Here is a 69,167-nt window from a genome sequence, read left to right as displayed (position 1 = left end):
AGAAGAGATCTGTAAGGGGATATAGTCTCACTACTGAAGTCTATTAATTCTTGGATCCTACTAGTATTCCCAGAAGAAAAAGTGGTCCATAAAATAGGAAAAAACAGTGTCTGCCACCATTAAGAAACCATATTTATCCTACAAGCAAAAACCAAGTCAGTCTTTACTGGACACTGCAAAATACAAGACACTATAGTTTGAACCAAACTTTAGAACCTCTCAAATATGTGTATCAAGGAAAACCTAATTCTCCTTAAAGACTCCATAGTCTATTTAATACAAAGGTTTTATGGATTTTACTAATTTCCTGTCAACAGCAAAAAATTCCTAGGGTTGTAGAGATGATCCTGGCACCAGTGGTGTTCAAATCTCTTGGCAAAGTCTAGAGGACCCACCGGGTACACAAACTGTGTATCCATGTTTGGCACAAGGAAGAAGTCAGGGAAGCAAAACTGCTGAGACTGTTTCAATCACAGCAGTTGTTTCATGATACCTTTTCTGTTTCTGTAATGAGGTTCTATATAAAATTTTACTTGGGAAAGTAAAGAGGTCTAAGAGGTCTACTGCTAAAAAGACAAATCAAAATGGAATAGAAAACTACTTTATCTATACATGAGGAAACTGAGGCCCAAAGAGGCATAGAACAGTTGGCACAGCATACTTTTCCAAGAAAAGCCCGGTGTCCCAACTAGAATCTGGGTCTCCAACTCCCAACCCAGAACTTTTCCAGTACTGACATAACCATCCCGGGAGAATGAGGAGATAACAACAACATAATGCAAAAAAAGGACTCCATTTAGTCACACTACGCTTACCAGGTTTCAAGATCCCTCTGGGCTAAGGAAAGGCTGCTCTTAGAATAAAGTGACATCAAAGACAGTGGAATTTTCTACACTAGTCCCTCCTTTATCTGTGGTTTCACTTTCTGCAGTTTCAGTTACCTGTGGTTAACTGCAATTCAAAAATATTAAATAGAGCCTGACCAGGCGGTGGCGCAGTGGATAGAGTGTTGGACTGGGATGCAGAGGACCCAGGTTCAAGACCCCAAGGTCACCAGCTTGAGCGAGGGCTCATCTGGTTTGAGCAAAAGCCCACCAGCTTGAACCCAAGGTAGCTGGTTCCAGCAAGGGGTTACTCGGTCTGCTGAAGGCCCGCGGTCAAGGCACATTTGAGAAAGCAATCAATGAACAACTAAGGTGTTGCAACACGCAATGAAAAACTAATGATTGATGCTTCTCATCTCTCTCCGTTCCTGTCTGTCTGTCCCTGTCTATCCCTCTCTCTGACTCACTGTCTCTGTAAAAAATAAATAAAGTTAAAAATATATATTAAATAGAAAATTCCAGAAATAAACAATTCATAAGTCTTAAATTGCAGGTCATTCTGAGCAGTGTGATGAAATCTCACTGTCCCATTCTGTCCCATCCTGAATGGATATCATCCCTTTGCCCAGCGTATCCACAATGCATATGCTGGTTTGTCACTTAGTAGTAGTCTCAGTAGATCAACTTATGTTCAGGTCATCCTTGTTTTAATTAATAATGGTCCCAAATCACAAGCATAGTGTTTCTGGCAATTCAGTTATGCCAAAGAGAAGCTGCAAAGTGCTTCCTTTAAGTGAAAAAGTGAAAAGGAAAAAAATCATTATATTGAAGTTTCTCAGATCTACAGTAAAAAATTTATGAAATTGTGAAGTAAAAAGAAATTCATGCTAGCTTTTGGCTATCGCACCACAAACTGCAAAAGTTACAGGAACAGTGTGTGATATATGCTTAGTTAAAATGAAAAAAGGCATTAAATTTGTGGGTAAAAGACATGAAGAGAAAACACGTTCTGACTGACAGTAACATGTTACACCAGAAAGCACTAAATCTGCACAATGACTTCAGCAAGAGATTCCCTGACACCAAGCCGTTATTGCTTTGGACCTAATAATATAAAAATTACTGGAGGGGCTGCATCTGCTAATGAAGAAACTGCTGCCACACTTCTGGCAGAGTAGAAAGAAGCTGATTAGGGTTCAGACTATCTGTGGTTTCAGGCATCCCCAGTGGTCTCAAAACATACTCCCCACAGGTAAGGGGGCACTACTACAAGAGCAGATGAGTGCAAACACAGCATCCTGGGGTGAAGTCATTTTCAAGAAACAAAGGTGCCTGCTCACCCTTCGCAGATGCCAGGGGATGCAGCAAACTCCCTAAAATCAATGCAACTGTGAAGTCCTCAAGTTATGGATAAAAGGGGGCATTTCTTTGGTGAGTAAAAGATTCAAAATCAAACCAAAATCCCTCTTCCATCAGGCCAGTGCAGATATTATTGTAAAGCAGTGATTTTCCATCTTTTTACACTTGGGGACCAGTTAAAACAGGAGAATTATTTGGGGGGGTCACAAAGGGAGAAATTTCCTTGAGCATAAGCAAAATTGCCTAAGATCATTGGGTCGATAATCTTCATACATTAGGGTTGTCAACTCTTTCACAGACTGGCAAGAAATTTCTGGTGGACTGGTCTATGGACCAGCAGTTGAAAACCACTGTTATAAAGCTTTACAAAGGAGGTCCAGGAAGGTAGTACAGAGGTTCCACTGTGTACCTGGAGCTCCAGAAAAATGCCCACCCCTGTCACAGAGTTGTTAGAGATGGAACACAAAGAGGTATGATATACTCTCAAGCTCCCTGAAAGTCTTATCCTGTTCCTGCTAATAGGGCTGAGGGCCCCTCAGTCATATAGCAGCCTACAACCTAGAAGCCAACAAGGCTCTCTGACCCTGGTTTGAAGTAAGCCAACAGTCATAGTGACAATAGTTTCAATCCACCCCATTTACTATTGGGTACCTACTCAGCACTGTGCCAAGCTCTGTGCGAAGTCCTTTACATGAAATATTTTACTTAACCCTCACAACTCTCAGATAAAATAAATACAGCTATTTCCATTTCACAGAGAAGTCAAGGCTCAGAGGTTTAAGTTACTTGACAAAAGTCAAAGTTAAGTGACAGGGCCCAAACTCAAATCCAAAGCCTAAGCACACTTTCCATCACAATACCAGTTGTTTAACCTCAATCTTACCATATGACAAATGATAACATTTCTCCCTGCCTCCCGTACAGGTATGAAATGAAATCACTAAAACAAACATGATTTGAAGTTGATGAGTTCACTATCTAAATTCAAAACAGTCCGAGGACTCCTGAGCTTTGGGGAGAAGCTATAGCTACAGAATCCCAATCACTTCCCTTTATTTGGGTCCAGCTAAAAAGATTTTTTTCCCTAATAAGAGTTCCTTTCTCCTGATCAGGCCCATATAAGATATGTGGAAAACAATGGTGCTATTCTCAAGGCCTTTATGTGGGATGGTAAAGAAAAAAGAGGATGCCAAATCTCAGAACTGGCATTCCCATCATCCCCTGGCCTTGGGTACTAAGGTCCAGCTTTCTCATCAACAAACCCTGCTCTGCCAACTTACAGGGCTGCTGGAATGAAGTAAGGAGCAGTTGAGCAGAGACTCTAGGGGCAGAATACCCACATTCGAAGGTACCTCATATACAAAGACCATGGGTATCTTTCTTTCATGCTACAATTAAGTCACCTTCCCCAAAAAACTCCTGCCCAACTACTCTGCCACTGTAGATGAAGCCTTTTATACTGCTGTTTACTCTGGCATTACATGATGGTTGAATTACAAGTTTAAGCTTTGTAATTAGTCACATGTATTTTATTTTCACAAGATAAGTATGATTTAACACATAGGCTTCAACATCAGACAGTTCTGACTTCCAACTCTGGCTGGAGATACTAACCAAGCATAGAGTCTTGGAGTCCTTATTTTTAAAATGAATCTTCTTGTAGTATCAATGTCATACTGCTATTGTGAGAACTAAATGTAATAACACTGTGGGTTTAACAGTGCAAAGCACAGTAATTGCTTAATAAACACAGCTATTCTTTTACCAAAGAGTATGTTTCATTTCTTTTATAATCCTAGGTAATTAGAACAGAGTCCTCCCTCAATATGATTAATGTTCCCTCTTTAATTCACTTGTTTATGGGGGTCCTTGAGAGCTAGCTTTCTATACTTATCCCCTAAGTAGGGCTCCTGACTACTACCCAAACATGCCAGGTGTCCCCCATCTTTGTTCACATTCCTCCCTCCCAGCAATTCAAACTCACACACCTGGCCCCACCCCAACCCTATGTATCTCTGCATTTCCAAATCAGGCCCATCTTCGAAGGTACAACTAAAATGTCACATTTTTCAAGAAGCCTTTCCTGGTTTCTTTTAACCCTTTAACCCCACCCCCATCCCAAAAATATGAACACACAATTGTGTTTTCTTTTCTTCCTGGTATATTCAGGTACCCTCCCTTACTTTCATTCTCACTAGAACCATCCTCATTCACCATGCAAACAGAGAGCCTCTCAGTACTAATAAGTATTTGCTGACTTTACAAAAAAAAAAAAAAAAAAAGCTTTAGGGAGATCTGTAGTTCTTAATATAATAACGTCTTCTGAACATTCTTATGCACTGATGTTCATAAACTAGCTTGGACCAACAAGATCCTCATGCTAGCCTCAGAGATTTGGCCTACCAGTCCTGGTAACTCTGGAACACCGTGGAAATGGCAAACTACTGACCTGACCTACCAGAGGGAAGGTTTTCCTGCCTCCCAGAGATCCTAAAAACAAAGCAGTTTAGAGGTAAAGTTTCTGAAGCTCTTTAGATACAACTTACTGTGTACATGAGAAGCTAGAAGGAAACTCCATCTTTAGGTTCTTCTTAAAGAGCACTCTAGTCTGGCCGGTGGTGGCGCAGTGGATAAAGCGTGGACCTGGAATGCTGAGATCGCAACCTGAAACCCCAGGCTCCCAGGCTTGCCCAGTCAAGGCACATATGACAAGCAATCAATGAACAACTACAGTGAAGCAACTATGAGTTGATACTTCTCGCTCCCCCCTTCCTTTCTCTGTAAAAATCAAGAAAATATTTTTTAAAAAGAAAGTTCTATACTACCTTGAGCTCTAGAATTCTAGTTCTATAAATACTAAATCTGTGCTCTTATATTTACTAAAATATAAAATCTCCAATATATACCCGGTAAAGCATGTGATGTCAGTAAATAATTCCTTACACACAACCTAAATTTTTCCCACTGCAATGCAAATCTGATAGCTATTAGCATTTCAAAGCACTTTTGTGTTTACAGAACATTCACATATATGATCTCATTTAATTCTCACATTCAACCCTAAGATGTAGATCAGGGGTCCCCAAACTTTTTACACAGGGGGCCAGTTCACTGTCCCTCAGACCATTGGAGGGCCAGACTATAAAAAAAAACTATGAACAAATCCCTATGCACACTGCACATATTTTAAAGTAAAAAAACAAAACAGGAACAAATACAATGTTTAAAGTAAAGAACAAGTAAATTTAAATCAATAAACTGACCAGTATTTCAATGGGAACTACGGGCCTGCTTTTGGCTAATGAGATGGTCAATGTCCGGTTCCATATTTGTCACTGCCAGATGTAACAAGTGATGTGATGTGCTTCCGGAGCCGTGAGGCATGCATCCCACGTCACTGGAAGTAGTACTGTATGTGAGCGATGCCATGCTTTGCGTCTCTCACTGACCACCAATGAAAGAGGTACCCCTTCCGGAAGTGCGGCGGGGGCCGGATAAATGGCCTCAGGGGGCCGCATGTGGCCCACAGGCCGTAGTTTGGGGACCCCTGATGTAGATATTATTCCTAATTAACAGATGAAGCAAATGAAGCTTAGGGACATTCACTGTTAATCCAAGGTCATGCAGCTAGTAAGGCCAGAAAAGAAACGCAAGGCAGTTATTTCCCTATAGCCGAGACCATCTTGGATTGTAAATTTTGATTGACTATGAATCCTCAGACTGACTCTTCACCTCTCTTAAATAACCCATAAGTCTCCCCAATTTACCAGCATATTTACTCAGTCTCAATTTCTTTCTTCATCATCATCTTTTCCCCTCTCTTCTGCCATCTATCAAAACCCCATAGTAAGTGGTGTCCAGAAATTAGGTACCCGCAAGTCAACCACCAGAATTTTAACAAATTCACCACTAGGTGGAGCTACTCTCAACAATCCAAGAAGCCAACAGGTAAACTCTTTGGGAAAGAGAACACATGGGCCAGAGTTACAAGTAGCTCAATCCATTGTTTAAAAGAAACACGAAATAGATAGCATGGTACTGGCACCAGCTTTCCCACCTTTGTCCCAAAAGCCCATGATCAGGGAGTTAAGAAAAAACTTGTTTCTCCAGGCTTATGGCTCAAAAACAAGTATTTGCAAACCCACACAGGTAACCCCCTCGAGTTCCTGCCTCTGAGAAGCCTGGCTACTTGAATTTTCATCAAATTACAGCTAAATCCCAAAACAAGACACAGACTTAAAATATATATATAGCGATCCACCTGGAACTCTATATTCACTGACAAGAGAGGAAAATAAAGCCACACAACACTGGCCCACACCCTGCCCAGAGACCTGACAAGTAACAGAGAGTATGGAGACATTTGCAGCGGAGGAATAAAATGTGAAACTTCACATCCTAAAAGTCCAATTTAGTCTGTTGGAGTAACTTCAATTTCATGCTCATTTCTAGCAGTTACTTACACTATTTGGAATTTGGTCCTGGTACTCTCTGCAGATGAAAGGTATCCATCTCCATCCAGTAAAACTTGTAGAGCACACTTGTCTCGGAAGTTATCAGGGAAATACAGCCTCTTCGGCACTCCAGCTCAGAAAACCTTAGCTGATATCTACAAATCAAACACCTGCCCTCTTTCAAATTGCTGCCTGAGTGATTTAATTACTTCAGAGTCTGCCCAAACTATCTCAGTGCTGGTCTACCAATAAGATTATTATAACTATAAACTTTGTAAACCTTCCTTCTGATTAAGGAACCAAGAACTGAGTGCTTGTTTGGGACCACAAGTTTGGAAAGCCTCTTTCCTCAGAGAACAAATAAAGACCGGTGGCCCAAACTTACTCTAAAACTCACATCAGGTATAAATGAAACCTTAAGTCTAGTGCCACAGTTCTCAAACCTGGTTGGCATATTAAAATAATCTGGTGAGCTTTAAAGTGATTCCTTTCAAAAAATAATTTGAAAAAGCAGGCTCTGTCTCTGGGGATTGACCAGAGATTTCTTTTTAAAACAAGCTCCCAAGGTGATATTCACACAAAGAAGCACTGAAGTGTGCACTAATGATCAACATATTTCATCTAAGTTCTACCTGGGGAGCTTTTAAGAACTAGACTGATGCCTGACCAGGCGGTGGTGCAGTGGATAGAGCGTCTGACTGGGATGCGGAAGGACCCAGGTTTGAGACCCCGGGGTTGCCAGCTTGAGCGCGGGCTCATCTGGCTTGAGCAAAAAAAAAGCTCACTAGCATGGACCCAAGGTCATTGGCTCGAGCGGGGGGTTACTCAAGTCTGCTGTACCCCCATGATCAAGGCACATATGAGAAAGCAATCAATGAACAACTACGATGTTGCAACGAAAAACTGATTGATGCTTCTCATCTCTCTCCATTCCTGTCTGTCTGTCTGTCTATATCTATCCCTCTAACTCTCTCTCTGTCCCTGTAAAAAAAAAAAAAAAAAAAATTTAAATTTAAATTTAAAAAAGAACTAGATTGATACCTGACCAGACAGTGGCACAGTGGATAAAGCAACGACCTGGGACACTGAGGACCCAAGTTCGAAACATCAATGTTGCTAGCTTGAGCATGGGATCACGGATATGACTCCATGGTCGCTGGCATGAGCCTAAGGTCACTGGCATGAGCAAGGGGTCACTGGCTTGGCTGGAGCCACCTGCCGCCCCGGTCAAGGCACATATGGGAAAGCAATCAATGAACAGCTAAGGTGCTTTAACTGTGAGTTGATGCTTCTCATCTTCTCCCTTCCTGTCTGTCCATGTCTGTCCGATTCCCCGCTCTTCTTTCGCTCTTGCTCAAAACAAAAACAAAAAAACAAACTAGATTGATTCATAGGTCCCAGCCTAAGAGGAATTTTTTTGCTTCCCATTAATTGTTGACCAACTAGGTACCTGATGACTTGCATCTGAGACTTCAACAATGACAAAGCACATTATTTTACAGATAGAGGCCAGGAGAGTGAAAGTTACTCCTTCCCCAGGTCTCCAGTGCCCAGTATGGAACAAGTGCTCTGACAAGTAAATGTGTGGCATGCACATGCAAACAGGTAAGATTCTTACTTTTTTTCCCACCCAAGTTTAACTCTCTTAAGAACCACTCTATATAAGTAGAATGAGACCACATGGCTATTCAAGAGGCAGCTATCAAAACTGTAAAGGAAAGAAAATTCCAACTGAAGTCAGGAGCCCACATCTATTTTATTGTTATCTTCTTAGAGTTTTACTGCTTTATAAAAAACTATTTTTATGAGACTCAGAGACATGGACAAGAATGTGATGGTAAGGGGGGGGGGGGGAGTGTGGGGAGGGATGGGGCAAGGAAGGAGAGAGGGGGGTGGGGGGAGGGGAGGGGCACAAAGAAAACCAGATAGGTGGTGACAGAAGGCAATTTGACTTTGGGTGAGGGGTATGCAGTATAATCAAATGTCAAAATAATCTGGAGAAGTTTTCTCTCAACGTATGTACCCTGATTTATCAATGTCACTGCATTAAATTTAATAATAAAAAACACTATTTTTAAATTTACTAAATATAAATTTTTTAATGAACGAGTGACATAGACTTTGGGCTTGACTATATGGAATCCTTGGGGCAAAGGAACATGAAAATTTTTAAATGTGCTTGATTTCGCATCCCCTTTTGCTCACTGGGCTCACCATGAAAAAGTCAACTCTCAGGGTGCCTGTTTTCTGGAGCTCCAGAATTAAAAAATACATGAACCTGAGCCCAATCTGAAGTCTGGAAGCAAAGCCCAACTGACCCAGAATAAGAAACATAAATGCTGCCTGCCCAGTTGGTGGCACAGGGGCAGAGCGTCAGCCTAGGACACTGAAGATCCAGGTTTGAACCCCGCAGTCACTGGCTTGAGCAGGGGTTCATCCGGCTTAAGCATGGTCTCACCAGCTTGAGCATGGGATCAAAGACATGACCCCATGGTTGCTGGCTTGAGCCCAAAGGGCACTGGCTTGAAGCCCAAGGTTGCTGGCTCAGCTGGATCACCCCCCCCCCCATAAAAGCACATACGAGAAAGCAATAAATGAACAACTAAGGTGCCACAACTACGAGTTGATGCTTCTCATCTCTCCCCTTCCTGTCTGGCCCTGTCTATACCGCTCTTGCTTAAAAAAAAAAAAAAAGCTTCAGCCCTGGCCGGTTGGCTCAGCGGTAGAGCGTCGGCCTAGCGTGCGGAGGACCCGGGTTCGATTCCCGGCCAGGGCACATAGGAGAAGCGCCCATTTGCTTCTCCACCCCTCCGCCGCGCCTTCCTCTCTGTCTCTCTCTTCCCCTCCCGCAGCCGAGGCTCCATTGGAGCAAAGATGGCCCGGGCGCTGGGGATGGCTCTGTGGCCTCTGCCTCAGGCGCTAGAGTGGCTCTGGTCGCAATATGGCGACGCCCAGGATGGGCAGAGCATCGCCCCCTGGTGGGCAGAGCGTCGCCCCATGGTGGGCGTGCCGGGTGGATCCCGGTCGGGCGCATGCGGGAGTCTGTCTGACTGTCTCTCCCTGTTTCCAGCTTCAGAAAAATGAAAAAAAAAAAAAAAAAAAAATGGGTAAAAAAAAAAAAAAAAAAGCTTCAATCTCCTTGTCACCCTTGTTCTTCTGATGTGTGCATAATTCAACAATCATGTCACCTGCCTTATTTCATTTATTCATTCTTGAAATCATGTAACTATCTCATGTGTCAAACATTGCTCAAGATGAGGAATACAGCATTAATCAGGATGGACCTATATGCCACTGTACTAAGAAATAGGGATACACAGTCCCTGCTCCACAGGGTCTCACAGAACAATCCAGGTACCTCTCCCTAGTTTGGTCAACAAAAGTAAGTAAAAAACACTGGTAAAACAGTAAAGCTTAAGCCCTGGCCGGTTGGCTCAGTGGTAGAGCGTCAGCCTGGCGTGCAGAAGTCCCGGGTTCAATTCCCGGCCAGGGCACACAGGAGAAGCGCCCATCTGCTTCTCCACCCCTCCCCCTCTCCTTCCTCTCTGTCTCTCTCTTCTCCTCCCGCAGCCAAGGCTCCATTGGAGCAAAGATGGCCCAGGCGCTGGGGATGGCTCCTTGACCTCTGCCCCAGGCGCTAGAGTGGCTCTGGTCGCGACATAGCGACGCCATGGAGGGGCAGAGCATCGCCCCCTGGTGGGCAGAGCCTCGCCCCCTGGTGGGCGTGCAGGGTGGATCCCGGTCGGGCGTATGCAGGAGTCTGTCTGACTGTCTATCCCCGTTTCCAGCTTCAGAAAAAACAACAACACAAAAACAAAAAACAGTAAAGCTTAAATGTGCCTCTTCCTTACCCCTTCCCAACCAACCCAGCTAATTTCTAGCTCAGTATGGAATCAAACCAAACATGACTCCCTGTTAAAAATAAAAACAAAAAACTATCAAAATGAGGATACACTATATCAACCTCAATAACTAGGTTAATAGTTCTTGGTTTCTAGGATTCTCAGAAAGATCATTATATGCCCTTAAGGTAAATGAATCATTCTTGCAACCTGAAAAATATGTGTCCTATAATCCGACTCACAGCACAGAATCTAGAATCTGATAAAAGCAGTTTGGGCTAAACACTCATAAGCAGCAATTGTCAAATTTGGCTGCATTCTGGAAATACCTGGAAAACTTTTAAATACCCAAATGCTCAATCTGTACCCCAGTGAGTAGGCGAGTTTGAAAACCATAGATGAAAAAACTGGGGTGGAAAGGCTGCTTCCCACTTAACTGATGAAGTAGACATGTGCTTCCTTCCAGCAAGGTGAGCAGTGAGCTTCCTGAACACTTCACACTTCTTCATTTAAGAACTGTTAAGAACCCACTTGGTATTAAAAAGAAGGAATTTGTAGGCTACCTACCAGAGTTAGGGGAGAAGACCTGAGTATATGGGAAAAAACCTTATCTCAAACTGAATGCCAGAAAAGAAATAAAAACACATAAAAATAATAAAGCTTTAAAAATCTTATCCCAAAATTTGTTAGAAATTGATGTTAATAAGAGTCAAGTTCCCACTGCTAAATATTTTAAAAAGAGGCGGAGGGAAAATAACAACCCCCAGGCTGGCTTGTGAAGGGTTTTTTTTGTTTGTTTGTTTAATACATCTGAAAAGAATGCATATACAAAGAATTGAGACATGAGAAAGCATTGGTTCAACACTAATGGATCTACAAGAATTAGGATTCGGGAAAGGTGGAAAAGATTACCTAAACATTTTAAAAAATTGGGAACTGCAACCAAAATAAGCTGGTAAAATCCCTATTAACACTTATGAAGAGTCTTCCTAAGACTCTCTCCATGGTTTTTATTAAACTAGAGAGCCTCAACTGGCTGCTCTAGGGTTCCTCATGCAAAAGAGAAATAAGGGGATTCCCCTGACTGGTCCCCATGTTGTTAAATGTTCTCCCCACCCCTATCCCACCCCTAGCTTCTTAATGAAGCAGGTCTCCATCCTCGTAACTTGAAAGAGGATGTGAATCATTCCACAGATGTGTCTTCTAGCACCACCCCTCATACAGACCAGGTCTTTCACTGTGTTTCAGGAACACCATATCATACACCATTAAGCTGCATATCTATGCTAAGTGTGTAAGACAATGACTGACAAGGAAAAAAATGTTTTTTTTAATTATGTACTCAATTCATTTGGTTATTTCAAAAGGTGCAATACTTTTCTCCATTTATCAGTGAAAGAAGTTAAAATTAACTTCAAAAAATCAGCAAAGGCTAACAAATTTCCTTGAAAGTCAGCCACATATATAGTGCATCCTAGAAAAGAGGAGGGGCAAGACAGGTTCCACCCACTGACAGGAGTTTCATCACGTACTGAACCTACTCAAGGGTGGAGAGAAAAGGCAACTTTCAAAAAGGAGTATGTTATTAAATGAGGCATTTACTATACTCCTTCCTAAGAGCACCAGGTGGGGAACATGTTTCCTAAACTAGATCTAGGAAGTGGAATGTGGAATCACTCCATCCTCCCCCCACAAAGGGCTGTCCAATGGTTAATGAATTTTTTTAAGTGACTAAATAAAAAACAAACCCCACACACACTCTCCCACCCAAAAACAGAAGAAAAATAAAAGCAAGCAGATGTCCCAGATCCCTCTCCAGAGTGGATCCCGGGCGCAGCTTCAACAACCCGAATTAGTCTGTTACAGAGTCATCACAAGCATGCCTTGCTTTTAAACAAAAACAAACAAAAAAAAAATATTTTTTTAAACAACAAAAAAAAACTAGTTACTGATCACTTTTCTGACAATACATAGTTACTCAAAATTATCTAGTATTGAGAGGGGAAAGGGACCATACCTATGGGCCTTGTTTCACACGAGTGCATATGGGTAGGTGCAGGGCATTTGTCATTATTGCAAAAACAAATTTTAATTTTTAATCTTTAGTTTGCTTTGAACATTGCTTTTAGTATGACGCGGATCCCAGCTGTGCAGAAAGGGCTCTGAAGAGATGTTCATAGCAGCACACACCTGCGGCTCTTCTTCGGTTCTGGAGGCTCCAGGGCAGCCAAAATTGCTTCGTCAAATACATTCTTTAGGCCTTTCTGAAAAGGGGTAGAAAAAAAAAATGGGCAGTCTGATTTTCAGTACAATAAAGCTGAAGCTCATATTAAAAATATTCAAACCCCAAAAGTTGGCAAAGAACAAAACACTAAAAACAATCCTGAATCTCAACACAATCAACTCATTTCACCAAGTTTTGTCCAGGCAGGGCCCTCGAAGGTACCAGCAACTCAGGAGCAGAGGAGCAGATATTCATGAGTGAGACAGTGGTCCTTTGACAAAGCGTTTTGCAGACCAATGTATGTCACAAGAAGCAAACAAGCACATGTGTCATTTGCTCATTCAATATGAGTTTTGTAATGTGCTGCTGAAACATTTCACATAAAAACAAGTGAAGCAGCTCTGCATTCAAATGAAACAGCTGGATATGGAACAGGACTGGGAGGATGGGCACCAAACAGTGGCATCCTTATTACATGAAAGTGCAGGCAAAGATGGAGAGCGCAATTACAGTGGCTGCATCAAAGATATTCACTCTGAACTCCCTTTATCCCACCAGTTAGAACCCAGGGGATTCAAGGAAGTAAAAATGTGGGTAACCCAATACATATGTAAAACTAGAGCCAGTCAGTGCAACAGGAATAAAGCTTCATCAGGCATTTATACAAAGAATTGTATATTTTTAATTTCAAAATTTGAAGGTAACCACAATTGTATGTTTCCCTCACAATGATAAAATCAGAAGGAAAATATAAAGGTGGCAGCTTAACATCTCAACATTAACAACCTTAAGTCAACTGTTAAAATGGATGCTATTCTTAAAAGATAATGTAACAAATAATCTCATAAAGCAGTAGCAGATACATCAATATCTTTCCCACCCCAGACTGACAAATACTCCACTACAGCACAAACAGCCAAAGCAATAGCAACACAAGATTTCACTGCACAAAGAAAAACCAGAAAAAAACCGTCCCTTCCCCATTACACTCTACTAGGCAAGTCACCCTTTTTCCATAGTTTGTCATGCAATTACAATTAACAATTGATCATAAGAGTAAAATGATATTTGTGTTATTTTCTCCACCTAGAACCAAGATCTAGAAGTATGAAAACTCTTATTTTCTCCAAGACATTCTTAATGCCATACCAAGTTCCCTTTTGCAATAGTAATCCAAACCAAAAAGCTCTGAGCATCAGACAACTCAAGCAGGAAAAGTAAACAAGTCCAACTTGACTACTGATCACAAAAAATATTCTATACGATATTGCATTCTTGATCAAAAACTAATACAGAGATTGCTCTAAGGTGGTGAGTAAAAAGACGCAGAGGCTTTCAAACAGGATGGTTTTATTCCTTTGTTTTAAAATGGTCTTTCTACAGTAGTGGGACAAGAAGCAGCAGCAAAGAGGGGAAGGAGAAAACAGTTTAGAATATACAGCACTTCCTTTTGGGTTGAGTTTCCGGAGGCTCGAGGGCAGCTAGGATAGCCTCATCAAACACATTCTTCAGACCTCTCTACAAGACAGAGGGGAGGAGAGAGAATAGCAGCCAGGTTAGAGGATTAGAAAGACTAGCAGATACAATAGCAGTCTGGATTAAACGGGATGAATTCACAGAAGTAATGTGCTTTAAGAAAAAAATAACTGCTAGAATGTAGAATTTAAGCCCATTACAGGAACAGTATGTAACGGAACAAAAACTACTTACTTCAAAAAGGTTAAATGAAAAAGAAAGCAGTTTTTATGAAAATGCCATACGTTGAATTCTAAAACAATCACACTTTGATATCTAGTATTACAACATTTTAATGGAAATAATGCCAGGAAAGAAAAATGGATATGTAAACACAAGATGAAATGCTTTTTATAGGTAAGCCTTGTAAATTCCACAGTATTTCTAATGAAAAGAATGGCACACACATTTTGAAATCTACTAAATTTCTGGCTTCTGTGAATTCAACCCCTGAATAACTGAAGGACACAAATAGCAGACTAACAGGCATGCTACATGTTTCTAGATTCAATGACATAGCTGGATTGTATTAATCAAGATTTCAGAATTAACCAGTTTTCCAGAACAAAAAAGTTCAGACATTTAAGAATGTTAATTGCTCAACAGTACTAACTGGGGAAAGTTTAAAGAACAGACTCTAGAAACAGCATAAACTTCAGTTATTCAGTAATGTTATCAGAGCAAGTAACCACCACCCAAGTTACAGGAAAACAAAGAATGGGGTCCTAGAATGAGTTTTAGCAAGCAGTCCAATGTTTAACATGTCTGCATGGGCATCAGAGCATAAAAGCGTGGAGTGAGAACAAAGAATATTCTCAGATCTACAGGGATTAAGATACATAAACACTTACACCTCAGGCAGACTCCAACGTGACAGTGTGACTCAGCAGTACTGGTACCCTGGGCCCAGGTCTATAGACTCACCTAAACTCACCTAAATCTGAAGCCACAGGATTACCACCCAAAGAGGTTTCATGTGTTATGTCAGTTTGATCCCAAATAAAAATTTCACAAAAATCCCAGAATACAGCTCCAATAACAGGTGCCAGGTCCAGACTACCTCAGCTGTCCCCACCCTCACCTTAGCCCCATCAGGGTCCCACCATGGCATCCTGGAGGACTGGCACCTACACATTCTAGTAGGTACAAAATAAATAATAAATAAAAAATAACAATAAGTATTTAAAAAGAAGCAAAGAGTTTAAAATGTTTTCTTTTTCTTTTTTTTTTGTGACAGAGAAAGAGACAGAGAGTGGGACAGATAGAGACAAACAGACAGGAAGGGAGAGAGATGAGAAGTATCAATTCTTCATGGCGGCACCTTAGTTGTTCATTGATTGCTTTCTCATGTGTGCCTTGACTGGGGGGCTACAGCAAAGTAAGTGACCCCTTGCTCAAGCCAGCGACCTTGGGTCCAAGCTGGTGAGCCTTGCTCAAACCAGATAAGCCCGCGCTCAAGCCGGCAACTTTGGGGTTTCAAACCTGGGTCCTCCACATCCCAGTCCGATGCTCTATCCGCCACCGCCTGGTCAGGCTAAAATAAATGTTTTCTTATCTTTTACAAAATAGAAATACTAAACAAAAGTTAAAGTGCCTCTGAAATTCTTTCTACACATGTAGGAGCAAACTCTGGTAGTCAATTATAAAAGGAAGAAGGGAGATTGGAAAGGGAAATATATTTTATAAGGAAAAAAGTGGAGGAAAGTAATTAGAAACTAGGGCATCCCTTAATTAAGAAGCAAATCTTTTATTTATTGACAAAGACCGACTAATCCCCTACAAAACAAGTCTCTGCTTTTACCCACACTAATTATATGAAGAGTACACCTTAACCAAACAAAATTTTGAGTCCTAAAAATTCTAGCTCCCAAACATTACCAGAGACCCCATTTTCTATCTTCTCCTCTTTAGACTTCTCCAACTTCAAAATCTGCTAAGAAAAAAATATAGCTGCTAAGACCTTTTCAAATTATTTTTCTCTGCAAAGTGACTTACTATATAAACCTGTTCATACTGTAAAAAAAAATCACATATGGAAGCATCCACATCTCTAAAATAAGCTTTATCAGTGACTTGAAAACTGGGTCCACCTGGCCTACTTATCTCCATTTCCCCAAAAAGCAACCCATATTTAGAGAAAAGAGGTATGCAAGATGCATATACTTATAATCTGACATGCATGTTCCCAACATGTCCTTCCCCAACAAACACATAAAGACTTTGCTGAGGATGCTGTCAAAACACAGAAGCATCTGTGCTTTTTAAAAATCTCAGTCAGTGCTGTGTGTGAAAAGATGTAAAATCTCATTTAGTTTTAAGTATCTGGTTTTACAATAGAACTAAATTGCCAAGGAAAACTTGGGTTTGGGAAAATATTAGGCTTTGAAATTATCCTGTGGAATATCCAGATAAGCATGGAAATTTTATCTTTAAATATCCAACCTATCCCTAAACTGAAGATTATTAAACTATGTCTATGCCCCACATACTAAATACCTAATATATGTACAATATGCATCTATGCATTTTACCATAGTATACATATAATCAAAATTAATGTAACTAAAAAACCTTTAACGCTGCCTTAATTTACTTTATTTCCAAAATTCTTTCCTTTGCACCCAGATGGAAAATCAAATGGGAGAATCAGTCGGCAATATCCATGAAGGTTGAGAAGATGAAATCACACAGGTCATTTACAACTCTCAGCCTAAATATTCTAACATTGCTCCCCATCCTCAGAATCTGACATTTCCCAACAAGCTATAGAAGAGTTTCAATTAAATTATTCAGAGCAGAGGAAAGGGAACCACATGAGGAAGAAATGTCTCCAGAAACATAATAGACACTATACAAGCATGCTTGAAAAACGGTCACAGCAACTTTCTCTGACATGAAAGTCTCTATTATGACTAATTCCCTCCCCTAGAAACAGTATAGAATCAATGTCAGAATTGAGAAGAAAGGATTAGTTCTATTTGGTTGAAAATTTAAGTCGGGGTGGAGGGGTATGGCAGCAGAAGGGGTATCATTGCAAATTTGCCCTCATCTGGACTGTTCCTGTAATTTTTTTAACATAATTCTTGACCACTACAAATGACTCAGTACACATGGAAGCTCGCCAACACAAGAACTTTACTTAGAGACTGATGATTTTCTCCATAAATACAGACCGCCAGCAAAGGAATATATACTACAAAGCTGGTAAGTCTTCCTGGGCAGCTTTCTGTAGCACTGCGGACCACTGTTAGAAATAAACTGATTCCTAATGCTCTAAGAAACTATTCAGCTGTAAATAAAAATAGGGTTCCACATATTCCTCACCTGTGTAAGTGCAGAACACTCCACATACTTGACAGCCTTCAGGTCACGGGCCAGCTTTTCAGCAGTCTCTGGAGTGATAGGCTTCTGTTTGTTCTTGGCAAGTTTCTCAATAGTAGAGGGATCATCTCTGAGATCAATTTGGGTCCCAACAAGCAAGAAAGGAGTCTTTGGACAGTGGTGAGTTATCTCAGGCACCCACTAGAGAAAAGATATTATAAAAGTTACACCTTCATTAACCCACAAGCTTCTAAAACTATATACAAGTCAACAGTAGCTCTATGACAATCTTTTTCAGGACAAAACTACTTGACTGACTCACCTTTTCTTTCACATTTTCAAATGAGGATGGAGAGACCACTGAAAAACAGACTAGAAATACATCTGTTTGTGGATAACTCAGCGGTCGTAATCTGTCATAATCCTCTTGCCCTAAAGGGGAAAACATTGGAGAAATCAACTCAAACTTGATGCCCTCATAGTATTAAAATCATAAGTCAGTCAACAAATTAAGTTTGCAGCTAACAGCACTGTGATCATTAATGAGAAAGTAAATCATCTAATAAAATACATGGCTTTATAATATAAGCTTTAAGAAAATTCTAATTGGGCTAATTCTACTTAATATTTCAAGCCATTTGAATAGCAATGAATGTTAATCTGATTTATTACCAGTTTGTAGTTTTCAATCTTTGTGCCTATTAAGCAATCCAGCAATACTATAACAAACACAATAAACTGTTGCTACAGAATGGCTAAAAATTAATCCTACTCAGATCTGGTTAAGAAATGATCACACTGAAACCATTTAAGGAAACAAATCTCTGTGAAATACAAATGACAAAATCCACTGCCCATTCATGACTACCAAAGCAGGTTCACATTGTTTAGATAACATGTGCATATAAGACCAGTACCTAAAATTGAGAAGGACTAGAAAAAAATACTTTGGCAAGACTCAATTGATTCTAAATCCATGGGGAGAAATTCTGGTGAAAAGAAGAGTATCTATACAGTCTAAAAGATTCTTTATAAACTACAGGGGGAAAATGTAACTACACTGTGAAAACAGCAGACATCACCTTGAGAACTAAGTGATCAAAATGACCATCACCAGTGAGTGGAAGATGAATATTATCATGTGCTTCCAGATATGTATCCTAAAAAAAACACATCACTAATCTAGTATTCTAAACAAATACCAAAACCTGAATCTAATCATAAGGAAACACAGACCAAACTCAATATGAGGAACATTTTATAAGGAAGAGAGGGTGAGCCTGTATTATATTTTAAAATTCATGAAAAAAAAGTCTTAGCTTGACCTGTGGTGGCACAGTGGATAAAGTATCGACCTAGAACACTGAGGTCACCAGTTCAAAACCCTGGGCTTGTCTGGTCAAGGCACATATGGGAGTTGATGCTTCCTGCTCCTCCCCCCCTCCTCTCTCTCACTTTCCTCCTCTCCCCTCTCTAAAAAAAAAGTCTTGAAAGACAAAGGCTGAAGAATTGACCCAATTAAAAGAGACTAAAAAGACATGACAACTAAATACAATATGTGGTCCTATACTGAAAGCACAAAAAACTGGACCTGGATCAACTGACAAAACTAGAATATAAACATTAAAGTACTGTATCAATGTTAAATCTCCTGACTCTAGTTACATAAGAATGCCTCTGTTCTTAAGAAAATACTTAATTATTCAAAGCCAAACAGCTATGATTTATGCAACTTACTCTCAAATAGTTCAGGGGAAAAATTAATGTGTATATATGTTGAAAGCGAATAATAAAGTAAATAGGGCAAAATATTAACAATTGGTAAATTTGGTTAAAGGGTATATTGGGGCTCCTGGTGCTATTCTTGCAACTGTTCTATAGACTTGAAATTATTTTCAGATAAAAAGAGTTTTAAAATACCCATACACATTTCCAAAACTCTAAGGGAAGGGGAGGAATCACAAGGGAAGTATTTAAGACTGCAATTTCAAAACTGAGCTACAGCAATTCTATGTATTAGAAAGAAGTATTTAATGCCACAGAACTCTGCATTTTAAATAGTTAAAATGGCCCTAGCTGATAGCTCAGTTGAATAGAGCAGGAGTAGTCAACCTCTTTATACCTACTGCCTACTTTTGTATCTCTGTTAGTAGTAAAATTTTCTAACCGCCCACTGGTTCCACAGTAATGGTGATTTATAAAGTAGGGAAGTAACTTTAGTTTATAAAATTTATAAAGCAGAGTTACAGCAAGTTAAAGCATATAATAATAATTACTTACCAAGTACTTCATGTCGAATTTTTGCTAAGTTTGGCAGAATCAATCTTTATAAAACAACTTACTATAGTTAAATCTATCTTTTTATTTATACCTTGGTTGCTCCACTACCGCCCACCATGAAAGCTGGAACGCCCACTAGTGGGTGGTAGGGACCAGGTTGACTACCACTGGAATAGAGCATCATCCCGAAGCACAGAGGTTGCACTAGTTCAATCTCCAGTCAGAGCACATACAGAACAGATTGATGTCTGTCTGTCTCTCTCTCAAATCAGTAAAATAAATATTTTTAAAAATGGTCAAAATGGTAAACTTTATGTTTTATATATTTTACCACAATAAAAAAATATTTTAAAGGGAAAAAAACACGTTAACTGTTTTGTATGCCAAAAAATTCTGGGTGGGCCACCAGTGAGAGAAAATACAAGAATTTAGGGCAGCCATCAAAACATGCTAATTAACAATGTTACTATTATTGCCACTTAAATAAGTAATACACCAAACTAGAGAAAGTCAAAATAGGCCTGGCCAGGTAGCTCAGTTGGTTAGAATGTCATCCTGATATGCCAAGGTTGCAAGTTTAATCCCCAGTGAGGGCACATATAAGAATCAACCAATGAATGCATAAATAAGTGGAACTACAATTCCATTTTTCTCTCACTCTCTCCCTTCCTCTCTAAAAATCAACACATTTTTTAAAAATTCATAAAATTAAGGTTACAAAGCAATAAAATCATCAGCAGTACCTCTAATATTTATCGAATACCTAATATAACAATACACTAGAGGTGAGTCAAAGGAATTCAAAGTTATGCACTTAGACGTAAAACTTTCACATCTTAAATTATAAGGCATAATTACAGACATGGGATTAAAAGGAAAGAAATGAGCCTAAAGAAAACAAAGTCAGCCAAACTCAAAACAATTCTCTCAATATATACTGCCTGAGCTCCAACACTAGCTGAAGCTTTGAAACATCACAGACCTAAGCTCCAATAAAACAACAAAAGAATTTTAAAATAAGACAAAACAGTTTATGAAGCCTTGTAAAAAGAGATACAGATGTTCACATACCTTTTCTTAATCCTTTTCCCTACTCAATTGGAATATATTTCAAAAAAAGTAAGCCTGATATAATCTAGAAAAAACTTCATTTTTAGTCATTTGGCCCCTGAAAGTAGGGTGAACATCAAAAATATCCATTCCTGGCCAGAGCTCAGCTGGTTAGAGCTTCATCCCAAAACCCAGAAGTTGTCAGTTCAATTTCCAGTCAGAGCACATAAAAGAATAGATAGATACTCCTGCCTCTCTCTTTCTCTCTTTTTCTCTCCCCCCCTAAAATTAATAAATAAAAAATTTTTAAAAAGATCCAACTCTATTCCTGAGCACCACTAAAAGCATCTAAATGAATGTCCAATGTTTTACAAACAACCTTCTAATCAGATGGATTGGTGACAAATCAAAGCCATTCTTTTTGAATACTAGATCAACAGCAGTAGTGGTCAATCCATTTATTTGTGATGAACAAGCACTAAAAGCTATAAAAATGTTTCTTTTTCTTTCCCAAACAAAAAAATAATTCAGTAGTAAAACCATTCAATAAACAAAGAGGCTATCTTACCTCTACTTCTGCTACAAGTGCTACATTTAAGAAAATAGAATACAGCCTGACCAAGCGGTGGTGCAGTGGATAGAGCGTCGGACTGGGATGCAGAGGACCCAGGTTCGAGACCCCGAGGTCGCCAGCTTGAGCACGGGCTCATCTGGTTTGAGCAAGGCTCACCAACTTGAGCCCAAGGAAGATGGTTTGAGCAAGGGGTCACTCCGTCTTCTGTAGCCCCCATGTCAAGGCACATGTGAGAAAGCAATCAATGAACAACTAAAAGTGCTGCAACAAAGAAGTGATACTTCTCATCTCTCTCTCTCTCTCTCTCTTCCTATCTGTCCCTATCAGTCACTCTCTCTGTCTCTGTCACAAAAAACAAAACAAAAGAAAATAGAATACAGTCCCTAAAATGACCAAGATTCTTCAATATCCAACCATAATTTATTCAACTAGAATTTATCCCCTAAGATGTCACAAATGGCCACGATTCACTCAAGATGGAGGCAACACTACCAATTAGCATCCTTTAACGGATATTAACATGATAAAAAAATTTTTCCCTCTACTACGTAAGACAGGTTTGGACACAAGTCAAATTATACCAACTCTAACAGCACACCAGCTCATTGCTTAACTTCAAACACTTTTCAAAAAGAAGGAATACACCTTGTGGGTTGCTGATCTTTTTCCTTGCTTATAATCTTGTATTTAAAATTCAAATTTAAGAGGAACAAAGTCAGTTTGAACTGAGGACTCTAGTTCATATGAACTCCAGTAGGACATTATAAACACAAGAAGAAAGCAAATAAACATTTCATAGTATTTATCACTAAAGATTAAAACCTAAACATTTTTTCTCAATCACTCAAAACTTAATGGCACTTAGTGATCCTGCCTCATCTGTGCCATGCTAAATAATTTACTGCTAAATAATTTCCAAATACCTTTTAGTTCATGGAAAAAAAGAAAATCCAAAAATACAGGAGACACTCTGGCTCCTGAAATTCCTACCTTTTTATGTATAACATCTGCAAAATTCTAGACCACTGCATGTTAATGCAGAATTTACTGAAGATTCCAATCTTAGTCAAAACACCCCTCTGGAAGATTGTACCATATAATATAGCGCTAAACTAGAGACCAAGGTTATATAAATATCTCTGTGGAGAGCACCGTCATTCCTTCTAACGTAACTGAACTGCAGAATTGGCCAGATATGAGAAAACACCTCAATAAAAGGAAGGGTTTATTTAAAAACAAACAAAAAATAGCTTGACTGCGGTGGTGCAGTAAGTAGGTCAAGTGTCGACCCAGAAAGCTGAGGTCGCCAGCTCTAAGCCTGGGCTTGTAAACATGGAGTCGTTGGCTTGAGTGGGAATCAGCCAAATGATCCAAAAGCTCACCAGCTTGAGCCCAAAGGTCGCTGGCTTAAAGCCCAAGGTCAATGACTTGGCTTGAGCCCCCTACCTAGTCAAAGCATGTATGAGAAGTAATCAATGAACAACTAAAATGACACAACTACGTGGTGGCAGAGTGAATAGGTGTTGACTCGGAATGCTAAGGTCACTGGCTCAAAGCCCTCATCAAGGCATATACAAGAAAGCACTACAAATGATGCTTCCTGCTCCTTCCCCCACCCCTGCCTTTCTCTCTCTCTCAAATCAATAAATAAAATCTTTTTTAAAATAAATATAGTTTGCCCTGGCCAGTGGACTCAGTGGGCAGTGTTAGCCCGGCATGTGGACATTCCAGGTTTGATCCTGGGTCGGGGCACACATGAGAAATGACCGTCTGCTTCTCTTCCTCTCCCTCTCCCCCTTCTCTCTCTCTCTTCCCTTCTTGCAGCCAGTGGCTCAGTTGGTCCAAGCATCAACTTCAGGCATTGAGGATAGCTCAGTTGGTTACAGGCAGGGGTTGCTGGGTGGATCCTGGTTAGGGCACATGCAGGAGTCTATCTCCTCCCCTACTCTCACTTTAAATAAATAAATAAATATTAAAATAAAATGATACAACTATGAGTTAATGCATCTCTCTCTTTAAAAAAAAGTGCAGGAAGAAATTTAACAGCTGTAAAATGAAGCTGACTGGGATTAAAGTGTTGCCAACCTAAATTAAATAAACGAATATTGGCCCTGGCCAATTGGCTCAGCGGTAGAGCGTCGGCCTGGCGTGCGGGGGACGCGGGTTCGATTCCCGGCCAGGGCACATAGGACAGGTGCCCATTTGCCTCTCCACCCCCCCCCTTCCTCTCTGTCTCTCTCTTCATCTCCCGCAGCCAAGGCTCCGTTGGAGCAAAGATGGCCTGGGCGCTGGGGATGGCTCCTTGGCCTCTGCCCCAGGCGCTAGAGTGGCTCTGGTCGCAGCAGAGCGACACCCCAGAGGGGCAGAGCATCGCCCCCTGGTGGGCAGAGCATCACCCCTGGTGGGCGTGCCGGGTGGATCCCGGTCAGGCGCATGCGGGAGTCTGTCTGTCTCTCCCCGTTTCCAGCTTAAAAATAAATAAATAAATAAACGAATATTAATCAAAGGACTTTTTGGCCACTTTGACCTGATCTGTTAAACTATTTTAATAAAAATATGCAGTACCATATTTCCCCATGTATAAGACACACCCTCTTTCAAAAAATTTGGGGTCTAAAAACTGGGTGCATTTATACAGTGGTTGTAAGCTTTTTTTACTTGCATTTCCCGCTTTTTCACGTTTGTTTTTGTGCTCATTGTTGAAGATAGTGAGATTCATCATCAGACACAGATGAGGACAAGCTAACGAAGTTTTGACAGTGATAAAGAGCTGTATGAGTTTTATGATGAATAAAATTTTAATTCAATAACTTTATGTAATACTTTTCTTTTTTCAAATTTTGGGCCCCACAATTAAGGTGTGTCTCATACATGAGAGCGTCTTATACATGGGGAAATAAGGTAAGTTGTGCAACTAAATTTAAGGGCTTACCCGCTCCAAGCTTTGCTGAAAAGTAAAATATACTCATACAAAGACTTGTATACAAATGTTCAGTGTCAGAGTAGGTAACTAATCAGATAGGAGCTGCGTAAGAGAACAGAGGGAAAGGAAATATCAACCTTAAACATAACCATCAGCTGATAACCAGATGGCTGACCCCCCCCCCTCCTTTTCTAGCTCCTGATACAGCCTAGGGCAGTTACAAACCAGTGAGGAGCACATGGTAAGGGATTAACAAGGCAGTGACTGCTATATGACCTCCCATTGGGGAGGCTAGACAAAGAAGGGCAAAAAGATGAAAAAAGGCATGTGCATGGCCTCAAAATGTGAGCAGGCAAACAACCGCCCACTCCTGACAGAGATGTGTGCATGTAACAAGGAACAAACTGGCTGAGGAGGAGGAGCCAGGAGGCAGCAAGGGAGCCCAAGCAAGTATAAAAAACAGACTATGTAACCAAGTGGGGGACTTGATTCAGTAAGAGTTACCCACTTGGGAATCTTCCAAGTATACTTTCACTTTGCCAATAAATCACTGCCTGCTTTGCTGTCTGAAATCCTTCTTTAGAGAAACAAGAACCAAGGACCCTAGAACAATACCACAGGACTGGTGACAATAGCACCAGTATTTGTATAGTTTAAAAGTAGAGGCCCTGGCAGGTTGGCTCAGCGGGAGAGCGTCAGCCCAGCGTATGGAAGAACGGGGTTCAATTCCCGGCCAGGGCACACAGAAGCAGCGCCCATCTGCTTCTCCACCCCTCCCCTCTCCTTCCTCTCTCTCTCTTCCCCTCCCACAGCCAAGGCGCTATTGGAGCAAAGTTGGCCTGGGCACTGAGGACGGCTCCGTGGCCTCTGCCTCAGGTGCTAGAGAATGGCTCCGGCAGCAATGGAGCAATGCCCCAGATGGGGCAGAGCATCGCCCCCTGGTGGGCTTGCTGGGTGGATCCCAGTCAGGAACATGCAGGAGACCGTCTGACTGCTTCCCCGCTTCTAACTTCAGAAAAATACAAAAAAAAAGAAAAAAAGTGGAACCCAAATATCAATCAACCCATAAATGATAGATTTTGCTATACATATAATGTCATATAATGACATACTACTCACCAATAAAAGTTACTGGTACACACAACACAGATATTACGCTAAATGAAAGAAATCAAACACAAAAGGCTACATACTGTATGATTACATTCATATGAACCTCTAGAAAAGCAAAACTACAGTGACAGAAGCAGAGCTGTCATTGCCTGGGGCCATGTTAAAGGAAAAGACACAAGAAAATTTTCAAGGTGATGTATCTTGATTATGGTAGGGGTTACACAACTAACCAGCAAAATTAAACTGAACTCTTAAAATGAGTAAATTCTATTGTATTATACTTCAATAAAGCTAAAAAATAAAATACTTACTAAAATTTAGAGGTTTAGCCCTGGCCAGATAGCTCAGTTGATTTAGAGTGTCATCCTCACATGCAAAGCTTGCCAAGTTCGATCCCCAGTCAGGGCACATACAGAAATGGATCGATGTTTCTGTCTCTCTCTCTCTCTCCCATCCTCTCTCTCTCTTTAAAATAAACAAATAGGCCTGACCTGTGGTGGCACAGTGGATAAAGCGTCGACCTGGAAATGCTGAGGTCGCCGGTTCGAAACCCTGGGCTTGCCTGGTCAAGGCACAAATGGGAGTTGATGCTTCCAGCTCCTCCCCTTCTCTCTGTCTCTCTCTCTCTTCTCTCTCCCTCTCTGTCTCTCTCTCTCCCTCTCTCTCTCTTCTCTAAAAATGAATAAATAAAATAAAATTAAAATTAAAATAAATAAAGATAAATAACTTGGAAGTCTTTATGCAAAATAAGCTTTGAAATTTGAAAATAAAATTTGAAATTAATTTTAAACTGTCTTTTTGCTACATATAGAGATGTCTCCAAAGGCACACATAAAACAAACCCTTCACCTATCATGAGATACAGGTCATCATTTTCTCTATTTTCCGAGTTTCCACTAATATACCATTACTTTTATAATTTTTATTTCATAGAAATTTTAAAGACCCAAGACACCATTAGCCACTTTATTTCTTACTATTGTCTCTCCACTTCACCCTCCCAATTGAACCTAGATAATTCCTCTAAGTGGGCAGTATAATATACTCCATAAAAGCACTTTGTCAGCTGGCAGACAGTGAGAGGGTAACTCATAAAAAGTGAAAAATTCAGAATTTCTACATACTATCACCCTCAAAATATTTTCAAATGTAGTATAAAAATAACAAGCTACCTGCACATTGTAAGAACGTACCTGTAAATATATGATAGGGACACGCATACTAAAGCCTTCAAATTTCAGGGAGTGACAATACAGCTTGTCTGTGTACTCCACTCTCACCCTACTTTATCCCTTTCCACACCATCCACCCAGGGTATGCCAAATTCCTATTTGCCATTCCAGGTCTGGGATTGCCTCTTGGTCAAGCAAAAACCATTGTGATATTCAATCCTGCTAACTGTTTAAAAAAGGCAAGGGGTTTGCTAATATGCTAGTTTCCTAATATGCTAGTTTTCTAAAATGTCCTAAAAAAGACAACCAACCAGCAACTGTCATAGGTACAGACCAAAACGTTATAAAAGATATCAAGTTTTCACCTGCAGTATCAAAAAGTCCAAGAGTATATGGCTCTCCACCAATCATAACTGTGACTGCATAGTTGTCAAAAACCTAAAAACACAAAAACAGACTGTTAGTGTACAAGGGGATGGTCAAAATGAGATGTACAAGAGAATGGTCAAAATGAGACAATACAACTCTTACGCTAAGGCAATGTTTCCTTCCTAAGACTTACTCCTCTCTGAGTCCATTTCCCTTATATAACCAACCTTGCCAACCAAGCCCTTTGCATGAGCTAAAAGGTTCTTGGAAAAAGTGACAGGGGATGTATTTTGGAATGCCTGCTCTACTCCAGCAGCCTGGATGAAAAGCCACAAAAGGGTTAGAGATGTCACAGGAGCAGAGTCCCTAACTATATAAAATGACCCTGTTCAAACTTGAAAATTTTGAAGACAGTAGTTTAAAGTTTACCTCAATGTTCAACCTAATTTCTGAGGAAGTATTTCTTCACAGACCTTTTCCTTTTAATCTAGAATGGTAATCTCCTAGATCCATGATAATCTTTGCCGCTTTAGTGTTCAAGATAAGAGTCTTGCTGTCAGTAGACCCAGTGGAGAGAAATAAAGGTTTCCTCAGGGTACTCAAGGAAAGTGTCCAAAAAAGGCTGACACATTATTTGTTGGGATTTCATAAATAAAATTTATATTATTGGGTACAAACCACATGACATAAGTAAGATGCCTTCTTTGACTAGATGTTTTATTTGTAAATAGACGGTAAAACCCATGACAAACTCAATATATACTAATATGGCTGTACTAAGTTCTTTGTGAAAATGGGAAACAATGGTGCTAAATGGAAAAGGACCCAACATTAATTCATGGATGCCTTTGAATTAATTTACAATTAAAAAGCAAAGCTTTCTAACTAGGACTAGAATAGAGATGTTACATTTTAAGATCTGCCCGGTTTGCCTGGCCTGTGGTGGCAAAGTGGATAAAGCGTTGACCTGGAATGCTGAGGTTGCTGATTCGAAACTCTGGGCTTGTCCAGTCAAGGCACTTACAACAAGCAGTCAACAAACAACTAACATGAAGCAACTATGAGTTGATACTTCCTGCTCCCCCAGCCTCCTCCTCTCTGTAAAATCAATAAATAAAATCTTATTAAAAAAAAAGAGATCAGCCCTATTTAACCTTTTAGCTATCTAACACTAATTTTCTGATTCATGTTCTAATAGGTTAAGCATTTGTTTAAATGTAAACAAAAAGGGCCCTGGCCGGTTGGCTCAGTGGTAGAGCGTTGGCCTGGCGTGCGGAAGTCCCGGGTTCGATTCCCGGCCAGGGCACACAGGAGAAGTGCCCATCTGCTTCTCCACCCCTCCCCCTCTCCTTCCTCTCTGTCTTTCTCTTCCCCTCCCACAGCCGAGGCTCCACTGGAACAAAAGATGGCCCAGGATCTGGGGATGGCTCCTTGGCCTCTGCCCCAGGCGCTAGAGTGGCTCTGGTCGCGACAGAGCAACGCCCTGGATGGGCAGAGCATCGCCCCCTGGTGGGTGTGCCAGGTGGATCCCAGTCGGGCGCATGCAGGAGTCTGTCTGACTGCCTCCCCGTTTCCAGCTTCAGAAAAATATAAATAAATAAATAAATAAATAAATGTAAACAAAAGTGGAAGCTAGAGCATGGGGGAGGCGGTAGTTACATAGTTACATGAAAGTCAAGTTTTTGATAACAAGAAAAAGGAAATGTATCTAATGTGGTTAAGCTCTCAAACCATACAGATTATTTTCTTAAGTCATATCTAACCCCTTTCCAGAGATCCACAGACAAACACATACAGAAAGCACCCACACACCCACCACCTTAAACAGAACACCTACCAAAGACATAAAACAGACTCAAAAATGTTTACAAGAAAAAATGTTAATAGAGACTGGAACAAAAAAATTCTGAGAGATGCTCTCTGAATTAAGGTCCATGTATCTCTAAAAGTCCCCTAAAACTCTCTTTTGACCTCAGAATTTCTTTCACTTACAATGTCTCCAAATGGGCTAACACAAAAATGTGATTTTGTATTTAATTATACCTTCAAATTCTCTCCCTCCAAGAAACCTAATCTTCCTATAGCATTGGTCTACCTCATTCATTTTACATTATAGACAATCAATTCTAATTAAATATAATTACCAAGTCTTTAACAATTTACCCTCTTGCCTGACCGGTGGTGGTGCAGTGGATAGTGTCAACCTAGAACACTGAGGGTCCCAGGTTCAAAAACCTGAGGTCGCCAGCTTGAGCACAGGGTCTCTTAGTGTGGGATCATCAACATGATTCCATGCTCCCTGGCTTGAACCCAAAGGTCGCTGGCTTGAACAAGGGGTCAATGGCTCGGCTAGAGCCCCCCACTAAAATGATGCAACTGTGAGTTGATGCTTCTCAATCTCTCTCCCTTCCTGTCTTGTCTATTTCCCCCCAAAATAAAAAACATCCTCTTAACAATGCTCATATCTCTTAAGATTAACCTCAAGTACTCATATATATTCTTCCTTCTTACAAACAGGATTAACCCCTTATTAATCTACACAGGTGCTACATAACCACTAAAATAGCTCACTTATCAGAGGTGAATATTGTCAGACTAAGCCAACCCTACTCCCCTCTCACCACTGAATGGACATCTATGTTAACATAATTATATCACTGGGTTGATCCAACTACCTGGGACAAACACTGGATCCACAAACATATTCTTTCACTAGTGCATGTTACTCTAAATAACTCCCTGTCTTTCTCTCTCTCTCTCATTACCTTTGTTATTCCCATTTTCCCTCTACTCTTCCAACAAGCTAATAATAAGGTTGACAGGAAAGGATCCTTTAAGGCATCTATTGGTAGTCTCATAACAAGAGCAGGTCTTCTCTGCCTCTAAAAACTAGTTTGGAGCTCCATTACTTCTAAGACAACAGCCCCATAAGATTCTCTTCCACTCCCTCAGGACAGTAAGTATAGACATACTAAGACATATTACTTTTTTTAAAGTTACAAGATCCCAAAAAGCATCCCAGAAAACCTCTAAGCATTGATTAATCATTGGCCAAAAGATTAAAAAAAAAAAAAAAAAAAAAGGTCACCTCATTTCAGGATGTAGGACATACTTCTCCAAAACTGCGACCACCACTCTAGAATCTTGTCTATTGGAGTTTTGCCACCTACCACTTCTTGCAAACCCTTGTGTCACCCCTTCTGACTTTTCACTGATTTTTCAGCTGTTTAATTTTAAAGTATATATAATTTATCATGAGAAGTCAAGACCTTTAAAAACAGGAAACAAAGGCAGACAACAGAAATACTTCAGTACACACAAAGAAAGAGTTTTCAAAAGGATATCAAATTATGTTTCACTAACAGATGAAAGCCTTTATACTTACAGTTGGTACATACTCAGATGGAAATTTGTTTGTTGTGTAGGATATCAGGAGACATGTTTTACCAACGGCACCATCACCCACAACAACGCACTTAATTGTCTGCATGGCTGAAACTGTTTTCTATCCACTTTAAATATTTTAAATCCAATGATGACCTACAAAAAGATTAAAGATATTTGTTTTATGCATTTGTACTTATATATGTATTTTTCCCTCACCTTGCAACAGGTTCACTCATTCAGAACAAGAACAGAACTAGCACCCCAACCACTATGACCAAAAAAACCTAAAGAGAAAAATGGTGACTTGCTCAAAGTCACAAATAAGTCAAATTTCTGATACCTGTTTTTTTTTTTTTTCAAAAAATGGTTTTTAAAAAGCTCAAAGTACTGTAAAAAGCAGCATGTTTCTTTTTATAATGAAGAGAAGAGACTATTTATTTTTCAGAATGAATCCCATTTAGTGTTCAAAGTACTTTGTGAGACTTTTCCTTCGGTTATATGTATACACATTATGTGTCTATAATTGTATGTGTACTAGACTACAATATGAAGGCCACTGCTTTAAATAATGATCCAGCCCTGGCCAGACAGCTCAGCTGGTTGGAGCATCATCCCTATGCACAGAGGTTGCTGTTTCAGTGCCTGGTCAGGGCACATACAGGAACAAATAGATGTTCCTGTCTTGTTCCTGTCTCCCTCTCTCTCTTCCTCTCTGAAATCAATAAATAAAATTTTTTTAAAAAAGAATGGTCCATATATCCAACATTAGAGCTATAGTTACTCAGACAATATCCAAAAAGCTGCAGAGCACCACCACCACCACCCCGTAATAGATGAGCAGCATGAGAAACTGGACAGAAATTAGGGTAATCCCTCTTCTCAGCAGCTGTTTTAGCACCACGTTGCCTAGTTACTAATTCAGTATTTGTGGCATAAAGTCAAAAGCTACATTTTTATAATGAAAAAGCCAAATAACTCTAAAACATATTTACTTATAAACAAATATAATTACTTCAGCTTCTCTTACTGTAGTCCTCCATTCTAAGAAGCTATTGATTACAAATGCACCAAAGATTTATTATATTTCATCAATTCTGAGATACTTGTTTTCACCTTGAAATATCTCTAAAATCAGAACATGTCTTTACTCAAGGTTCCTTACAATTATTATCAGCCATTTTCCCCCCACATTTTGACATCTACAAAATTGAGATAAATGGCATCTTAGAGTCAGTTTAATAGTTTTTCTGGAAGAATAAAAAAGAAGCACTACTCTTTGTGTACCTATATTTTAAGATAAAGTCCTATTTCAATTATAATGCTATAGGGGTTACAGTTTCTTATTGGCTAGAGCTGCCACCTTATTAAACATAAAAATGGCATAGAATCATCTAACTCTGGGTTGGATGTCATGCCTATAATGCTTCCACAGTACCCTTCATAACTCAATCATAATGATTTATAAATGAATGTTAACATCTGTATATACATTGGGAGTAACTGCCAGTAAATATACATTCTCCCGTTCCTCATCAAAACCATCTTTATTACATTTTTTATTTAACCTCCTTTTATCCGTTGCTTTCTCTTCCCTTTTTAATGCACTAGAAGTACTCATACTAGTATAGCATTGAAGTTTAAAGATCTTGATCCCTAAGCAAAATAATCAAGCACATTGAGTATTAAATCAATTCTAGAGTTATTCTAAAAGAATGTCTTTTACTTAATAATAAAGGCAAGAATAGAAAATAGGAATAATTGTCTTCTCATGGTTCCTCAGACTACCTCTGAAAAGCAGGATAATGTTCTGCTAAAAAAAAAAAAAGAACAAGGTCTTCTATGGAATTTCTTTTCAAGTCAGAGAAGGAGAAAAGTGCCATAAGCAAAGAGAGTTTTCCAAATGTCTACAAATCTATTTCAGGTTCACTGCTTTTACCCTCCATTTCTCCTAATCATTACTGAGGTAATTTTTTTATGTAGAGTTTAACTGTAAACACTGGACAGAAAGTAATGTTTGATCACTGTGGCAGAGAATGCTGTCAGCCAATTCCTCCTCCCTCTTGGTTTTTTTTTTTTTTTTTTTTGAGAGACAGACAGGAAGGAAGAGATGAGAAGCATCAACTCATGATTGTGGCACTTTAGTTGTTCATCAATTGCTTCTCATGTGCCTTGGCTGTGGGGGAGAAGGGTCCTCAAGCCAGCCAGCAACCATGGGTTCATGTTGATGATCCCAGGCTCAAGCTGGTGACCCCATGCTCAAGCCAGCAATCTTGAAGCTTCAAACCTGGAACCTCAGCATCCCAGGTATACGTTCTATCCACTATGCCACCACAATCAGGCTCTTCCTTTTTTTCAGTAACAGAATTTTTACCTAAGCATATGGCACCTAGTAAAGACTGTTATTTCCTAAATTCCTCTGCAGTTAGACATGACCATAGTGACTAAGTTCTGGCAAGTAGGAGTGGAAATGATGGATGGCAACTTGACAAACTATAATAGCCTTAAAAGTTAGGCTACCATCTCCCCTGTTCCAGCCTTTATGCTGGAATGCAGACATGATGATGGAAGCTCAAACTCTCATACTAAACCACAGATAGAAATTACATGTTAAAAATGACTAACATGGCCCTGGCCAGAGGCTCAGTGAATAGAGTGTTGGCCCAGCATATAGATGTCCCAGGTCGTATTCCCAGTCAGGGCACACAGAAGCAACCATCTACTTCTCACCCCTCCCTCTATCCCTTCTCTCCCTCTTCCCTCCCAGTCAGTGCCTTGACTGGTTCAAGCACTGCCCCAGGTGCTGAAGATAGCTTGCTTGGAGTGCACCACCCTCAGGCACTACAAACAGCTCAGTACTCATTGGCCTAAGGAGGGCTTGCTGGGAGGAGTCTGCCTCACTATCTCCCCTCCTCTCACCTTAAAAAAATGACTAATACAATAGAAGGGGCCAGCCCTGGATTGCCTTCTAGGCCTTTTACACAAGAAAGAAACCACATTCTCATTAAGTCCCAAGTATTTTGGACTGTTATATAGTAGCAAAACTGAAATCCTAATTACTATATTTAATAGACTCTAAGAAGAGAGTGATTTTAAAATACACCCTAAATTCAAATTAAATAAGGGGGAAAATGTCTTAGAATCAATAGTAATATTTGGATTTATCGAGTAACTTTATTATACAATACATTTTTAAATAAAATATGTATTTCCGATGGCTTTAGGCGACCCCTGTGTTTTGGTCGTTTGACTCCCCACCGGGGTCGCGACCCATAGGTTGAGAACCGCTGGACTAGGCAGTGGCATAGTGGATACAGCATAAGCCCAGGATGCTAAAGACCCAGGTCAGAAACAGTGAGGTCACCAGCTTGAGTACCAGGCGGCCGGCTTCAGCATGGGATCATAGACATGACCCCAGGGTTACTGGCTTGAACAAGAGGTCATTGGGTTGGCTGGAGCCCCCCAGTCAAGGCACATATGAGAAAGCAATAAATGAACAACTAAGGTGATACAACTATGAGTTGATGCTTCTCATCTCTCTCCCTTTCTGTCTGTCCCTGTCTCTCTCTTAAAAAAAAAAATCAATGAATGCATAAATAAGTAGAACAACAAATCAATGTTTTTTCTGTCTCTCCTTTCCTCTAAGTCAATAAATAAAAAAAAAATTAGATATATCTAATATAGGCCTGACCAGTGGTGGCACAACAGATAGAGCAATGACCTGGGACAATGAGGTCCCAAATTTGAAACCCCCAAGTCATTCAGCTTGGGCACAGACTCACCAGTGGGGTTGCCAGATTGAGCATGGGATATCGAAATGATCCCACAGTTGCTGGCTTGAGCCCACAGGTTGCTGGCTTGAAGCCCAAGGTCACTGGCTCAGCTGAGTCCCCTGGTCAAGGCACATATGAGAACCAATCAATAAACAACTAAAGTGATACAACTACGAGTTGATGCTTCTCATCTCTTTCCCTTCCCGTCTCTCTCTTGCAAAAAAAAAAAAAAAATGTGTGTGTATACACACACACACACACACACACACACACCTAAGATAAATGCTGTTTTTAAGTTTTAATTGTGGGTGAAGTCAAAATCATTGTTATCCCTAAAGATAAAGTTCTTTATCTTCATTTTGTATCTAGTATCCACTATCTTTTTTTTTTTTAAGTGAGAGGAGGTGGAAATAGTGAGACAGACTCCCTCCCTCCTGCACCCTGTGATCCACCCAGCAACCTCTGCCTGGGGCTGTTATTCTAATCAACCAAGCTAGAGCTATCCTTAACACCTAAGGCTGATGCGCTTGGACGTACCAAGGTATCCAGAGCACGCAGGCCAACACTCGAATCAACTGAGCGACTGGCTATGGGAAAGGAGGAAGGCAAGAAGTAGAAGATGAAGGGGGAAGAGAAAGTGGGGAGAAAGAGGGAAGCAGATGGTCACTTCTCTTGTGTGCCCTGACCAGTAATCAAACCCGGGACATCCATATGCTGGGCCACTGCTCTATCCACTGAGAAAATTGGCCAGGGTCTATCTGGTATTCACTTTTAAGACTTATAACCCAAACTAACAAGCAAAAACAAAATCAATAGACTGTTTATAAACTTGAAACTTCTGCCTGACCAGGCGGTAGCGCAATGGATAGAGAGTTGGACTGGGATGTGGAAGACCCAGGTTGGAGACCCCAAGGTTGCCAACTTGAGCGCAAGCTCATCTGGTTTGAGCAAGGCTCACCAGCTTGAGCCCAAGGTCCCTGGCTCAAGCAAGGGGTCACTCAGTCTGCTGTAGCTCTCCGGTCAAGGCACATATGAGAAATCAATCAATGAACAACTAAGAAGCCACAAAGAACTGATGTTTCTCATCTCTCTCCCTTCCTGTCTGTCCCAATCTGTCCCTCTCTCAACTCTGTCTCTGCCACAAAAAAAACCAAAAACAAAACAAAACAAAAATACCCAAACTTGAAACTTCTAATGAAGGAAAAGCTATTATTTCTTGAAATTTTCATTAAAATTCCCTAGGGAATAAAGAAGAAGAAATTGAGACAAAATATTTCCATGGTTAAAGCAATGAATATTACCGCCACATGGCTAAATCAGCAACTTTTACAAGCTGTGGAGACATTTAGAACTTTTCAAAACTATTCCAAGAAAGCTATCTTTTTTTTTTAAAGATTTCATTTATTGATTCTACAGAGGAGGGGTGGAGCAAAAAGCATCAACTCATAATTGCTTCACTTCAGTTGTTCATTGCTCACTTGTTGCTTGTCATATGTGCCCTGACTGGGCACACCCAGGGATTCAAACCGGCGACCTCAGCATCCAGGTCAATGTTCTATCCACAGCACCACCACAGGTCAGGCAACTTTTTTTTCTTTTTTTATTTCCTGTGACAGAGACAGAGAGAGGGACAGATATCGACACAGACAGACAGAAAGGGAGATAGATGAGAAGCATCAATTCTTCGTTGTGGCACCCTAATTGTTCAGACTGCTTTCTCATATGTGCCTTGACGGGGAGGGGGGCACCCTACAGAAGAGTGAGTGACCCCTTGCTCAAGCCAGCAACCCTGGGCTCAAACCAGCAACCTTGGGCTTTAAGCCAGCAACCTTTGGGCTCAGCTAGTGACCATGGGGTCATGTCTATGATCCCATGCTCAAGCCAGCAACCCCTCGCTCAAGCTGGTGAGCCCACCCTCAAGCAAGATGAGGCCACACTCAAGCTGGCGACCTCGGAGTTTCAAACCTGGATCCTCCGTGTCCCAGTCCGATGCTCTATCCACTATGCCACCGCCTGGTCAGGCAGGCAACTTTTTTTTTTTTTTTTTTTTTTTTTTTTGTATTTTTCTGAAGCTGGAAACGGGGAGAGACAGTCAGACAGACTCCCGCATGCGCCCGACCGGGATCAACCCAGCACGTCCACCAGGGGCGATGCTCTGCCCCTCCGGGGCGTCGCTCTGCCGCGAACAGAGCCACTCTAGCGCCTGGGGCAGAGGCCAAGGAGCCATCCCCAGCGCCCGGGCCATCTTTGCTCCAATGGAGCCTCGGCTGCGGGAGGGTAAGAGAGAGACAGAGAGGAAGGAGGGGGTGGGGGGTGGAGAAGCAAATGGGCGCTTCTCCTATGTGCCCTGGCTGGGAATCGAACCCAAGTCCCCCGCACGCCAGGCCGACGCTCTACCGCTGAGCCAACTGGCCAGGGCTGGGCAACTTTCTTTTAAGGTTTTACTTATTGAGGCCCTGGCCGGTTAGCTCAGTGGTAGAGGGTCGGCCTGGCGTGCAGGAGTCCCGGGTTCAATTCCTGGCCAGGGCACACAGAAGAAGCGCCCATCTGCTTCTCCACCCCTCCCCCTCTCCTTCCTCTCTGTTTCTCTCTTCCCCTCCCGCAGCCAAGGCTCCATTTGAGCAAAGATGGCCCAGGTGCTGAGAATGGCTCCATGGCCTCTGCCTCAGGCGCTAGAGTGGCTCTGGTCACAACAGAGCATCGCCCCCTGGTGGGCATGCTGGGTGGATCCCGGTCGGGCGCATGCGGGAGTCTGTCTGACTGCCTCCCCGTTTCCAGCTTCAGAAAAATACAACCAAAAAAAAAAAAAGGGAAAAAAAACCTCACAGTTGTAATGAAGACTAAAAGACCTGGCTTATAGCACATACTGTATATACATAATATACACTGTACCAATAAAATCCATCATACCTCATTCTATTTTCAATCAGTGGATCAAAACTTACACTGTACTTCTCTTCGGTGGACTATCTAACCAAACTTTTCATACTTTGCACACAGCAGGCACATCAAAAGAACAGGTTAACCCGCCCTTGCCGGTTAACTGTGAAGAGTGTCGGATGTGCATCCAAGTTGCCGTTTCGATCACCGGTCAGGGCACACACAGGAACAGCTCATTGTTCCTGACTCTCTCTCTCTCTCTCTCTCTCTCTCTTCTCTATTCCCCTTCCTCCTCTCTCTCACTAAAATCAATAAATCTGGTGCGAATGAGTTAACATTAGACATAATTGTTGTCAAAAAAAAAAAAAAGAAAAGAAAAAAGAACAGATTAAAATGAACGGACTGTATTTTCTGCTACTTAATGACAGAAAAACCAAGAAACCCACCCAAACACTTCTTCAACTGAAGACTCCTGTATTATTCCTTTCCATATTTCCTGTATCATTTCTGTATATATAGAACAGTCCTAAAACCAAGTTATCTAACAGGTGTTAACAAAATATTTAGGTGGGAGACTAAAGATATCTAATAGTATCTTTAAACACTAAATTAAATGTTTTTTTAGTTTACAAACCATCAATGCCTAGCCTGACCAAGTGGTGGTGCAGTGGATAGAGCATCAACCTAGGATACTGAGGACCCAAGTTAGAAATCCCAGACACTGGCTCAAACACGGGCTTATCTGGCGTGACCACAGGCTTACCAGTCTGAACCCAAAGGTTGCTGGCTTGAAGCCCAAGGTCGCTGGCTTGAGCAGGGGTCACTGGCTCAGCTGGAGCCCCCACCCTACAAGGCACACATAAGAATCAATGAACTCAAGAGCTGCAACTATGAGTTACTTCTCATCTCTCTCCCTTCCTGTCTCTCTCATGCTAAAATAAAACAAAAAAATCATCACTGCCTACATGCAGACTAACAAAAATCTGAAAGTAATTTTCTTTTATAATCTTTTTCCTGTTATGCTTGAATTGAACCTCTAAATCAGCAATTTCAAAATTATTACCTCAGGTCATCAGAGTCAGAATTACCTTGAACTAGGTTTATTAACAATTCAGAACTCAACACTTCCTATGTTTCTAATGCACAATGAAGTCTGAGAACCACTTTCCTAAATGATAGGAAAACAAGGAATACCAGTAACAAAAGAATTTAAACTAAATAAACTGCTGGCGTTTTAGGTCACGCATAAGTAAGTTTCTTAAAGTAGAGCTCAGATTATCCATATGAATTAGCTGTATCACCTGAACATTTTACATGTTTAGTAATGAAAAACTCACACTGAATACTGAGAGGTCATGAACTACATAGTATATTTCAGAGGTGTTTCTACCTAAAAGTGTTTTTTTGTTTGTTTTTTTTTTTCATTTTTCTGAAGCTGGAAACGGGGAGAGACAGTCAGACAGACTCCCGCATGCGCCCGACCGGGATCCACCCGGCACGCCCACCAGGGGCTACGCTCTGCCCACCAGGGGGCGATAATCTGCCCATCCTGGGCGTCGCCATGTTGCGACCAGAGCCACTCTAGCGCCTGAGGCAGAGGCCACAGAGCCATCCCCAGCACCCGGGCCATCTTTGCTCCAATGGAGCCTTGGCTGCGGGAGGGGAAGAGAGAGACAGAGAGGAAAGCGCGGCGGAGGGGTGGAGAAGCAAATGGGCGCTTCTCCTGTGTGCCCTGGCCGGGAATCGAACCCGGGTCCTCCGCACGCTAGGCCGACGCTCTACCGCTGAGCCAACCGGCCAGGGCTAAAAGTGTTTTCAAACAGGGAAGATTACACTTATTATCACTTTCAATGTGCCACATACTGTTCTAAACACATTATACATATTCATACATTTCATCCTCCCAACAACCCAAATGAGGTATGTACTGTGTACTATATTATCCCTACCTTACAAGTAAAAAAAGTGAGGCTCAATGAAGTTAAGTAACTAGGCCAAGGTTAATGAGCCAGTAAATGGCAAAACTGAACTTCTAAACCCAAATAGTCTGACTACCATGCCTAAGAAGTAACATTAATAAAAACAAATATGAGCCTGACCAGGTGGTGGCACAGTGGATAGAGCATTGGACTGGGATGCAGAGGACCCAGGTTCAAAACCCCGAGGTCACCAGCTTGAGTGCGGGCTCATCTGGTTTGAGCAAAGCTCACCAGCTTGGACCCAAGGTCGCTGGCTTGAGCAAGGGGGTCACTCCATCTGTTGTAGCCGCCCCCCCCCCACCCTGGTCAAGGCACATATGAGAAAGCAATCAATGACCAACAAAGGTGCCGCAACAAAGAATTGATGCTTCTCATCTCTCTCCCTTCCTGTCTGTCCCTTTCTGTCTCTGTCTGTCACAAACAAACAAAAAAACCATGATCACTGCAAATGGAGTAGCAAGTATATACCCGTAACAACTGTCGACATTAGAAAGAGGAAAGCAGAAGTGGAAGCAAGAAACAAGTTCAGTTCCTGTTTCTTCACCCTGCAGACAACTACAAATTTTACTGGGGAAAGACAGGAGTTCGCTCTTCCTCTTTCTATGTACCCACAAACCTTCCATTTCTTAGGCTTCCTGATTTGACAGCCTAGCAATCTTGGAAACTGGTTGTGGGTTCCCTGTTAAGAGCATTGGTTCAGAAATCAGACCGGTTCTACCACTCTAGCTATGTGACCTTAGGTAAGTTATTTAACTTCCCTGTGGCTCAATATCCCTTTATCTAAAAAATGAAAATGGTAACACCCTCCTCAAAGAATAAGCTGATTAAGATAATACCTGTAGCCTGACCAGGCGGTGGCACAGTGGATAGAGCAGGGGTCCCCAAACTACGGCCCGCAGGCCACATGTGGCCCCCTAAGGCCATTTATCCGGTCCCGCCGCACTTCCGGAAGAGGCACCTGTTTCATTGGTGGTCAGTGAGAGGAGCATAGTTCCCATTGAAATACTGGTCAGTTTGTTGATTGAAATTTACTTGTTCTTTATTTTAAATATTGTATTTGTTTCCGTTTTGTTTTTTTACTTTAAAATAAGATATGTGCAGTGTGCATAGGGATTTGTTCATAGTTTTTTTTTTATACTCCGGCCCTCCAATAGTCTGAGGAACAGTGAACTGGCCCCCTGTGTAAAAAGTTTGGGGACCCCTGGGATAGAGCGTCGGACTGGGATGCCAAGGACCCAGGTTTGAGACCCCGAGGTCGCCAGCTTGAGCGCGGGCTCATCTGGTGTGAGCAGAAATTCACCAGCTTGGACCCAAGGTCGCTGGCTCGAGCAAGGGGTTACCTGGTCTGCTGAAGGCCCACAGTCAAGGCACATGTGAGAAAGCAATCAATGAACTAAGGTGTTGCAACGAAAAACTGATGATTGATGCTTCTCATCTCTTTCCGTTCCTGTCTGTCTGTCCCTGTCTATCCCTCTCTCTGACTCTCACTCTGTCTCTGAAATAAATAAATAAAAATTTTTAAAAAAGATAATACATGTAAAGAATTTAAAACAGTGCCTTGGCATACAGTAAATGCTTAGTAAATGTTAGCAATTAATTTTCAGTGGTTAAAGGCACTTTTAAATCATTATGTTAAGATTTTATTTATTGGTTTTTAGAGAGAAAAGAGAAAAAGGTAGGGGGGATGGGGAGGAGAGGAGCAGAAAGCATCAATTCATTGCTTCTCCCTATGTGCCTTAACAAGGCAAGCCCAGGGTTTTGAAAAAGCAACCTCAGCATTCCAGGTCTACACTTTATCCCACTGTGCCACCACAGGCCAGACAAGTTTTAAAACATCAACAATTCACCTCACCAGACGGTGCAGTGGAGAGAACGTTGGACTGGAACATGGAGAATCCACGTTCAAAACCCTGAAGTCACCAGCTTGAGCACAGGGTCACTGGCTTGATCATGGGATCACAGACATGACCTCAGGGTCGCTGGTTTGAGCTCAAGGTCATTGGCCTGAGCAAGGGGTCATTAGCTCTGCTTAGCCCCCCCCTCCCCCGGTCAAGGCACATATGAGAAAGCAATCACTGAACAACTAAGGAGCTACAACAAAGAATTGATGCTTCTCATCTCCCTTCCTTCTTGTCTGTTCCTATCTTTCCCTCCCTCCGTCTCTGTCACCAAAAAAAAAAAAAAAATCAACAATTTCAACCCATTTAGAAAGGAGCATACACTTTTTTTATTTCCAAAATAATTAAAGCAGTCATTGTTCTTACTAAAAATGTAGTTTAATATAGAGCTATCATTACAAAAGTGGTCATTTCAGAGTCAAGTTCCAATTTCATTAACTATTCTGCAAAGCATTTGACATGTATTATTAATTAATAATTTCATGTATTAAAATGTCTCCAGATGAAGAAGCAGGTGAACAGGGAAGAGACTTTGGTTTCACAATATATACAATGACAGCTTCAACAACATGGAGGAAACTAGGCCAGACATGTTTGTATATCCTATGTTAACTTCCTGTTAAAACAATGTCAAATCACTACAGCAGCTAAGAGGTTATGTAGTACCAATTACCATTTTGCTATCCAAAGTGGCTAGAAGTTATTTTGCACCAGTAACTAAACACTATCCCTCCTTAATGATGAAGCTCATTTGTACCAGAACTTAGAATTGGAATTGAGCAACTAAAGCATAAAAAACAATTCCTCCAATTATAAGAAAAATAAATTGTGAGCCTAACCACACAGTGATGCCGCGGACAGAGAGAGTTGAACAGGGATGCAGAGGACCCAGGTTCGAAACCCCAAGGTCACCGGCTTGAGCCTGGGTTCATTCGGCTTGAGCAAGGGCTCACCAGCTTGAGCGAGAGGTCGCTGGCTTGAGCCCAAGGTCACTGGCTTGAACAAGGGGTCACTCGCTCTGCTGCAGCCCTCTGGTTAGAGTACATATGAGAAAGCAATCAATGAACTAAGAAGCTGCAACAAAGAACTGATGCTTCTCATCTCTCTCCGTTCCTGTCTATCCCTATCTGTCCCTCTCTCTGATTCTGTCTCTGTCAAAAAAAATAAAAAAATAAAAAAAGAAATTGTGAAATATGGTAATCTTCCTACACTCCTTCCCAAAACCCATCACCCCTCCAGACAGCTACACCAAAACCCCTACTTCCTAGGTTCTTAAATGCTTTGGGGGTCCAAATACCATTTGAGAATCTCAGATACCATTTGAGAATCTCAGAACTAAAGTCTCTATATTTTTGGGGTCTTTGAAAGTAATTTATTTTACTGTATGTTTTTCCTTGACTGTAGCTTTGAAGAGACTATGGAACTCTCTCTCTTTTTAGTATCATTATTATTACTGGCTGGCTGCCAGCTAAACTCCAAAAACCTTACTACACCTCCACCAATTACCTTTTTCCCCAAAACAAACAATACATTATAAAAGGCATGTTTTAAACCTTGCAACAAATGTTTAGCTTCAAACAAAATTCAAGAGAACTTAATGGTATTAGTTGACCCAGTATTACCTGAAAGAACCAAAATAAAGAATGAGAATCTTTTTAGGGCTTGAAATATCCCTAAACTGCCCCAAAGCCAGAATGTTAACACCCCATGTATCTTGCCATTCTTTTCTAACTCTTTAGACTTCAAAGGCAAACACAGGACAAGCCACATAAAGACAGTTCTTTTTAAACTTTATAATTTGTTTCCTGAGTCATCAATAAACAGGCCAATAGGCCCTGGCCGGTTGGCTCAGTGGTAGAGCATCAGCCTAGCATGTAGAAGTCTCTGGTTCGATTCCCAGTCAGGGAACATAGGAGAGCACTCATCTGCTTTTTCCATCCTTCTCCCTCTTCTTCCTCTCTATCTCCCTCTTCTCCTCCCACAGCCAGTGGCTCAGTTGGTTCAAACATAACCCTCGGTGATGAGGAAATAGTTCAGTTGATTAGAGCAATGGCCCAAGACCGGTTGCCGGGTGGATCCCAGTCAGGGTGCATGTGGGAGTCTGTCTCACTATTTCCCCCACTCTTACATAAGAAAAAATTTTAAAAAGAAGAAAAAGCTTTATATGATCAGTAATTTCCCTTAGTTTTCAATAATAAATGTATCCATTCCAATTTGAAAAAATAAATTAAGGTCCTGGCTGGTGGTTCAGTGGATAGAGTGCTGGCCCAGTGTATGGACATCCCAAGCTCAATTCCCAGTCAGGGCACACAGGAGAAGTGACCATCTACTTCTCTCTCCTTTCCCCTCCTAACTAGATTGGTTCAAGCAAGCGTGGGTCCAAGGATAGCTTGACTGGTCCTAGCGTTGGCCTCAGGTGCTAAAAATAGCTCAGTACTCACACATCAGCCCCAGAAAGGATTACCAGGTAGATCCTGGTTGGGGTGCATGTGGGCATCTGCCTATCTCCCCTCCTCTCACCTTGAAAAAAATAAAAATTTAAGAAATAAAAATTAGAATGTTAATTCTGTAAAATATCTTTCCATTAGTAAAAAGTAGACAACCTTGTGTTGTGAGATAGTACCCCATGGGTCTCTAGTGCTCCTATACATGTTGCTGGATATATTAAGAATGCAAGGCCCTGACCACTCTACCCAGGCTATGACAGAGGGCTGTGTTTGCAGCAAATAACCTTGAAGGATACAGTATTGTCTCCCTCTGAGACAGAGAGCAGGCTATTAAACCGTGGGTTCCTCCAGCTCCATGTTCTTCAGCCATAACACAAACCCACCACTTCTCTTGTGTATAAGTCTTAGTTAAATAGGTAAGGGGAAACAGCATACACATTGACTTGCTGCGACTGTGCCTTAATTAAATTATTAAATTCTTTGTCTTTGACCCAGAAGTCTCATATCTTCTGCCAGCATTCATAAAACAATACAAGGCTAACACACTAAGTTATAAGGAGAGTAAAATAAAATCCCTGACTCTGTTTACTTGATTGAGCCTTCTGAGAGATAATCGTCTTGTTGTAAATTTACTATTTTTATGTAAGGCATACAGCAATTAGTTTCTTTATTCTAAGGCTAGGTAAGAATGCCTATCCTTAAATTGTATTCATTATTGTAATTTTTTTCTCTATAGGAAAGTCTCCTGATATAATTTTTAAGAATTTTTTCCACCCTGGCCAAACAACTCGGTTAGTTAGAGCATTATCCCAAAACCCAGAGGTTTGGGCATCCCAGGCTCAATGAGATGCCAGTTCGATTCCCAACCAGGGCACATATAAGAACAGATTGATGTTCCTCTCTCTCCCTTCCTCTCTCGCATAAAATCAATATATAAAAAATTTTAAAAATATGTATTTTTTTCCACCTTCTCTTTTCCACTCCAAAGTCAGCCCAACAACACATCTTCTCCAGGAATTGACTGTTTTCATTTGTTCATGTTCTACAGTCTAGCTGTCTGTTCTAACAGAAAGAAAGTAGTGAAGGACAGAATCTCAATATTGCCCTGGCCGGGTAGCTCCGTTTTTCAGAACGTCATCCCAATACACCAAGGTTGCAGATTCAATCCCCACTCAGGGCACAGAGGAATCAACCAATGAATGCATAAATAAATGGAACAACAAATTAATTCCCACCCACTTCCTTTCTCTCTAAAAATCAAGTAAAAATGTTTATTAAAAAAAAGGAATCCTATCATAAGGCTAAAGAAAAATATAAAAATAAATCTGTAAGGCTAAAACAATTTTTAATTTTTCAAAAAGCAAACCTTATTTTGTTCTCTCCTATCCTTGAAGAGCTGTGAGCAAACTTACTTTCCCCCAAAATTCTACATATTCATCTCAGAATTAAATCATTATAGAAATTTAAAAAACAAGATGTCCATGGTACATGTCCAAGAGCCCTGTTATTTACTGCCTTTCTCTTCTTGATTTTATGTGAGAGACAAAGACTGAAGAATAGATACAAAACTGGTAAATATTTCACCACAAGATTAGTAAAATAAATCAGAGAAGTAGACTTAGGCAGGATGTATGTGACAGCACCACTACAAAATTGTTAAGAGAAAATACTGGGGTATTCCCACCACCACACACATCACCTGGAACGCTGAGGTTGTCCGGTTAAGGCACACATGAAAAGCAACTGCTATAAGTTGATGCTTCTTGCCCCTCCCTTTTCTATCTCACCTCTAAAATCAATAAAGAAAATCTTTTAAAAATTCATGTGAAATCACAACCTAGGCCCTGGCCGGTTGGCTCAGTGGTAGAGCGCCGGCCTGGCGTGCAGGAGTCCCGGGTTCAATTCCCAGCCAGGGCACACAGGAGAAGCGCCCATCTGCTTCTCCACCTCTCCTCCTCTCCTTCCTCTCTCTCTCTTCCCCTCCCAAAGCCGAGGCTCCACTGGAGCAAAGTTGGCCAGGGCGCTGAGGATGGCTCTGATTGCGGCAGAGCGACGCCCCAGATGGGCAGAGCATCGCCCCTTGGTGGGCATGCCAGGTGGATCCTGGTCAGGCACATGCGGGAGTCTGTCTGACTGCCTCCCCGTTTCCAACTTAAGAAAAATACAAAAAAGAAAAATCACAACCTACATGAGCAAGTTGAGAAGCAAGTCTCAAATTAAGGTTGTATGGGTTCTTGAGATGACAAAAATAGCAACAGTCAGGGGGAAAAGAACTGACAGTAGGACTCATAAAATGAAAGAATATGGTTCTATGTGGTAATAGATGTTTTCATCGGTGCTAGACTAGATTGCTGTGTCAGCGTCACTTCTGAAAATGATTTCAATTTCAAAATGTCTGATCCATTCAGAATGTAAGTCCTTATTTTTACTATAATATTGAGTTTCCTTCATCAATTTGGAAAAAAATAAGGACGCTAGCCAGAATCATCATTTTATATTGTATTTGTGACCAAAAAATAGTAACATTTAAAATCCCATTAGCACATACTTAAATAAGCTGTATAGTATTTTTAAGTAATCTGTAAAAATTGGAGAATATAAAATGTATAAGAATACCAAGTGTTTCATTAGAAGACAAAGGAAATAGATTTTCCCTCAAAATATTCAAGACTTGCAGGCCCTGGCCGGCTGGCTCAGTGGTAGAGCATCAGCCTGGCGTGTGAAAGTCCCGGGTTCGATTCCTGGCCAGGGCACACAGGAGAAGTGCCCATTTGCTTCTCCACCCCTCCCCCTCTCCTTCCTCTCTGTCTCTCTCTTCCCCTCCCACAGCCAAGGTCCATGGGAACAAAGTTGGTCAGGGCGCTGAGGATGGCTCCATGGCCTCCTCCTCAGGCGCCTGAATGGCTCCGGTTGCAACCAAAGCAATGCCCCAGATGGGTAGAGCATCGACCCCTAGCGGGCTTACTGGGTAGATCCCAGTCGGGTGCATGCGGGAGTCTGTCCCTCTGCCTCCTCACTTCTCACTGCAGGAAAAAAAAAAGACTTGTAGATTTATTCATTCACTCAACAAACCTTTCTTTAAGCACCTAATATGTGCCAAACCCCCTATAGCCATATCCAATCCCTATGCTTAGAACAAAGTTCATGTTCTCTAGGGGCAACAATCCTAAGTGGGGTATGCAGACAACAAATAAGCATCATCCTCCCCAACATTTTCTTCCCTCATAACATTACTGATACTGACACTCAAATATGTAATTTTCCCATTCTGGTCTCTTAAATAAGAGCAATATAATTCTATTCTCTGAATTAAGAACAGGCAAGGAGATATTACATATACTCAAATCTTCTTCCATTTCGTGTAAGACCAAAAAACGAAAGAGAAGGGCATTTTGCTTATCCTAAATCTCAAATCTGAATTTACAACAGTTCTGAGGTCTAGACAACCTAGGAAAAAAAACAACAAACAGGACTGAAATTGCTCAACTAGTTTCTTTTCTTTTCTTTTTTTTTTAAGGTTTTATTTATTGGTTGGGGGGGTGGCAGGAAGCATACACTTGTTGCTTTTTGTACATGCCTTGATGAGGCAAGCCCAGGGTTTCAAGCCAGATCAATGTTTACACTGCACTACCACAGGTCAGTCTCAAACAGTTTCTTTGCATCTTATTCTGTCCATCTAATCAATTATCAATTGCCTGATAATATTTAAATTGTCCAGTACAGTGCTTATTTCAAAGTCTATGACTTTATTCACATCTCTGCAAACCAGAGATGTCTGGCCTTACAACTTAGTTCATCCTACTCTGATCCAAAGTTTCCATCCCCAAACTCTACCTTATCTGAGACTACTTCCCTAACTATTTTCAACTATCAAAAACTGCCCAAATTCTATACTCTCATGACAAAACCCTTCTTAGCTCTTTGATCTCATTTTTCCTATTCCTCTCCCCTTCACTCTCCATGCTCTGGCTACACAGATCTCTTTATATTCCTCAAACATGCTGGGCCCTGTCCTACCCTTTAGGTTTTCATACTTGCCAAGAGCATTCTTTCTCCTATTCACAAAGCTGTTAATATCTCTTCCTTCAGATTTCAACTCAAATCATCTCCTCAGAAAATACTCCCTAAGCACACTACCCACAATAATATCCAACCCCCTCCCCCCTTACTTATATCATATTACCCTGTTTATTTCCTCTATAATACTGTCATATTATCATGTAGTTTATTTGCTATATTGTAGCAAAGGAGACAAATAAAAACTAGGGAAATTGCTGTAAAGGCAGGGACTCCACTGTATTCCCAGGAAATAGCTCAATACTGAGCATATAGTAAGTACTCACTGAATAAATGAATCACACAAGTGACTACTTAATCATGCTGCTTTTATTCACATGTGCTTGTGCTTATTCTAACATTATAGCCCCCAGAGAGAAAAACCAGGCTTATACTTCTTTTTCTCCCTTTCAAGGCACCTAATACAGTACTGAGTATATATTAAGGACAAGAAAAAAATTAATTTTTTAATGTTTTTTTTTAAAACCTTGTTAATTAATTAGCCCTGGCCGGTTGGCTCAGTGGTAGAGCGTCGGCCTGGCGTGTAGAAGTCCCGGGTTCGATTCCCGGCCAAGGCACACAGGAGAAGCGCCCATTTGCTTCTCCACCCCCTCCCTTCTCCTTCTTCTCTGTCTCTCTCTTCCCCTCCCGCAGCCGAGGCTCCATTGGAGCAAAGATGGCCCAGGCACTGGGGATGGCTCCTTGGCTTCTGCCCCAGGCGCTAGAGTGGCTCTGGTCGCGGCAGAGCGACGCCCCGGAGGGGCATAGCATCGCCCCCTGGTGGGCGTGCTGGGTGGATCCCGGTTGGGCGCATGCGGGAGTCTGACTGTCTCTCCTGGTTTCTAGCTTCAGAAAAATACCAAAAAAAAAAAAAAAAAAAAATCACATAAAAATTAAAAAAATTCATAAAAAAATAAAAAATAAATAAAACGTTGTTAATTAGCTGCGGCCAGATAGCTCAGAGTTAGAGCATCGTCCCGAAGCACAGAGGTTGCCAGTCTGATCACCAGTCAGGGCACATGCATACAGAGCAGATCAATGTTCCTGTCTCTCTCGTCCCCTCTCCCTTCCTCTCTCTTTTTCTCTCTCTCTAAAATCCATCAACACTTTTTTTAAAAAAAAACGTAACTAAAGTAATAACATGAAAAAAGCATTGGATTTTTAAACACAAGTACATATGGATTCCAATCTTAGCTTCACTTCAATGTGTGGATCTTGGCAAGTTACTTCAGTTTTATATTAATTTTCTCATATACACAATAACATCTAACTCAAAAAACTGCTATAAAAAGAAATGAGGTAATGTATATAAAGCAACTAATATAACACCTGGCACAGAGTAAACACCTAATATAGCACCTTATTCTTATTCCCAATTAAACTTGCAAAAACCAAAAGGGGACTGGTAAACTAGTTTATAATACAAAGAAATATTATGCAACTATTAAAAAGAATGCACTACCCTGACCAGGTGGTGGTACAATGGATAGAGCATCGAGTTAGGATGCCGAAGACCCAGATTCGAACCCCCAAGGTTGCTGGCTTGAGCGCAGTCTCACCAACTTGAGCATGGGATCATAGGCTTGAGCATGGGATCGTAGACATGACCCCAGATTGCTGGCTTGAGCCCAAGGTCGCTGGCTTGAGCAACATTGGCTCAGCTGGAGTCCCTCTGGTCAAAGCACATATGAGAAAGCAATCAATGAACAACTAAGGTGCCAGAACTACCAGCTGATGCTTCTCATATCTCTCCCTTCCTGTCTGTTTGTTTGTCCCTCTGTCTCAAAAAAAAAAAAAGCACTATTTTGCCGATTATAGAATGAATTGTGATTCCTACCAAAATCTGTATGTTGAAGTCCTAATCCAGTACCTCAGATTATGACTTACTGTATTTGGAGATAGGGCCTTTGAGAAGTAATTAAGGTAAAATAAGGTCATATTGGTGGGCCCTAATCCAATATGACTGGTATCCTTATAAGGGGAATAGGATAAAGACAGACAGAGAAGGGAAGACCAAGTGAAGACTCTAAAAGTGAGCCATTTATAGACAAAGGAAAGAGGGCCTGAGAAGAAAGTAGCCCCTGCCAACACCTCGATCTTGGGCTTCAAGCCTCCAAAACTGTAAGAAAATAAATTTCTGTTTAAATCACCCAGTCTACAGTACCTTGTTATGGTAGCCCTAGCAACCTAATAACAGTGCCAATATGGAAGAGGTCCAAGACAGAGAGTAGGGCAGAAGTAGGTTTACAGTTGTTAGTACACAAAAGTTTATTTTTATTATTATTAATTACTGTATTATTTTCCATATAAACTATAAACCTACTTTTGCCCCATCCTATATATGAAGTTTTTAAAAAACAAGGTGCAGAACAGTGTGTATACTTGCCAATTTATGTTTCTGAGTTTTATTTAATGGAGAAGAGATACAGTACATATATACTTCCAGGTGCAGACACTATCTGCCAAGACACATAAGACTATCTGCAAAGCCACAGGTGTAGAGGCTATCAACAAAGAGATCTGCTAGATAACACTAGCTGCTTCTGGGAAGGGAGATGGAGAAACTCATTTTTCATCATACTTTATTTTGTACTAAAGTTTTCACTTCATTTGTATCCCATTTTAAAAGAAAACTATGTAACACTTAAGATAATTTATCCAAAATGAAGAAAATACATTATCAGGAAACAATAAAATGCTATAACATAAAAACAGTAATGCAGAGCCCTGGCCAGCTGGCCCAGTGGTAGAGCGTCGGCCTGGCATGCAGGAGTCCCGGGTTCAATTCCCAGCCAGGGCACACAGAAGAAGTGCCCATCTGCTTCTCCACCCCTCCCCCTCTCCTTCCTCTCTGTCTCTCTCTTTCCCTCCCGCAGCCGAGGCTCCATTGGAGCAAGGTTGGCTGGGGCGCTGAGGATGGCTCTGTGGCTTCTGCCTCAGGTGCTAGAATGGCTCTGGTTGCAACAGAGCGACGCCCCAGATGGGCAGAGCATCACCCCCTGGTGGGCATGCCGAGTGGATCCCGGTCAGGCGCATGCGGGAGTCTGTCTGACTGCCTCCCCATTTCCAACTTCAGAAAAATACAAAAAAAAAAAAAAAAGTAATGCAACAAAAAAATGATTAATAAGTATCACTGGATGAAATGCTTTTCATAGTAAAAATAGCTGTGGCCTAGGAATGCTGAGGTCGCCAGTTCAAAACCTTGGGCTTGCCTGGTCAAGTCACATATGACAAGCAATCAACAAACAACTAAAGTGAAGCAACTATGAGTTGATACTTCTCATTCCCCTCCTCATCCCTCTCTCTCCCTCTGTAAAATCAGTAATTTTTTTTTTTAAATAAAAATAGTTGTGGCGGCGCAGTGGATAGAGCATTGAACTGGGATGCAGAAGACCCAGGTTCGAGACCCCGAGGTCGCCAGCTTGAGCGCGGGCTCATCTGGTTTGAGCAAAGCTCACCAGCTTGGACCCAAGGTCGCTGGCTCGAGCAAGAGGTTACTCGATCTGCTGAAGGCCCGCGGTCAAGGCACATATGAGAAAGCAATCAATGAACAACTAAGGTGTCGCAACAAAAAACTGATGATTGATGCTTCTCATCTCTCTCCGTTCCTGTCTGTCTCTATCTATCCCTCTCTCTGACTCTCTCTCTCTGTCTCTGAATAAAAATTAAAAACCAAAAAAAAAAACCCCTCGAAAATAAAACATACTACTAGTAACTGTTAAAATTTGGGGTTCTGCCTGACCTGTGGTGGCGCAGTGGATAAAGCGTCAACCTGGAAACGCTGAGGTTGCCGGTTCAAAACCCTGGACTTGCCTGGTCAAGGCACATATGGGAGTTGATGCTTTCTGCTCCTCCCCCCCCTTCTCTCTCTCTCTCTCCCCTCTCTATAATGAATAAAAATAAATAAAAATTAAAAAAAAATTGGGGGTTCTAATATATAAAAGACAAATGCAAAAGAGTTTAATAGCAGCTATGCTGGTGTGAGTGTGCATGTTACCACCACCAAGCACCGAGAGCAGGTCTTATCCAACTTCACTGCATCGGGACACAGGTTAAGACCTAGAGCATATTACAATAGGCTTCTGTTCTTCAAGAAACAATTCTATTAACTGTAAAAGTCAGCAAGCTATTTCAACGCCTATTATAATACCACATTGGGTAAAAAAGAAATCCTGTCTTCAAAGGTCTTGAAAACATTTCAATAATTTACTGAATGCCTACTCTGCTAAAACACTATGCTAGAAAGTTTGACATAGATCTCCTCATGTAATTTACTGGTTATAAGTAAAAAAAGGCTAACACAATTGTAGTCATCTGATTGCTACAAAATTATACAAGTGTCAGATTTTCAAGAGTAATAAATATGAGCCTGATCAGGCCGTAGCGCAGTGGATAGAGCGTCGGGCTGGGATGCAGAGGACCCAGGTTCAAGACAAAAATTCCTCCAGCTTGAGCCCAAGGTCGCTGGCTCCAGCAAGGGGTTACTCGGTTTGCTGAAGGCCCGCGGTCAAGGCACGTATGAGAAAGCAATCAGTGAACAACTAAGGTGTTGCAATGCGCAATGAAAAACTAATGATTGATGCTTCTCATCTCTCTCCATTCCTGTCTGTCTGTCCCTATCTATCCCTCTCTCTGTCTCTGTAAAAAATAAATTTTAAAAAAAAGAGTAATAAATATGAGAGAGTGGTCTAGAAAAATGTGAGAATAAATCACTAGTTAGATGTAGTATCAGGAGAAAGGGGTAAGTATTGCCAAACTGCAAAATAGAAGAAACAAACAAACAACAACAAAAAAAAGGATGAATCCAAGTCATTAAAGACGCTGAAAGCTAGGCAGAGAAGTTTTCCTTTAACCTGGGGGATAAACAAGAGATTACCATTTCTTATCAATGAACAACAGTTTCATTTGCTTTTTAGGAATATCAATCTTATACCTGTATTCCAAAGAGGACGTCAAAGTTAACCAAATAAAGTAAAGGAACTCAGCTATAAAACTACTTTAACAATCCAAGACTTAAATATATAAAAGACCTGCACAAGGTGGTAGCATGGAAAAAGAAAAGAAATAGTTAACTGGCTTGGGGGAGAGGGTGGGTTTGTTGAAGGAGGTGGCAAATTATGAGGAAGTTTCTCAGTCTGGGAAATTAAGAAGCACTAAACTTTGTACCTCAGAGAGAACACACAATGCAATTCATAAATGATGCATTATAGTTTGTACACCTGAAACCTGTTAAATTGTATTAACCAATGTCACCACAATAAATTCAAAAAAAAATTTTTAAAGCTTGTACCACAGAAAATGGAGGAAATTAGATGAAGAAATCTATTATGCTCTTAAGCATTCTTGTAAGAAAACAACCTTTTCAGAATCAGTAAACAAAGTCTGTCCTAAGTTGATGAAGAATTAAATCATGTGCCAGCCTGTATCAGAAATCCTACATACAAAAACACGTTTGCAGCAAAAAAAAAATAAATCACTATACTACCTAGGCAACACACACTGTATTAGGTTACATGCCGACTACAAAACTAACCATGATCTTTTAGATTTTCTTTGGTATAGCTAATGAGAGCGCTACCTACATTCAGATTCTCAACAGTATTTTACAAGCCATTTTTTTAAAGAACAAAACAAGATTACCAAAATCCTGAATCAAAGCAATCTGCCAATTTTAATGTAAAATCTGTTGTTAATAGGGTAAACATATACAGAAGCACTCAACCGTGTACTTGAAGAAATAATTGGACAAAGAATAATAGATGCTTTCACAGTTGCACCAAAGTCTATGGCCATAGAATACAGCTGGCATGACTGCAGATGCTTCAGCTTGTTTGCAAAGCAGTTAACTATACAGTTCTATCCACTAAAAGAGAGAGAAACAGAGTAGAGGTGCAAATACTGAAAAATACCAGTATGGCCTGACTTGTGGTGGCACAGTGGATGGAGTGTTAACATGGAGTGCTGAAGTCACCAGTTAGAAACCCCTGGCTTGCCAGGTCATGGCACATATGAAAAGCAATCAATCAACAATTAAAGTGCCACAACTACGAGTTGATGCTTCTTATCTCTCTCTCTCTCTTTCTGTCTCTCTCACTAAAAAAATTAAATTTTTGATACCCCTCTGAAAGAGAAAAATATTATACTTTCTAACAAATAAGTCAAATCCAGTCTGCCCGACTAGGCAGTGGCGCAGTGTATAGAGTGTCGGACTGAGATGCGGAGGACTCAGGTTCGAGACCCCGAGGTCTCCAGTTGGAGCGCAGGCTCATCTGGTTTGAGCAGAGCTCACCAGCTTGGACCCAAGGTCACTGGCTCAAGCAACGGGTCACTCGGTCTGCTGAAGGTCCACGGTCAAGGCACATATGAGAAAGCAATCAATGAACAACTAAGGTGTCACAACGAAAAACTGATTGATGCTTCTCATCTCTTTGTTCCTGTCTGTCCCTATCTATCCTTCTCTGTGGCTCTCTTTCTGTCTCTGTAAACTTAAAAAAAAATCCAGTCTGAACCAGCTAAAGTAGTTAACAGAAAGTGTGTGTCTCTGTAAATAAAAAAGAAAAAGAAAAAAATCTAGTCTGAACTAGCTAAAGTAGTTAAAGTAGTTAACAGAAAGTGTTTGAAGCCAGAGAGAGACAGGAAGGGAAAGAGATGAGAAGCATCAGCTCGTAGTTGCAGTACTTTAGTTGTTCACTGATTGCCTCTCACACATGCCATGATGGGAAAAGTGGGGAGAGGGGGACTCTAGCCAAGCTAGTAACCCCTTGCTCAAGCCAGTGACCTTAGGATTCAAGCCAGTGACCTCTGGGCTCAAAGCCAGATAGCCCATGCTCAAGCCGGCAATCTGGGTTCTCAGAATCCCAGATTGATGCTCTATCCACTGAACCACCACTGGTCAGGCCAATTCTACAACTTTTTTTTTTCTGAAGTGCGAAGCAGGGAGGCAGAGAGACTCCCGCATGCAACCGATCAGGATCCACCTGACATGCCCACTAAAGGGCAATGTTCTGTCTGAGGCGTTGCTCCGTTGCAACCAGAACCATTCTAGCACCTGAGGCGGACGCCATGGACCTGTCCTCAGCACTCAGGCCAACTCTGCTTCAAGGGAGCCTTGGCTGCCGGAAGGAAAAGAGAGAGAGAGAGAGAGAGAGAGAGAGAGAGAGAGAGAAAGAGTGAGAGAGAAAGGAGAGGGGGAAGGGTGGAGAAGTAGATGGGCACTTCTCCTGTGTGCCCTGGCCAGGAATCAAACCCGGGACATCCACACGCTTGGCCAATGCTCTACCACTAAGCCAACCAGTCAGGGCCTCTACAACTTTTAAACTAGCAAAAAAAAGGTAAGACACCTAGAAAAAGCAGGATCCCCCAAAGCATGTGTATCACATTGTGTTTACAGCCTGACCAGGTGGTGGCGCAGTGGATAGAGAGTCGGACTGGGATGTGGAGGACCCAAGTACAAGACCCTCATCTGGTTTGAGCAGGGCTCACCAGCTTGAGCCCAAGGTCGCTGGCTTGAGCAAGGGGTCACTCACTCTGCTGTAGCCCCCTGGTCAAGGCACATGTGAGAAATCAATCAATGAACAACTAAGGAGCCGCAACAAAGTATTGATGTTTCCCATCTCTCTCCCTTCCTGTCTGTCTGTCCCTATCTGTCCCTCTCTCTGACTGTGTCTCTGCCACAAAAAAATAAATAAATAAATAAATTTTTAAAAGAATGTGTTTACAACCATATCAGAGAAAACAGATAATGGAACCAATCTTACATTCAGTCATTTTGTAATTAAAATATGCCTCCAATTTTGAAACAAATCATTTAGATTTAAATAAACTAAAATAATGTCTAACAGCCTGACCAGGCAATAGCACAGTGGGTATAGTGTTGAACTGGAATGCAGAGGACCCAGGTTCGAAAACCCCAAGGCCGCCAGCTTGAGCGTGGGCTCACCTGTCCGAGCAGGGGGTCACTGGCTTGTGCGTGGGATCATAGACATGACCCCATGGTCACTGGCTTGAGCCCAAAGGTTGCTGGCTTGAGCAAGGGGTCATTCGCCTTGCTGGAGCCCCCAGGTCAAGGCATATATGAAAAAGCAATCAAGGAACAACTAAGGAGCCACAATGAAGAATTGATGCTTTTCATCTGTCTTCCTTCCTGTCTCTCTGTTCCTATTTGTCCCTCTGTCTCTCACTGTTTCTGTCAGAAAAAAAAAAAAAAGTGTAGAACAAATTTAAGCATCACAAAATTACCAGTGAATTATCTCCAGAATCTAGGTCTAAACAAAAATCTTTGGGCCCTGGCCGGTTGGCTCAGTGGTAGAGCATCAGCCTGGCGTGCAGGAGTCCTGGGTTCGATTCCCGGCCAGGGCACACAGGAGAAGCGCCCATCTGCTTCTCCACCCCTCCCCCTCTCCTTCCTCTCTGTCTCTTTCCCTCCCGCAGCCGAGGCTCCATTAGAGCAAGGTTGGCCCGGGCGCTGAGGATGGCTCTATGGCCTCTGCCTCAGGCACCAGAATGGCTCTGGTCAAACAGAGCGACGCCCCGGATGGGCAGAGCATCGCCCCCTGGTGGACATGCCGGGTGGATCCCGGTCGGGCGCATGCAGGAGTCTGACTGTTTCCAACTTCAGAAAAATACAAAAAAAAAAAATCTTTGCTATTGATTGGCTCTATTTTTAAAGCAGCTTGTCTTAGGTTTCTTTTCCCTCTTCCCTTTTGTTCCCCTCCCCCCCTTCCTCTCACTCTCAAATCAATGAAAAAATTAAAAAGAAAGAGACTAAGAGCCAGAAAGGCAAATTTATATTTTATAGGAGCAGAAATTACACCAATTTCTCCTACTGAAAGTAGCAGAGGTAAGAAATTTGGTGTCAGCAGATAACAAACTCGGATTTTCAACACATGTCAAGTGCAGAATGTGAATTAATCTTAATCCTGAAGAAAACCTAATTATCAAGTAATTTTCTTTTATTGACTTTGAGAGAGAAAGACAGGAAGGGAGGAAGGGGTAAAGGGGGAGGGGAGGGAGTAAGGGAGGGAGGGAGGGATAGAAGGGGAGAGACAGAGGTGAAAGGGGAGAGGTGGAGGGGGAGGGATAGAGGAGGAGAGATGGAGGGGGGGGGAGAGAAAGAGAACCAGGAACATCAACTTGCTCCTACATGTTCCCTGAACAAGGACCCAACCATCAACCTCTGTGTCTCGGGATACCACTCTAACCAATGCACAATCCAAGCTAGGTCAAGGGTTTTCCTTTTTACAGAATTAAGGCCCTGGCCAGTTGGCTCAGCGGCCCAACATGTAGAAGTCCAGGGTTCAATTCCCGGTCAGGGCACACAGGAGAAGCGCCCATCTGCTTCTTTACCCTTCCCTCCCTCCCTTCTCTTTCTTCCCCTTCTGCAGCCAAGGCTCAACTGGACCAAAAGTTGACCTGGGCACTGAGGATGGCTCCATGGCCTCTGCCCGCAGGCGCTAGAATGCCTCAGGTTGCAGTGGAGCAGCGGCCCAGATGGGCAGAGCACTGCCCCCGGTGGGCATGCCGGGTGAATCCCAGTCAGGCGCATGCAGGAGTCTGTCTCTGCCTCCCCTCTTCTCACTTCAGAAAAATACAAAAATAACCAAAAAAAACGGGGAAAAAGGACTAAGACAGCCTGACCAGTGGTAGCCTAGTGGATAGAGCATTGACATGAGATACTGAGGCCCCAGGTTCAAAATCCCAATGTCATCAGCTTAAGTGTGGGCTTATCCAGCTTGAATCCATGCTCACCAGGTGGAGCAGGGGACAAGGTCACTGGCTTGAGGCCCAAGGTCACAAGGGGTCACTGGCTCAGCTGGAGCACCCTAGTCAAGGCATGTATGAGAAGCAAACAATTAACTAAAGTAAAGCAACTGCAAATTGATACTTCTCATCTCCTCCACCAAAAGAAGAACTAAGACATCCCAACCTCAAGCCCCCTAACCTGATATACAAAATTATATCCTTCACCACTCTTCCATTTTGCTCAGATAACTGGTAATGCTGAAATAAATTTCCTGTTCCTAGTTCTGATCTAACTAGAACCAAGGACAAGTTTTTGGGAGAATATCTTCATTTGCATGTAATAAATGCAACCAGTAAAAAGTATTAATCTAAAAGATGGCACTGGGGTGATTTTCTGAGAGGGCAGGGGGAAGGACAGCGTAGTACGTGCAACAGAAAAAGAAAGCAGGGCCCTGGCCGGTTGGCTCAGCGGTAGAGCGTCGGCCTAGCGTGCAGAGGACCCGGGTTCGATTCCCGGCCAGGGCACACAGGAGAAGCGCCCATTTGCTTCTCCACCCCTCCGCCGCGCTTTCCTCTCTGTCTCTCTCTTCCCCTCCCGCAGCCAAGGCTCCATTGGAGCAAAGATGGCCCGGGTGCTGGGGATGGCTCTGTAGCCTCTGCCTCAGGCGCTAGAGTGGCTCTGGTCGCAACATGGCAACTCCCAGGATGGGCAGAGCATCGCCCCCTGGTGGGCAGAGTGTCGCCCCTGGTGGGCGTGCCGGGTGGATCCCGGTCGGGCGCATGCGGGAGTCTGTCTGACTGTCTCTCCCTGTTTCCAGCGTCAGAAAAATGAAAAAAAAAAAAAAAAAAGAAAGAAAAAGAAAGCAAATATGTCAAATTACAAAAAAAAAGAACTTATAGATTGGCACAACCTCCAAAAAAAACTTAACTTCGCATGCACGTGAACAATTATCTTTAAAAAAAAAAAAAAATGTTTGGACCACAGATAAAAGTTAAGAAATATATGCGTTTCAAGGCACTAAAATACTGGCTTTGAAATTACTGTAAACTTTCCAAAATATTGAAAAACAATCAAATACGCAAACTAGAAACACTGATGCAAGAACAGAGGAAACTGGAGACAGTGCCTCCATTTCATTTTTCTTTTGATTTTAGAGAGAGGAATGAAGAGAGAAACATGATCTGTTCCTGTATGTGCCCTGACTGGGGATCGCACCCACAACCTTTGCGAATAGAGACAATGATCTAACCAACGGAGTTATCATTTCCCCTAGTCCCGAATATCAGTCTGCTTCTCCCTTCCAATACCTTGCCACAATTTTAAGTTGAGATATAGCTATTATAGATACTTCAAAGATGAATTTTATATATAACATGTTCAGTTCCATCCTGAGAAATTGAAAATTAGCAATTTCTATACAAGAGCTCCTAAACGGGGCTTAGGCCACAGCAAGAATAGACATGGCGCGTCGGCCTGGCGTGCGAGGGACCCGGGTTCGATTCCCGGCCTAGGCACATAGGAGAAGCGCCCATTTGCTTCTCCACCCCCCACCCCCTCCTTCCTCTCTGTCTCTCTCTTCCCCTCCCGCAGCCGAGGCTCCACTGGAGCAAAGATGGCCCGGGCGCTGGGGATGGCTCCTTGGCCTCTGCCCCAGGCGATAGAGTGGCTCTGGTCGCGGCAGAGCGAGGCCCCGGAGGGGCAGAGCATCGCCCCCTGGTGGGCAGAGCGTGGCCCCTGGTGGGCGTGCCGGGTGAATCCCGGTCGGGCGCATGTGGGAGTCTGTCTGACTGTCTCTCCCCGTTTCCAGCTTCAGAAAAATACAAAAAAAAAAAAAAAAAAAAAAAAGAATAGACATGGCCTTTGCTGAAGTCTCTACCATTCATTCACTTGTCTCAGGAACTTGAGAAAATGTTTCCCATTTTTCTACCCATCGCAAACACTGACCACACCAACAGCCCTTGAACCTAATAAAGCTCATTAAGTCACCAGACACCAGTCTCTCCCAAGCCATTTTCTCAAATCTTTAAAGGGTCTTCCACAGGGGCTGCTTAGGGAAGGGAAGGGAAGGCAGAAGAGAGTTCCACCAAAAAAGTTTAAGAAACACTGAATTAAACAGATTCTCTGGGGATTAAGAAGTACAAATTGGTTGTTAAAAATAGTCACAGGGCCTGACCAGGCGGTGGCACAGTGGATATAGCGTCTGACTGGGATGCAGAGGATCCAGGTTCAAGACCCCGAGGTCACCAGCTTGAGTGCAGGCTCATCTGGTTTGAGCAAAAGCTCACCAGCTTGGACCCAAGGTCGCTGACTCCAGCAAGGGGTTACTCGGTCTGCTGAAGGCCCGTGGTTGGGGCACATATGAGAGGGAAACCAATGAACAACTAACGTGTTGCAACAAAAAGCTGATGATTGATGCTTCTCAGATATCTCTCTCCGTTCCCGTCGGTCCCTATCTATCCCTCTCTCTGACTCTCTGTCTCTGTAAAAAAAAAAAAAAAAAAAGGTACAGGGATATAAGTATAGGAAATATGGTCAGTAATATAATAATTACACAGTGACAGGTGGATCTTGAAATATTGCGGAGAATCACTTTGTAAACTACATGACTATCTAACCACTACACTGTATACCTAAAACTAATAAATAATAAAAATGTCAACTGTAGTTGAAAAATAAAATTTTGGCCCACACTGGCTGGTTGTCTCAGGGTAGAGCATCAGCCCAATGTATGGATGTCCCAGGTTCGATTCTCAGTCAGGGCACACACAGGAGAAGCAACCATCTGCTTTTCTCTCTCTTCCCCTCCTGCAACCAATGATTCAACTGATTCGAGTGTCAGCACCAGACAGGGGTTGCCAGTTGAATCCTGGTCAGGGCACATGTGGGGGTCTGTCTATCTCCCCTCCTCTCACTTATAAAGAAAAAAATTTTCACGAAACAGATCCTCTGAGGCCCTGGCCGACTGGCTAAGTGGTAGAGCATTGGCCCAGCATGCGGAAGTACTGGGTTCGATTCCCGGTCAAAGCACACAGGAGAAGCAACCATCTACTTCTTCACCCCTCCCCCTCTCCTTTCTATCTCTCTCTTTTTTCCCTCCCACAGCCAAAGCTCCACTGGAGTAAAGTTAGCCCCAGCACTGAGGATGGCTCCATGGCCTCTGCCTCAGGCACTGGAATGGCTCAGTTGCAATGGAGCAAAGCCACAGCATCACCCCCTAGTGGACTTGCCAGGTGGATCCCAGTCGAGCTCATACAGGAGTCTCTTTGCCTCCCTGCTTCTCACTTCAGAAAAATACAAAAATAATACAAAAAAAAACCAACACAGATTCTCTGACCATCTAACCCCTCCTCTAAGCCTTTAAATAAACATATATATTTGGCCTGACCAGGCGGTGGCACAGTGGATAGAGCGTCGGACTGGGATGCTGAGGACCCAGGTTCGAGACCCCGAGGTTGCCAGCTTGAGCATGGGCTCATCTGGCTTGAGCAAAAAAAGCTCACCAGTTGGACACAAGGTAGCTGGCTCGAGCAAGAGGTTACTCAGTCTGCTGAAGACCCGTGGTCAAGGCACATATGAGAAAGCAATCAATGAACTAGGGTGTCACAATGAAAAACTGATGATTGATGCTTCTCATCTCTCTCCGTTCCTGCCTGTCTGTCCCTATCTATCCCTCTCTCTGACTCTCTCTGTCTCTGAATTTAAAAAAAAACAACCACAATATGAATTTCCAAGATAGGATACAATAAGTTGGATTCCCAATTAATCTGACACCCTCTCCCATGGAAACATCTTTCAGGTATTCTGAAACACTAAAGAAACAACACAGGCATTACTCTTAAAAGTAAAAATTGTCCCCTATTCCCATCTTTACTAGTTTATAAACTCTTAGGATGATCTAACATTCTTTGCCCCTATGAGAGGAACCAATAATATGACCTAAAATAACTTAAACATTTCCCCATAGCTTATATTTTGTACTATTTATACTATTTGTGGGCCCTGGCCGGTTGGCTCAGTGGTAGAGCGTCGGCCTAGCGTGCGGAGGACCCGGGTTTGATTCCCGGCCAGGGCACACAGGAGAAGCGCCCATTTGCTTCTCCACCCCTCCGCCGCACTTTCCTCTCTGTCTCTCTCTTCCCCTCCTGCAGCCAAGGCTCCATTGGAGCAAAGATGGCCCGGGCGCTGGGGATGGCTCTGTGGCCTCTGCCTCAGGCGCTAGAGTGGCTCTGGTCGCAACATGGCGACGCCCAGGATGGGCAGAGCATCGCCCCTGGTGGGCGTGCCAGGTGGATCCCGGTCAGGCGCATGCAAGAGTCTGTCTGACTGTCTCTCCCTGTTTCCAGCTTCAGAAAAATGAAAAATAAATAAATATATATATATATATACTATTTGTATACTTTCTGAAACAAATGAGGGTATCAGATAGTAATTTAAACCTTTGATTAAACTCTAATATTCACAGGAACTACCTATTTTTCCTAGTTATGAGATTAACAAAAAATTACATAATTTAAAATCTGTTAACCTCAAAATCTGCAATAAAAATACTAGTATAGCTCCAGTGAAGGTGTGTTATAATAAAAGATGAAATCACGTACTTTTTATTCTTGCCTGACCAGTGGTGACACAGTGGATAGAGCCATCAGTCTGGGACGCTGAGGATTCTGGTTTGAAACCCCAAGGTTGCCTGCTTGGGCTTGGGGTCCCCAGCTTGAGAGTGGGATCATAGACATGAGCCCCTGGTCGCTGGCTTGAGCAAGGGGTCACTGGGTTGGCTGGTGCCCCCCCCCCAGTCAAGGGACATGAGAAAGCAATCAATGAACTAAGGTGTCACAACTATGAGATGGTGCTTCTCATCTCTCTCCCTTCCTGTTTGTCCCTATCTCTCTTTTTTCCCTCTCTTGCTTAAAAAAAAAAAAAAGGTTTCCATTAAAATGTCATTGATAGCCTGGCTTGTGGTGGCGCAGTGGATAAACCTTCAGCTTGGAATGCCAAGGTTGCTAGTTCGAAACCCTGGGCTTCCCTGGTCAAGGCACATACAACAAGCAAGCAATGAACAACTAACATGAAGCAACTATGAGTTGATACTTCCCATTCCATGCTCCCTTCTCTCCTGTTTCTGTAAAACTAATAAAGTTTTTTTAAAAAAAAATACAAAATAAAATGTCATTGATATACTAACCTAGAATTTAAAATTATCTAGTTATTACTAAGTGGACAACAGTATTTTAATAACTAAACCACACATTTGTTCCTGACAATGAGTATAGGCATAAAGTGATTCTACACAATAGGCAAGAAACTATAATTCCTTTAAAAACCAAATAGGAGGCCTGACCTGTGGTGGCACAGTGGATAAAGCGTCGACCTGGAAATGCTAAGGTCGCCGGCTCAAAACCCTGGGCTTGCCTGGTCAAGGCACATATGGGAGTTGATGCTTTCAGCTCCTCCCCCCTTCTCTCTCTGTCTCTCTCTCCCTCTCTATCTCTCTCTCCCCTCTCTAAAAATGAATAAATAAAAAAATAAAAAATAAAAAATAAAAAAACAAATAGGTTTCATATTCAGTTTAAAATACGAACTTTGCAATAAATTCTGGTACACTGCCTAAAAGGAATCAGATTAGACTTAATCATGTAGAGAGAAAAATAAAAATAAAACACTCAACATTGTTTCTGAAATTCCTTAAGACACCATTCTAGCAGCACTGAAGAGGTGCTTCAAACTTTAATGAACATAAATATGTGGGGGTCTTGTTAAAACACAGATTCCACTTCAGTAGGACTGGGATATAGCCTGAGATTTCCAATGAACTCCAAAAATATGCTTATTCTGCTGGTCCAAATACTACACAATACATACTTAGGACCTCACACCTTCGCTTTTATGACACTGGTTAAGATAATGGACAAAACATTTAAAGCAGGCAACAATTTCCACTTCATTTAATAATTTTAATGGGTTCATAAGATTCATGTGGAGAGAAGGTTATTAAAATGTTGACATTTGAGGAAAAGGCAGATAGCTTCTCAAAACTGGAGACCTAAAGAAGTTGTAATGGTAGCAGCAAACATCTACAAAGCACTTACCAAGTGCCAGTGAATTGTCTTAAGTACTTCGCACAGATTAACTGATTTGATTCTCGTAACACACTTATGTAGGGACTACTGCTTCCTCTATTTTACAGAAAGTAAACCTGAGTCACAAAGACATTACTTAGATTGCACATATCTAATAAATGGCAGAGCCAAGATTTGAATGCAGGCAGTCCAATTTTAGAGTCTACACTTTCAATCACTATACTAGCATGATTTTTCTAAAGAAGACACAGAAGCAGAATCAAAATGGCAAATCATAATGCCTTACTCTTGGAGAAAACAATGTAAGTGATAAAAGTGTAGTTTTTTTGTGTGTGTTTTTTTTTGTATTTTTCTGAAGTTGGAAATGGGGAGGCAGTCAGACAGACTCCCGCATGTGCCCGACCAACCGACCGGGGATCCACCCAGAAATGCCCACCTGGGGGCGATGCTCCGCCCATCTGGGGAGCCACTCTAGCGCCTGAGGCAGAGGTCCTAGAGCCATCCTCAGCGCCCGGGGCCAACCTTGCTCCAATGGAGCCTCGGCTGCGGGAGGGGAAGAGAGAGACAGAGAGGAGAGGGGGAGGGGTGGAGAAGCAGATGGGCACTTCTGTGTGCCCTGGCCGGGAATCAAACCCTGGACTCCTGCACACCAGGCCGACATTCTACCACTGAGCCAACCAGCCAGGGCCTTCATTTGTTTTTCTAGCAGGGGAGAAACTGGGACAGACACGAAGGGAGAGAGATGAGAAGCATCAACTCATAGTTGCGGCACTTTAGTTGTTCATTGATGGCTTTCTCATACGGGCCTTGGGGGGGGGGGGGCACTCCAACTGATGCAATGACCCTTTGACAAGCCGGTGACTTTGGGCTCCAAGCCAGTTACTTTTGGGCTCAAGCCAGCAACCATGGGGTCATGTCTGTGATCCCACACTCAAACCAGCGAACCCGCGCTCAAACTGATTAACCCGTGCTCAATCCAGTGACCACGGGGTTTTAAACCTGGGTCCTCAGCATCCCAGGTCAATGCTCTATCCCCCGCGCAACCACCTGGTCAGGCAAAAGTGTAATGTTAAAGCAGAGGGAGAAACAGGATCTCTTCAAAGCGACAGACCACAGATGCTTGGTGAATTCCATGACTTAACATTATGTAGTTTTCTGCTATATCAGAAACTGTTCTGGCCTGACCTATGGTGGCGCAGTGGATAAAGCGTCGACCTGAACACTGAGGTCGCCAGTTCAAAACCCCCAGGTTTGCTTGGTCAAGACACATATGGGTGTTGATGTTTCCTGCTCCTCCCCCCTTCTCTCTCTCTCTCTCCCCCAAAATATATACATAAAAAAAATTTTTTTAATAAAGAAACTTCTGAACTTTAGCATAATAACTGAGAAAAACCTATTTTCCTAAAAAATTGTAATGGGACACCATTTTGGTGGCAAAACACCTTGTTTTACTTCATGAAATAAGCAGTTTGGGATCAATGTCCCAAGGACAACTAGTAAAGAAGAGTTTTGACATCCAGAACTTATAACAGGGGCAGTAGCAGACAGAGCTAAAATGGCAAGTAATGAAAATTACTTTACCAAAAATATTTTGGACTGAAGAGATGAGTAACTAAAAGTAGAAACTGGTAGGGGACAAAGCATAACATGACCAGGAATTTGATACTGTTGAGTAGAGAAGTGGCAAAAATAGCTGTTTGCAAATAAAGAAAGAAATGAAACAAATATTAAAGTCTGAATAATTTTTAAGAGTGTAAGAATTGATCATCAGAAAACACTTTCTAAGCAATGGTAAACTATCCAGATAGTACAGCTGCAGAGATCCTGGGCTACACAGATGGATACGGTCAAACAAAAATAGATTGGTAATCATCATTTCAGTGAACCCAAATATGGACATGGCTGAGCAAGCACAAAAGAAGTCTCAGGAAACACAGCACACAAGCCCATAGAATATGCAAAAAGTGCAAGTTAATCCTCAAACATCATCAATTTATTCATTTGATAAAACATTTTTAGGGACAGGGTTGACCGTGCCAAATCAAAGCCTTCCCTTCATAAAACATATTTTAATGAGGGAAACTAACAGATGTGGAAATGAATCTTGAATGTTGAAGAACAAAAATGAAACCCTTCAATACAGTGGGATATATAAATCTATTTGTGGGAAATAAGTTAACAAAGTATTAAACCTTCCTTCTCCTGCTGCAGAGGCCCTGTTGCCTGAAATGCTGCTCCTTAAGTGTTTTTTATCCTCTCAAAAGACTGTTAAGCCTGACCAGGTGGTGGCGCAGTGGATAGAGCATCGAACTGGGATGCGGAAGACCCAGGTTCGAGACCCCGAGGTCGCCAGCTTGAGCGCAGGCTCATCTGGTTTGAGCAAAAGCTCACCAGCTTGAGCCCAAGGTCGCTGGCTCGAGCAAGGGATCACTCGGTCTGCTGAAGGCCTGCGGTCAAGGCACATTATGAGAAAGCAATCAATGAACAACTAAGATGTTGCAACGGGCAGCGAAAAACTAATGATTGATGCTTCTCATCTCTTCGTTCCTGTCTGTCTGTCCCTGCCTATCCCTCTCTCTGTCTCTGTTAAAAAAAAAAAAAGACTATAAAACAGTATCAAAATGCATTTCATATGTATCTACAGCCTGACTAGGCAGTGGTGCAGTGGGTAAAGGGTGGTGCAGTGCATAGTGTCGGCCTAGGGTGCTGAGGACCCAAGTTCAGAACTCCAAGGTCACAGGCTTGAGCGCAAGCTCACCAGCTAGAGCACAGACAGGGTCACCAGTTTGAGCATGGGGTCATAGACATAACCCCATGGTCACTGGCTTGAGCAAGGGGTCGCTGGCTTGAGCAAGGGGTCACTGGCTCAGCTGGAGCCCCTGGACCAAGGCACATATGAGAAAGCAATCAATGAACTACTAAGATGCTACAATTATGAGCTGACGCTTCTCATTTCTCTCCCTTTCTGTTTGTCTGTCTCTGCCTCTGCCTCTCTCTACAAATAAAAGTGAAATTTGATCTTTACTCCCAGGAATATCTATCCATACTACTCCCAGACAGGCACAGTGAATTACTTCCAAGTTTTCCAAATGTGACAGCTCTTGGATTAATACATTGTATTAGTGTAACAATTTTATAAAAAACTAAAAAATGCTTTTCTAATAGACCAGAAAATTATAATTGGAAAAATTATCCATTTATCTTGTATCCTGAAGTTACAAGAGAGTCAAGATTGGTGTCAGTGGGCTTTAACAATCTCAATGATAGTCTGGCCTGTGGCAGTGCAGTGGATGAAGCCTCGACCTCGAATGCTGAGGTCGCCGGTTCGAAGCCCTGGGTTTCCCTGGTTGGGACACATATGGAAGTTGATGCTTCCTGCTCTTCCCCGCTCTTTCGCTTTCTCTAAAAATGAATAAATAAATTTTTATTTTTTAATAAAAAAGAATCTCACTGATATTTAAGCCCCCAGAATACTCTAGACTGTAACACCTCTCTCAGATTCCTGAAAAACTAAGTTTAACTGAGTACAACTGTTCATTATCATGTGAAAACATTATAAGAGGCTGTGATAACTTTAGGTCCTGAAAAAATTACTGGAAAAGAGCTCATTTTTAATACTCAGTTAATACCAATCTCTTATCTTACTGCTTTCAGCCTAAACCTTGTAAGTTCAAACTATTCTGCTACATTTTAAGAGAAAATATACAAATTGATATATACATATATTTAAACTTTTTTTTTTGAGGCACCACTGGGATACGATAAACTTCTTAAATATAGAAGATTCAAGATATAAAGCAGCAGATGCATTTCATTTTTATATTCTCTTAAAACAAGATCAATCATAGCAAACAGTATTTCAGAAGATCCAAACTCCACACCTATCCAATCACAACACCTACACACTGCAGAAAGCTGATTTAAACCTAGTTCTTCTAAATGTTTCTTAACAAGCAATTTATTCTCTCTATACAAATGAGAAACAATAGGTAAGTACTTGTTCCAACAAGAACTACTCTTAACAATGCATTACACAATTGGATCTCATTTGCTTTACAATGCCAACATTTTACTGTGCTTCTGTACCCTGTAGTCCACGAAGGATGTACCTAACATAGGACCATACTGTGATCCCAAAAGTCTGAAAATGTTACTCTGGTTTTTTAGATAAAAATCCAAAACCTATTTTTAATTACAAAACTGAAAGTGTCTAGTAAGCAAAGAGTAGGGGTAAAATGAACTGATTCTTTTCCCTTGTCACAAAAAGCACACGTGAGTCAACTTAGGTATGCACTCTGCATCAATAAGTCATAAGGGAGACATTAAACAGTTTGGGAAAGTCATTCTGGACCAGAGATGCTTCCACAAATAAATTGAGTTCATTTGAGTACCAAGAGATCTTTAAAGGTATTGCCTAAGTAAGTGGCTGTAGAAGGTATTGTCTTACGCTTTATTCCCTGGCACAAACTAATCTTGAGATTTTAAACTTCCTGGCTTTTAGAAGCATTCGAGACGACCGGGATTTGAAATCTCTCTGAATACGATGCATTGGGAAGCAGGCAGGATATCCAATTAAGGCTTCAAAATGCTGTCTTAATTTGGTGAGTCCCTGACTTGCAGGAGTTAAAACTCTCACCCCTTATATTTCGATGACGTCATCTTCCACACCGCATTTCTCTTGGACTTAAAGGGGAGTAAAAAACAAATGAACAAAGAAAATTTCCCCCTAATAACAGGAATTAAGAAAGCGGCAGAACCACAGTTTCGAGAGGTGGTTAGGTAACTCCCAGAAAGGGAAGCTTCAGCTGAATAGTCAGGAAGATAGAGTTGGAGAAGCAAACGGAAATGGTATTAGGAACTCAACCTAAAGCAAGAAAAACGGCGATCAGACCCACCCTGCCTGGACGAAGCTTCGGGAGGGGAGGCTGCAGAGGGAAGCGCGCCGCGGGAAAAGCCCGGGGCAGCCAGCAAGCCGCCCCCTCCCGGACCGCCACTTACCGCCGCGCTAGCAAATCCGCCCGCCCGCCCACCGCAAAATGTCCGCGGCGGAGCAGGAAGTCGAAGCCGGAGCGCCGGGGGCAGAGCCATTCCCGGCGTCCCAGCCACAGACACCTCCGTTCCCCCTGGGCTTCCACGAGCGATTCTGAGGCTCAGACTCGCCGCGCACCGGCCGGCCAGCAGGCCGCCCGTCCGCCCTTGGGGCCAGCCGGGCGGGCCGGGGGGAGGGGAGCCCGAGCGGCCGGGATGGGTGTGACCCCTTCCTTCCGTCGCTGCCCGGTGACAGCCCGGCCCCGCCCGCACCTTCAGGCCGGCGCCCCGCGCCCCGGCCGCACTCCCCTCCGCGGGGCCGGCGCCCCCGCCTTCCTCCCTCGGACCCCCCCCCCCTCCATTCCCCCTACAGAATCCGGACCCGCGCTCGTCCGGACGGCGCCGCGCGAGCCGGCCACCGCACCCAACCCCGCAACCCGTGTTCCCAGGCTTCCCGGGAAGCCAGAGGCAGGGGGTCCCCGAGGACGGGAAGAGGCTGGGGGCGGCGCGGTGGGTATGGGACAGTTGGGAAGCTGCTCCCGCCGGGAGCCTCGGGCCCCGCACTCACCTCAGCTTCTCCGCCGGGGCGTTGGCAGCACTGCGCGGGGTCTCCTCGCCTGCCGGACAGGGGCACGCGCGTGACGTCAGCACGCAAGCGACGCACGGTTGGGTACCCGCGGAAGTGGGAGGGACCCGGAGGCCGGCAAAGGCTGAGCCCGTGCCCTGAATTCATCCTAAACTCTGGTTTCTGTCGTTTGTCGCGCACGCGCCAGCGAATGCGGCTTCCTCGTTTGCAGCGGAGCTCCTCATGTCTTGCTCAAATAGTTGTATTTATAATACTGTAAATGGTCGTTTGCAAAGCGCTTCCACTAACATTTCTTTA

At 42.2% G+C, this 69,167-nt stretch overlaps 1 protein-coding gene across 4 annotated transcripts; it reads right to left on the bottom strand.

Moving 5' to 3' along the window:
• Nucleotides 1-11,260: 11,260 nt before the first annotated feature.
• Nucleotides 11,261-68,942, bottom strand: CDC42 (cell division cycle 42). 4 transcript variants are annotated; one of them, XM_066375362.1, is made up of 6 exons: nt 68,853-68,942; nt 30,406-30,560; nt 27,017-27,089; nt 17,862-17,971; nt 17,543-17,740; nt 11,261-12,743 (listed from the first exon to the last, which is right to left on the bottom strand). In XM_066375362.1, exons 2-6 carry the CDS (start codon nt 30,508-30,510, stop codon nt 12,654-12,656), a joined length of 576 nt encoding a protein of 191 aa, XP_066231459.1. In that variant the 5' UTR covers nt 30,511-30,560; nt 68,853-68,942; the 3' UTR covers nt 11,261-12,653. The 4 variants fall into 4 exon arrangements, with proteins under 4 accessions (XP_066231459.1, XP_066231461.1, XP_066231460.1 ...); XM_066375364.1 differs by lacking the exon at nt 68,853-68,942 and adding an exon at nt 68,255-68,275; XM_066375363.1 differs by lacking the exon at nt 68,853-68,942 and adding an exon at nt 35,656-35,784.
• Between the last annotated feature and the right edge of the window lie 225 nt (nt 68,943-69,167).

This window comes from Saccopteryx leptura, chromosome 3 (assembly GCF_036850995.1).
Source record: "Saccopteryx leptura isolate mSacLep1 chromosome 3, mSacLep1_pri_phased_curated, whole genome shotgun sequence".
In the NCBI taxonomy this organism is placed as follows: domain Eukaryota; kingdom Metazoa; phylum Chordata; class Mammalia; order Chiroptera; family Emballonuridae; genus Saccopteryx; species Saccopteryx leptura.
This window is presented reverse-complemented; position numbering and strand designations above follow the sequence as displayed.

Coding starts and splice junctions, on each gene's coding strand:
- CDC42 (XM_066375362.1), bottom strand. CDS start 30,510: ATGCAGACAATTAAGTGCGTTGTTGTGGGTGATGGTGCCGTTGGTAAA. Junction 17,972..27,016: donor TGGACTTTTTGATACTGCAG/GTGAAAACTTGA, acceptor TTTCCCCTTTAG/GGCAAGAGGATTATGACAGA. Junction 17,741..17,861: donor TTGAAAATGTGAAAGAAAAG/GTGAGTCAGTCA, acceptor TCTTTTCTCTAG/TGGGTGCCTGAGATAACTCA.